The sequence below is a fragment of the Ochotona princeps genome, chromosome 19, assembly GCF_030435755.1.
Source record: "Ochotona princeps isolate mOchPri1 chromosome 19, mOchPri1.hap1, whole genome shotgun sequence".
In the NCBI taxonomy this organism is placed as follows: Eukaryota; Metazoa; Chordata; class Mammalia; order Lagomorpha; family Ochotonidae; genus Ochotona; species Ochotona princeps.
The window spans coordinates 3,135,559-3,207,479 of record NC_080850.1 but is presented as its reverse complement, the minus strand read 5'-3'; the positions used below and the strand labels follow the sequence as shown (position 1 = coordinate 3,207,479).

General features: G+C 49.3%; 1 protein-coding gene and 1 long non-coding RNA gene across 3 annotated transcripts; both read right to left on the bottom strand.

Moving 5' to 3' along the window:
- Positions 1-32,270: 32,270 nt before the first annotated feature.
- On the bottom strand, positions 32,271-44,853 carry THOC3 (THO complex subunit 3). The gene is made up of 6 exons (XM_004587406.3): positions 44,480-44,853; positions 43,318-43,474; positions 41,351-41,555; positions 37,398-37,559; positions 37,202-37,302; positions 32,271-32,451 (listed from the first exon to the last, which is right to left on the bottom strand). Exons 1-6 carry the CDS (start codon positions 44,744-44,746, stop codon positions 32,288-32,290), a joined length of 1,056 nt encoding a protein of 351 aa, XP_004587463.2. The 5' UTR covers positions 44,747-44,853; the 3' UTR covers positions 32,271-32,287.
- Positions 44,854-52,053: 7,200 nt separating this feature from the next.
- Positions 52,054-53,524, bottom strand: LOC131482616 (uncharacterized). 2 transcript variants are annotated; one of them, XR_009247162.1, is made up of 4 exons: positions 53,504-53,524; positions 52,366-52,600; positions 52,159-52,231; positions 52,054-52,095 (listed from the first exon to the last, which is right to left on the bottom strand). It is a non-coding gene; the product is annotated as an uncharacterized LOC131482616 (long non-coding RNA). The 2 variants fall into 2 exon arrangements; XR_009247161.1 differs by lacking the exon at positions 53,504-53,524 and having other exon boundaries at positions 52,366-52,614.
- Between the last annotated feature and the right edge of the window lie 18,397 nt (positions 53,525-71,921).

The window sequence follows — 71,921 nt, the reverse complement described above, 5'->3', positions numbered from 1 at the left end:
GCTGTGTGTGTGTGTGTGTGTGTGTGTGTGTGTGTGTGTGTCTTTAAGAAAAACGTGATATTCAATGAACATATGCTCTGGTACGGAGACTTGGAGTGCAGTGGACTAGTTTTCAATCTGGACTTTGCCAAGGACTAACTGTAAGGTCACACCTCATCTAGTCCCACACATCTCAACCAGAGCCTCAATTTCCTCCCACACAGGGCTGGCCACTGACCTTTTGTAGCTCTTAACAAAGGAGTTCAGAAAATATTACCCTGACCCACGAATGTGAACCAGCCCCACGAGTTAGCAGAAGAAATGTCACCATGAGGTTTGCAGTTTTATTCAGAACAGGACCTCTGAAAAGGACCGAAGGCAGCCTCCTACAAATACATGAGTTACACACAGAGGTCGTCCACAACGCCCTCGTGAGGAGAGGGGGGCTGCAGGGACAACCCTGGGGAGACACTGGTTGGGTAACAACTGTCCCTGGCAGACCAGAGGAAGTAGAGATCCAAGCCAGTTAGCACTGGGAGGCATGGAAGGCCTCAAGCACCTGCAAGAAGGGTGTGAAGGTGGAACTTGGAGCCTCCTTGGTTGAAAGCCTGTTGAAGAAGCAGGTGGAAGCAACTGGCATCATGCCACGTGCCACTAGGCGAAGTCCCACAGCTTCAGTGGCAATGCCTTTCCTCCGGAGTGTCTCACTTGGATTGAGCAGCCATTCGAGTAGACTTCAAGTCCGCAGCAAACGATAGGGATAAAGGAACAGGCTAAGTGAGGCTCAATCAGCAAGCCTCGGTTGTGAAACAGTGTAGGAGCCTGGTCGCGTCAAACGGTGACAGAGATCATTTAGACGAAAGACACACACACACATACACACACACACGACAAATCCTGTTGTTGCTGTTTTAATTGGGCCATTGGGAGAAATTTGAACATGGGTTGGATTTTAGATAAGAGGTACCCAGTCTCCAAGAGGGACTACTGCTCACACCCCTGGATAGCCTCCTGTGTTACACCAGGGTATAGTATAGTATAGTATAGTATAGTATAGTATAGTATAGTATAGTATAGTATAGTATAGTATACATTATATTACATGATATTATACCAGTGCTGGTATAACTTGTGACTAACTTGCAAACATTACAGTTTCCGGAGCCCATACAGTGGCTCAATAGGCTAATCCTCAGCCTTGCAGCACCGGCATCCCATAGGGACACCAGTTCTAGTTCCAACTGCTCCACTTTTCATCTAGCTCCCCGCTTGTGACTTAAGAAAGCAATGAAGGGTGGTTCAAATACTAGAGGCCCTGCATGCATGTGGGAGACCCTCAGAAGGCTTCTGGCTTCTCGTTTCGGATCAGCTCAACTCCAGCCACTGCAACCACCTTGGGAGTGAACCAATAGAAGGAAGATCTTTCTGTCTCTCCTTTTCTCTGTAAATCTATCTTTTCCATAAAAATAAACAAATCTTGAAAAAAAATTACAGTCTTTGCTTTGCTATGAAGGCACCTGCTGTTCTACTGTGTAGGCGGTTCACAGGCAAGGGGATAAAGCAAAACACGGAGACTTCCAGAAAGCTGCCCACGAGCATCAGCCTTACCTGATGGATTTCCTGCTTCCTCGTGAGAGACCTCGAGTCAGGTCCCCCCCGCCAGGCTGCTCTTAGCTGTCCAACCCTCAGGAACTGTGAGAAGAGCAGGGCTAATCCTATCAGCTACTCTACTATTGTTTCGTTGGGTTTGGTTTCATTTGTGTACATAGGCCTCATAGGTTTGGGGGTTGGATTTTCTGTTATATTGTTGTTTTTGATTTTGGGGAGGGGTCTGTTTGCTTTATTTTGTTTTAAAAGAAACAGAGAAAGAGATGGGAAGTTGGAGAGCCCATGCTGAGTCAGGCCAAACGTGGGAGTGGGGAGCTCCTGGGCTACCCAGGAGTTTCTAGTGTCAGAACGCATCACTGCCTCCCAGGGGCTGCATCAGTAGGAAACTCAGGTCAGAGGCCAGACTCAGAACTTGACCCATGGACTCCGGTGTGGGCTGTGGACATCTTTTTTGTTGTTGTTTTTGTTTTTTGTTGTTGTTTTAAGATTTATTTTATTTTTATCGAAAAGACAGATTTATAGAGAGAAGAGAGAAGAAAATATAGAGAGGAAGATCTTCCATCCATTGATTCACTCCCCAAGTGGCCGCAACAGCTGGAGCTGTGCTGAACCGAAGCCAGGAGCCAGGAGCTCTTCCACATTTCCCACGTGGGTGCTGGGTCCCAAGGCTTTGGGCCATCTTTGACTGCATTCACAGGCCACAAGCAGGAAGCTGGATGGGAAGTGGGACCACCAGGATTAGAACCGGCGCCCATATCAGATCCTGACGTGTGCAAGGCAAGGACCTTAGCCACTAGGCCACTGCGCCGGGCTCAGGGTGTACACATCCTAACTAGCATCTTCATCACCAGGTCGAAGTCTCACCCCTAATCCGTTATGCTTTGGACTCCTTCGTTCTAAGCTACAGATAACTCAAATGATAACAGGGAACCATTTCATAGATTTTTCAAGATTTGTTTATTTAGTATTTGAAAAGCAGAAAGAGAGAGAGATGAAGAGAGATCTTCCATCCACTGCTTCACTCCCCCAGGGGAAGGCTGCAACAGGCAGGGCTGAATCAAGCCAAAGCCAGCAGGAACTCCATCTGAGTCTCCAACTTGGGTGTCAGGAACTCAAACACTTGAGCCCTCATCAACTTCTTTCCCAGTACACTGACAGAGAGCTGGAGTGGGAGCAGAGTGGCAGAGACTCAAACTGGCACACCAGTGGGGGATGTAGAGGCACCCTAAGCAGGTACTTGATCCGGTGTACCAAAACATCAGCCCCAAAGATCTCCTGCTGTCAGGCGAGAGGAGGGGTGTGCTGATGCAGGAGCTTTTGTCGTGTCGGGAGGCCACACTGCCAGTGATGAAATGCCATGCTATCATAAGTTTGTTTTGCTACAAAATAAATTTGAAATCTACACATAGTCTTTCCATACCATGTGCCTCCATGAACTTTTTGAAGGCCTCACTTATGCAACATGACACTCACAATGAAGCTGGCAGCTTGTGGACACACAGGATGCTACATTAATGAGTGTCTAAAGAAACTCCACAAGCCAAGCTGTAGAAGACCACATATATATTGGGATCACTGATTTTCCACTTCCTGCAATTTATGCCAAAGGTGCCAACAGTCAGGAAGACACAGTGATGTGCAGAGTAAGAGACTAGACTGACACCTTGGGAAGACATCTGTGATCCTCAGAACGACAACCCCAGCACATGGCAGTTCAGGGGCCTGGGCAGTGAGGGAATTCTGGCCACCACCATCCCCCGAGCGGTGGGCGGCATTTGATGGCAAGTTGGCAAGGTGCACACTGTCCTTAGCCTTCGTATCATGAAGTTTTATACCGAAGCAAGAAGAGAACATGTTTTGACTTGAAAAACTCTTGATCAAGCATTTGGCTGGAGGAAGGGAGAGTGGGCTGTCTGGGGTGTTAAGCTGTGCTTAATAAGAAGGAATAATACAGAAATTTCTAACATTCAAAAAAGAAAGGGTAATTATAGACCTCTATCTCTCATGAAATGCATGCAAAGGCCATCAGGAATAATAGCAAATCAAATCCAACAATACAGAGAAAGAAGTGGATGCCATGATTAAGTCGAATTTATCCCAGATATGCAAGGCTGGTTAAACACTCAAAAGTCAGTTAATATCATCTGTCACATCACTGGCTAAAGAAAAAAAAAGATATCCTATGAATAGATGCACAAAGAGCATTTGGCAAAGTACAATACCTGTTTTTGACAAGAAAAAAAAATATCCAGCAGATTAGGAATAGAGAAGAAATTCTGCCAAGAGTTGGGAGTGAAGCAGGACATACCCCTCAAGCATCCTCTTCAGGAGTGTCCCAGTAATTCTAGCTCAGGAAAATAGGAAAAAAGACACATCTGTTGATTGGAAGAAATCGGCAAAACTGTCTTGGTTCACAGAGACATGTTTCCCTAGAAAAGTCTTAGAGAATCAGCCCACAGACCTGAAGTCACTAACAAGCAACAATGCCAAAGATTCCCAGCAGACCAGGTTAATGTTACTTTTCCATACATTCACAAAAAGCAATTGGAGGGGTTCTTTTCTCTTTTGAAGCCCCCTCCCGTCATTAGGACGAGAGCTTCTTTTCTTCTTTTAATAAATCTTGCTTTAAAATTTAAAAAAAAATAAGCAATTGAAATTGAAATCCTAGACCACAATGCCACTTATATCTTAAACAGTGAAATACCTCAGTTTTTTACTTACTGCAATGCACACAAGCAGCAAGACTAAGGAAAGAATTCACAAAGGATCTAAATAGACGGAGAGAGAGTTCATATTCGTGGATTCAGTGTCATTATCACCTCCCAAACTTGGTCGCTAAATTCAATGTCCTTGCAATCGAAATTTCTGCAAATTACCCTGGACACTGACTGCTGGTTCCAGGATGTGTTTGGAAAGGTAAAAGACTCGGCATAGCCGATGCGGTACAGCAGAGGAGGGGCCTGGCAGAGGACATGCGCTCCCTTCAACCTCACCGCAAAGTCACGGTGATCAAGGCACCGCCAAGTCGCACAAACAATGGAGGAGCCTGCTCACTGGAACAGAAAGACCAGAAACAGACCTGTGCAAGAGGGCCAGGTGATCCTGGACAAAGGAATAAAGGCTATTCAGTGAGAAGAAAGGGTCGTCTTCTTAACAAAGGCAGCCGGAATAACCAAACATCCAACATCCATGTGCGAGACAAAGCAAAAATCCAGGCACGGGCCTTACGCTTTTCACAGAAATTAGCTCGAAATTAATCATAGGCCTACCTAAAAATAAAAGTATGAAACAGCTAAAAGGACATGGAAGAAAAATTTACATAACCTCAGTTTTGGTTTCTAAAATACAATATTTGACTCATGAAATAAACACGGATTCTCTTCCACTGACCATGGGGTTACATCCCAATGAACTCATCCTGTGCTGAAAACATCATCATTTGGAGATGCGATTAGTTAATCTCGCAAGCATCACAGTGCCACACAGTGCCACCCACAGGAGGGTGGTTGGAAGGCTGAGCCGGAGCTGTGCTGGCTGCCACTGTGCAGAAAATCCAGAAAGACGCCACCTAGCGCCAACCTGCTGAGAAACGCACACGCACGGCTCCAACTGCGCTGTCTGTGGAAGGCACATCCCTTTCACACCACGGTAAGATGGGATCGCTATGAGTAAATTGGGCTTCACTAAAATGAAAATGTGTGATGGGAGAAAGACCCCGACGAGAGAATGCCATGTGCGATGAGGAAATATTTATAAAACATATACCTGATAAAAGACTGGCATCCAACTTATGTGAAGAACTCTAAAACTCAACAAAGCAAAACAAACAAACAAACAAACAAAAAACATGTCTTACCAAAGAAGACATGTGAATTGAAAATCACATAAAAGATGTTCAATATCTATATCGTTTTGCAATTGTAAATCAAACTGACAATGCAAGCCACTACAGATCTGTGAGGATGACCAAATCTAAAAATATCACAACAGCAGGGCGGGGGATGGGGGGATGGCTGGTACAGTGGCATCACAAGCAAATCCTCCACCTGCAGTGTTGGCATCCCATACGGGTGCCAGTTCGAGTCCTGGATGCTCCACTTACAATTTAATTCCTTGATAAAGGCCTGTGAACGCAGCAGAGGATGGTCCAAGCTTCAGACTAGCACATCGCTGGCTATTCTGGCCATTTGGGGAGTAAAACAGCAGGTCTCTCTCTGTGTGTCTCCTTCCGCCTCTTTATCTCTATGTCTCTCAAGTAAAAAACAAACAAAAAAATCTTCAAAAAAAAGAAAAAACCCTACAACGCCACATGTTGGCCAAGATTTGAAACAAAAAACCCTTGCAAACAAAAATCCTTGCATATTGCTGGAGGGGATCTTGCAGGTTTGTTTTTTTTTTTTAATAAAATGAAACATACTCTTACCATGCAATCCAGCAATCATACTCACTGGGTATTTACCCAGTTGAGCTGAAAATATATGTACCCTGAAAAGCTCACAGGTGCATTACAGCTCTTCATAATTGCCCAAAAACTGGGATCAACGAGGTATGCTTCAATAGGTGAATAGCAACAGCATCCAAACAATAGAATCTTTTTGGACAATGAAGAACTAAACTCTCGAGCTACAACAAAGCCCGAAGGACACTTCAAGGGGATGTTGCTAAGTGAAACAAGACAGTCTGGAGAAGACTCAGCTCTGGATTATTCCAATGATGGTGGACAAGAGCCCGTGATTTTCAGGGAGGAGGGAGAATGAGATCTGTTGTCTTTTTAAGAAAACAAAAGAACATAAGGGCAGAGAATCTATTCTGTATGACAATAGAAAATTCTACGCATGGCATCGTGCATTCGTGAAAAGCTGTAGACTACACAGCACAGAATGTACCCTAGTGCGGTGTACAAATTTTAGTTAATATCAATGCACCATTACTGGCTCATCAATTATAACAAATGTGTCACTTTAGTAAGGGACACAATGGGGAGACAGAAGACAAGGGACATACAGAGATTACTTATACTGATCAATTCTCTGGAACCCCAAAATTGCCATAAGATATAGTCTGTTGATTTATTTTTCTCCATTATTATTATTATTATTTTATGATATAGTCCCATTAGCTCTAGGATTTCCCTTATCCCCCCTCTTCAAGTCCCCTCTTCACTCACACAGATTTCCCCTTTATTATTATAATAGTATAGGTCTTCATAAACAGTCATAAATTCATCATTGCGGGCATGGACAATGGCACAGAGTCCAGCATCCTATTGTCAAGATAGATAACAGTTTCACTGGGAGGCCATCTTTAATCTGGAAGTAGAGATGCATACTACATTGTATCCTCACATCTGGATAGGATAGTCTCCATTACACAGTTACTATACATCCTTTTGAATGAAAAGCCACAAAACAAAATCAACAACAGCAATAAAAACAGACATTTACAACACCATGAAGTTAGATAACATTCTATTCAATGACTGATGTGTCACTGAAGAAATGAAAGAATAAAATCAAGAACTTTCTTGAAGAAAATGATGCTACTGTATGACCTATGAGTCAGTGAAGAATTTAATATTTTTTGAAGAAGTAAAAATAAAAATAATTAAAATTCATGAGATAAAGTTTCCACTAATCTTTGTTGCTGGGATGTGTCTCCTGAAGGCAACAGATAGGTGGGTTTTGTTTTTTTATCTAGTCTACTCATCTGTGATGTTTAATTGATGAGTTTAAGCCGTTTACATTCCTGGTTAATATGAATGGGAGGTAATTTGGTCCTGTCATTTTAGCAATGGATTATTCATCGTTTGATTTGGTTTAAAAAGACTGCCTCACTGAGTTTGGGACAAGGTCAAGCAGTTCATTATGTGTTTATAGCACTGTGTTACATATAGCATTTTAGTCAACAATGGGCCCAAAAGACTATGTCCCCCAGTGAGGCCAAGGGTAGGTCAAGGCTGTCTTAGTGTAAGTACACACTACAGTGTTCAAAGGATGATAAAGTCACCAGACAGCACATTCCGCTGACACTAAGTAAATGCCTGTAATTTGAGTCACCAAAGAATGGTAGGGGGATGGGGAGAGTAGAAAAAACAAATCTGAATAATCAATGGCCAAAAAATATTCCAAACTGGGGAATGATGCTGTGGCATTGTAGGTTAAGCTGATGCCTGCACCAACTCAAGTCCCGGCTGTTCTACTTCCAATGCAGCTTCCTGCTTAAGCACCTGGGAAAGCAAAGGGAAGCTGGCCCAAGTATTTGTGCCTCTGCATCCATATGGTTGATCTGGAAGAAGCTTCTGGCTCCTGGTTCCTGACCTAGCTCAGTCCTGATGTTTGTGGCCATTTGGGGAGTGAACCAGCAGATGTAAGAGCTCGCGCTCTCTCTCTCTGTAACTCTACCTCTCAAATAAATAAAATAAATCTTTAAAATAGGATATATGTGTGCATACACACATATATATACATGTTCCAAAACTTGATTTAAAAAACCTCATAGATTCAAAAAACTCAAAAAAAAAAAAAAACCCCCAAGCACATATACACATACAATTGAATAAAATTACATATTATGGTAAAATTTCTCAGAGTCAGTTAACAAGAGAACATCTTTAAGGTACTCGGGGGAGGGCACATCATGTAACAAGAAATCAAGTAGGGGTGGCACCAACTCCTTGTCTGGAATAAGGCAGGAGCAGGTGCTGTGGCACCACGGGTTAAGCTGCTGCTCAGAAATCCACCCTCCATATCAGAGTGCCCGTCCTAGTCCTGGCTACTACACTTCTCATCCAGCTTCCTGCTAATGCATGGGGGGAGGCACTGAGTGATGACCCAATTCACTGGGTCCCTGCCACCCATATAGGAGGCTCAGAATTCCCCGTTCCTGGCTTAAGCCAGGCCTATCCCTGGCTGTGGCAGACACCTAAGGAGTAAGCCAGGATGGAAGCTCTGTCCCTGTGTGTCTGTGTGTGTATGCGTGTGTGCGTGTGTGCATATGTGTGTGTACCTATATGGCAGACCCACATGAAGCTCCTGGCTCCTGGCTTTAGCCTTGTGCAGCCCTGGTCATCGTGGTCATTTCAGGAATGAAGTAGCAGATGAAACATCCCTCTCTCTCTCTCTGTCTCTCTTGGTCTCTACAAAACTCTGCTTTCAAGTCAATAAATACATCTTTTGTAAAAATGAATAAGTAACTGGAGTGGCAATATTGCTATTAGACAAAGATTTCAGAGCCGAAACATCACAAGAGAGCAAAAAAAAAAAAAATGTCATTTCATCCTAAAACAGTCCATCAATTAAAAGGTCATAACAATTCTAAACATTTATGTACTGAATAACAGGGTTTCAAAATATATATGCTAACACTGATGTCTCTACAGAGAGAAATAAGCAAATCTATAATTACAATCAGAAATTTTAATATCTTCAGTAAATGGGACAAGTAGATGGAAAATTAACAGGAACACAGAAACTTGAAGAATAAATGTGATCTGATTGAATATTCAGAACATTCCAGCCAAAAATAGGATGCGTATTTTTCCTCGATGCACATGGAATGTTCTTCCACATTCAAGTCTAACATGGAAGAATACAAGCCACATAAAGTATGTTCTCCAACTAAATGGTTGCTCGTGGCAAACATTGTTCTGGAGTTTTATAACCAGTGCAATAAAGTAAGAAGTATACACCAAAGCATGGAAATTCAAATGGAAGAACTGAAAATGTCTTCAGTGTAGGAAATCCAAAGAAACATATTTTTTAAATAAAAGAAAATTCAACTACAACTAATAAGTGGATTTAGGGAAAATTACAGGACACAAGATCTAAAGCAATTTTATTCCTGTGTACTGGAAGCAATTGGAAATAATTTTCCAGCATTCAACATGTGAAACACTTTGAGAAAATCCGACAAAAATGGTGAAAGACTTGTACAATAAAAATGATGATGATACACCGCTGAAAAGAAGCTTATGATGAATAAACGAGAGGGGAGCTATGCCCAGGTATCGGGTCAGACTGTTCAACCTTACAGCTCTTCTCCAAGTGGATCTTTGTGTCCCACACACTCCCACCCAGCACACTGGGAAGAGTTTTGCACAAATTGGCAAATTCTAAAATTCACACGGAAATAAAAAGGAGATAGAATTGCTCCACATCTCTCTCTCTCTCTCTCTCTCTCTCTCTTGCTCTCTCTCTCTTACACACACACACTGCATATTACAATGGTTTAAATTAAAAACACATTGCATTGCAAGCATTGGGGGCAATGTAGAAGAACTGGAGCGCTCACCTATTATGGCGTAAACATGCACTTACCATGTGACCCTGTCAACCCACTCCTAGGTATTTACCCTGAAGATAAGGAAATACATATTCATACAAGAACTCGCACACAATATTCAGAACACTTCTGCTCACAAGAGACAAAACCTGAAAACAATTCCAATCGCTATAAGCAAGCCGTCAACAAACTGTGATATATTCATTCAAGTAACATTTTTGAGTAATTAATACATTGTGTTTTTTTTGTTAAGGTTTACTTGTTTAAAAGACAGAGAATCTTCCATCTGCTGGTCCACTCCCCGGGTAGCTTCAACAGTCAGTGCTAGACTAGGTCAAAGTCGGGAGCCAGGAACTCCACCTGAGCCTCCCACGTGAGCAGCCACGACCCTGGCACTTGGGCCATCTTCTGCTGCCTTCCCAGGTACATTAGCAGGGAGCTGGATCAGAGGCAGAGCTGCCGGGACTTGAACGGGTACCCTGATCTGTGCTGCCTGAGCTGCTAAATCACTGCACCACAACTCCAGCCCCAGGAAGGAACTACAATGATCAGACCAAGCGAAAGAAGCCAGAGTACGTACTGTATGCTTAGGACAAATTGTGGGAAACAGGATACAGGTACAGTGACACAGGTCAGCGTGTTTCCTGGCAGGATGATGACAACTTTCACGAGGAAGTGAAGACAGCCACGGGGACACCATGAAAGCAATGGGTAGGACACTCTCTTGATTGTACTCTTTCACGGATGTATACAAATGTCACACTTAGAAAACTGTATGATTTAAATATATACAGGCTGTGGTATATCAACTATGCCTCAATACAGCTAATTAACACAGGTTGAAAAGCACGTTGAACGGCACCACAGCAATGCAATCCACAATACCCAGAAAATGACAGGCTCTACAGGTAAATGACGTAGTGTGTGCAACAAGCAAATTGCAAGGAAAAAAAAGAGAGATAGAATCCGGGGAGATCCTGATGTTGACTCACCTTGAGAGACCCAGCAATGAATGGCAACAATCCTGATTTGAATCTAATTGAGACATCAATTAGGAACCTGAACACAGCTTGGGTATTGCTTGCTACCAAAGAAGTATCTTTAATTTTTTTTGTAGGTGTGATTATATTGTGGTTACATCTTTTTTAAACAGTCTCATTTGGAGATTTAGAGATTCATATTGAAATGCATGAAATTAGATGTTGCCCGAGATTTCCTACAGCATAATAGGAGGGAAGAAATAAGTAGGGGTCTAATTGAAACAAGACTGTCTGGGAGCTGATCACCGTGAAGGCTGACTAATGGATTCCAGGGCTTCATTATCCCTGTGTTTCTCAGCCTATTTTTTCCTGATCACTCCCCTAAGAGTCTTTGGAGGCACTTGGCTCCTCCTCGGGTCCTCATTCCTGAGGTTTCAGTACCAAGGCTACACTGCACGTCTGTTTACAGCCTGTGGTCCTTAGGAAGACCACAGACCTTCATGTCTTCCCTTTCCAACCAGCTTTGTTTTTTGGTCCTTGGGCCCCCTCTCATCCCTGGCTGAAAATCCATGCAGTACAGTACTGCGTCTACTGTTGTATGCGAACACCCCTCTGTACTTGCAAGGTGGTGGTTCCAAAGGCCCCTGTGCATGTCAGCATCGGAAGACACTCAAGTCATTAACACAGAGTGGTATAGGATTTGCCTATAGCACATGTACACCTGCCCACATCCTGTGTGAGCTACATTCTTGTAATTCCCCAGTTGACTTTGAAAACAATCTTCCCTTGCACACAATCATACAAATGTGTATCAAAGGTGGCAAAAAATCGCCTAGATTTGCTATCGATTTATTCATTGTTAATCAAACAATACTTACTATCGGACCAAGACTCAAGTTCACTAACAGAACCTTCCCCAACTTTTAAAAACTGTTATTTTCCCTCTAAGCCAATTGATATTTGACATTTGGCTCCCATGTGCACATAAAAACAGACACGTTCTTCAGCCGACCATAGGATGAGCCAACAGATAAAAGTCCTGTTTCCTGAATCTCATCAGGTTTCAGAAACAGAGACTCCAATGGGAGGCAGTGAGCTGACCACTGCATAAAATGAGCAAAGATCAACAGTGCTAAAGTGCTAATCCCATATATATTTCTCTCTCCTCTCTTTGAAACATTCAAGAGTGTATCCCGGGTGCGTGAATGGAAATACCAATCTAGACTGTGTTACCTGATGCATGGGGCTAGGGCACCTTCACATAATGCTTTGGGCTGCAAGAAAAGGGGTGACTAGGAGAGCAGAAAGCACTTGTCCTCCATCAGTCAGCACCCTCAGGGCTCCCCACAGAGGCAACCCCTGCACACGAGCTCCCATGCTGACCATAGCCTGCAGGCCAAGCTTTCTTCTCTGTGCTCTGCTTCATTCTACTAGTTCCAACTAGTCTAAGGATGTTTAATGTGCTCTTAAACTATTTGAACCAATGATTTGAATTTATCACCTGCATATACAGTTGATTTCCAAAAACAATTATTTTTAAGAGTTATTTTTTTAAAGATTTATTTATTTTCATTGGAAAGGCAGGTATACGGAGAGGAGGAGAGACAAAGTGGAAAGTTTTCCATCCGATGATTCACTCCCCAAGTGGCCACAACGGCTGGAGCTGAGTCGATCCCAAGCCAGGAGCCAGGAGCCTCCTCTGGATCTCCCATGTGGGTGCAGGGTCCCAAAGCTTTAGGCTGTCAGTGACTGCTTTCTCAGGTCACAAGCAGAAAGCTGGATGGGAAGTGGGGCTGCCGGGATGAGAAGTGGTGCCCATATGGGATCCTGGTTCATGCAAGGAGAGGACTGTAGCTGTTAGGCTACAGCGCCTCGTGCCAATACATGTGGAACCTGGAGGTCATATTGGCACTTAACCACATGGTGAGTAGCAGGGCACACCTAACCCTGGTGGTGTTTCTTTAGCAAGACCCTGGAACACCCGACACAGTGCTGGCACCCAGTCACAAAGTCCAAGTCATCCCCACAATAGAGATCTTAAATACTAAGTTGTTTTCATGGATCACAGCTCCACGGTAGTTCAATTTTTAGCTCTGCAGTTTTCAACTTGATTACTCATTCTACTTAATTCCCTTAGATTGCTTTCATCCATGCATAACATCTAATGGGTGGTGCTAATGCCATGATTCCTTTAAGAGGAATTTCCTTATTTCAAAGGCAGAGCAACAGAGGGAGAAGCAGAAGAAAGGGGATCTTCCATCCACTCTGAAATGGCTGCAATGACCAGGGCTGGGCCAGGCTGAGACCAGGCAAGCTGTCTCCTTAGCACCTCACCATGCAGGACTCCAGCCTTTGGTTCAGAGGAAGGGAGAGGGGCAGAGGCAGCCCTCCCAGCCAGGGGGCAGTCAAAGCTGACCCTGGCCTGCCTCTGATCCACCCCACCCCACGCAGACCCTCAAGGCCTGCTGTTCATCCTCTCCTCTTCCTTTCGGTGACCCTCACCCGGACAGCCAGGGCTCCGCATTCCCCACTTCTGACCCCTCTCCTCCTCTGCCTCATGAACGCCACAAATCCAGGACAAGTTCCAGCTTCCTGCCTAAAGCTCCAGTGGAAAGGCCCCGTCCCCCTGCCTGGCAGCATGCATCAGGCAGGAGGCATGACCATCCCATGGAAGAGGGTCGCAGGAGGGGGGACCACTAACCCTCCATGGACCCCTGGACTCGTCAGCCTTGCACAACAGCACTCAACGCAGACTCAACCCCTCTCTCCAAAAAGCAGCTGGAGACCTATGATAGCAACATGCCTGCTGGCTCTGTCCACCCTATTGTTCTTTTAGTGCAAGGGGGCATGGGTTGGGTTCAACCCTTGATCTGCCTTTCAAGACTGGAAGGACTTGAACAAATCCCTTTACCTCTTTAAGACGGTCTGTTCATTTGTCTGTGTGAAGGGGAAGAGGTGACACCTCACACCCCTGCTTTGAGAAGCAATTACAGGACAATGTTCATTGTTATAGAGCAGGGGTCCTTCTAAAGTAGGTTTTAAAATGAAATATTGAGGATCCAGTATGATGGCTCATTGGTTCAATGGCTAAATCCTCAACTTGCAAGCTTCGGCATCCCATATAGGAACTAGTTCATGTTCCAGCTGCTCTATTTCCCATCCAGCTCCCTGTTTGTGACCTGGGAAAGCAGCAGAGGAAGACCCAAAGCCCTGGGACCCTGTACCTGCATAGGAGACCTGGAAGAAACTCCTGGCTTCAGATCAGCTCAGTCTGGCCACTGTGGCCATTTGCGGAGTGAACCAGTGGATGAGAGAGCTTTCTCAGCATCTCTCTATAAATCTGATATTCCTTTCCAATCAAAATAAATAAATCTTTTTTAAAAAAAGAAGAAATGAGGTGCTATATCATGTTAACCCTCCACCTGCTGGTGCAGGCATCCCATATGGGCACTGATTGGTGTCCTGGCTGCTCTACTTTTGATCCAGCTCCCTGCTTATGGCTTGGTGGTCTGGCAAGGCAGCAGATGATGGCCTAAGTCCTTGGGCCCTTGCAGTCATGTGGAGACCCAGAGGAAGCTCCTGGCTTCAGATCAGCTCAGGCCATTTTACAGCCATTGGGAATGAACAGGGGGCAGAAGATATCTGTCTCTCCTTCCTTCTTTGTCAAATTTATCTTTCTAATAAAATAAATAAATCTTTAAAGAAAAAAAAAGTAATGAAATCAGAAGCAATACACACTTCTGCTTCCAATAAGACAGAGTCACGAAGAATAAATTCACCACCCCCCAACATGTTCTAACCCAAGCACCAGATGAAAAACTTCAGCAGCAACACTCAGGCCAGTGGCCACCAGGCAACACAAGATGATGAGCCCTGTGAGATAGGAGACCAAGTGAGAGCCACAGCTGCTGTGTCTCATTTCCTGCAGAGAGAGAGAGAGAGTTCAGGCCACAGGCCAGGGAGTGGGAAGCAGAGCCGAAGGAGCCAAGCAAGTCGAGTCAAAAAGACAGAGCTCCAGGGGCATGGAAGCTTCTGGAGTGTGCAGGGACCAAACACCACAAAGGAGAGAGTGACAGGGAGAAGACTTTGGGAATACTTCATGTTAGAGCTCCAGTTAGGGCATGCACTGTCCAAGGCTGCAGAAAAAAAAAAAAAGAATCATACAAGCGAGGAGCTGGTGAGGTGGCTCATTGGGCTAACCCTCTGCCTTGCAGCACTGGCATCCATATGAGCACTGGTTCTAGTCTTCACTGTTCCACTGCCCATCCACCTCCCTGCTAATGGCCTGGGAGGATCGCTTAAAGCCTTGGGATCCTGCATCCACATGAGAGACTGAAGAAGCTCCTGGCTCCTGGCTTCAGATAGACTCAGTTCCTCCAGCTGTTGTGGCTACATGGGGAATGAACCAGCAGATGGAAGATCTTTCTGTCTCTCCCGCTCTCTGTAAATCTGCCTTTCCACTGAAAATAAATGAATGTTTTTAAAACAGAGAGAGAGAAGGCCAGGGAACAAGGACCTTAGGGTTGAGGGGAGGGACATAGGAGTCGTGTGTGTTCCTCCCAGCCACATGATAACGCCTCAACATTCACAGGAGCTCGGGTGGCACGCTCTGTCTTGTTCTCATCAGGAGCAATAATGAGCCTTGCATCACGCAGAGCTCTGGTCCTCTGCATCACATCTTCAAAGCAAGAGACAAAAAAACAAAACAGAAAAACAAACGCTGCTTTCAAAACAAAGCTCAAGAATATTTTTAGGAATGCTAAAATAGCCAGCAGCCAAGGTAAAGCTCACCATTTTTTTGGCATCGAAAAGAAGACTAATAGGCATGAAAAGAAACAAGAAAACAGAACTCCTAATGAGGAGAAAAATCAATCATAACCCACCTACAACAGAAACAAATGTTAAAATTAGCAAAGACTGACATTAAAAGCCGTTCCTGGGGCAGGCGTTTAGCCTAGTGGATCAGACAGTTGCACCCCCTGCACCAGGAAGAACCAGGCTCAGGACCTCACACTGGCTCCTAACTCGAAGCTTCCTGCTGGAGACCTGAGGAGGCAGAGGTGATGGTTCAAGTATTTGGATTTCTGTTACCCACAATGGAGACCTGGACTGACTTCCCAACTCCTGGCTTCAGCCTGGCCCAGTCCCAGACATTATGGGCATTTGGGACTGAACCAGTTGATGGGAGTGTGTGTGTGTGTGCGTGTGTGTGTGTGTGTATCAGGCTTTCTGCTTCTTGGGCAAATATACTTTAATATATTCTAACTTTATACTTTGAAAACTATTGTATATTTCTATGAAGTTGCCTAAACACATATGGAAAATATGTATTTTTTTAAGATTTTATTTTATTTTTATTGGAAAGGCAGATATACATAGAGGAGGAGAGACAGAGAGGAAGATCTTCCGTCCGATGATTCATTCCCCAAGTGAGCGCAATGGCCAATGCACACCGATCCGATGCCAGGAACCTGGAACCTCCTCCAGGTCTCCCACGCAGGTGCAGGAACCCAAGGCTTTGGGCTGTCCTCCACTGCTTTCCCAGGCCACAAGCAGGGAGCTGGATGGGAAGTGGAGCTGCCGGGATCAGAACCGGCGCCCATATGGGATCCTGGGGCGTTCAGGGCAAGGACTTTAGCCGCTAGATCATGCTGCCGGGCCCCAGAAAATATATTTTTTAAAGATCATTGAATTGGGGGCTGCTATTGTGGCACAGTGAGCAAAGTTGCCATCTGTGATACCAGCATCCCATATGGAAACCGGTTTGTGTCCCAGCTGCTCCACTTCTGATCCAGCTCCCTGCTAATGGCCTAAGAAAAGCAGCAGAAGATGGTAAAAGTGTTTGGGCCCCTGCCATCCCCGTGGGTGACCTGGATGAAGTTCCTGGCTCCTGGGTCTGGCCTGGTGCAGTCCTGGCTGCTGCTGCAGTCATTTAGGGAATAAATGGAAGAATGTGTGCATGTGTAACTCTGATTTTCATACAAATAATCTTCTAAAAATATATAAATTGAATTATTAGAGACAGCTACAATGCCTGAGATGAAAATTTTACTGGATTGGTATGGTACCTACTGAAAGAAATAAACAGATGATCCCCCCTCCAAGTTAGACAGGCCATGAGTTTGAAGAATTAATATCATAAAAAGGTCCCTACGACCTAACATGCTGTGTATAGTCAGTGCAATCCCCAACAAAATGCTCATGAAATTCTTCACACTAGACAAGCCAATCACAAATCCAAGTACAAAGAACCCAGAATAGCCAGAGCAACACTGAGCAAAAAGAACAAGGTTAGAGGCTTAAAGCATATGCCAAAGCCATAGTATGTAAAACAGCATGACACTGCCATCAAAACAGAACAATGGAACAGAGGAGAGCAGCCTACTGGTTTCCAACAAGCGCTGAGGGTAGATCCTGGGGAAAAGCTGGTCTCTTCCAGACACCGAACCAGTAAAACAGGATAAAGGCTGAAACTGGACTCCTAACCAAACTGGAGCAAAGACTTAAAACCAACGCCAAAATTGATAAATATATATAATATTTTTAAAATATATATTAAATATATATATAATATTTTTAATTAAAATAAGGTTTCATGGAACCAATACAGGACAAGGTCTGCTCAAAGATTATATTTTTTAAATAATTAAAAGCAACAGCAACAAAAGTGAATGTGGACCAATGGGTTGCCCTCACACTGAAAACTTCTGCACAACAATGTACAAAACTTACAGAAGATATTCGCGAACCATCTATCCAACCGGATGTGAATATCTAGAACATAGGAGGATTGTAAACAATTTACAAGAAATAATACCAATATGATTCTAAAACAATCAAGCCAAACACTTCTCAAAAACGATACAAAGATGGCACCCAAAAAAAGTGTAAGAACAAATGCTGAACATCTCTCCTCACCAAGAGGGAAACACAAATGAAAACCGCAATGAGAAGCGACCTTACTCCGGTTAGCATGACTGTGCTCAAAAAAGACAAAGTGAGTCGTGCTGGCTAGACGTAGAGGAAGCCTCGTGTACTCTTGTGTGAACCAGCTTTGCCATCAGGGAACAGAGTATGCAAGTTCCTCGGACAACTTGAAACAGAACTACCCTACAGCCCAGCCAGGCGCTCCTGGGCCTATTTTGAAGCAAAAGAAATCCATACGTCAACGTTGCATCCTGTTAGCTCTCAGGCGCATTTAAGTTCTTACACGCAGCTAATTTCCCGGGGCCAAGACTTCTTTTACGGCAAGTCGAAGATGGCAGACACGATGAGGCACCTTTGGAGGCTCTTTATTCCAACAGGGTAGGAACGGGAAGGGGGTAGAGGGAGCTAGAACAAGAAGGGAACCATCTCCTGCCATGGCGGCAAGATGGGGGGCTGCCAGGGCAGGGGAAGGGGCACGATGGAGGAGTTCAGGGAGAGCCAGGAGAAGGGACGGGGCACATGTGGAGGCTCCTTTTACACAACCGTGTGAGCCTGGAAGGTGTGGGGGGCGTGGGGATTCGGTTGGGAGGGTTTGTGGGTGGGCACCGGGGATTGGTGACTGAGATGATCAAGGTGATTGGTAGGTGGGCAGGGGTTAGAGGGAGGGACTGTGAGAACGTGGTGGCTGAGGTTGACAGGTAAGACACCACGAGGTTACATCTCCTTGGTGGATAACCAGAACCGAGCGAATTTCACCAGCCGTGGGAAAGGGGAAGCAAGCACAAAACGCCTGAGACCTTCGGGGCTGATGGTTCACGTACTCCACAAACGTGCCACGAGTCATCATGGCTGAGACATGGCAGCAGCCATAAATCCAGGCGGAGGAAGGAAATGTGGTAGCTATGCACCGTGGAATATTATTCAGCCTCGAGAAGAATGAAAGCCCGCCACTTGTGACAGCGTGGCTGGGCCCGGAGGGTACTATGTGATGAGGAATAAGTCAGGTGCACAAAAAGAGATGCTGTGTGATCTGGGTTACCTCATAGATCACCGGAGCAGAGTGGGGGCCGGCCTGCGAAGAGGAAGGGCAGTGAGGACAGCGTCCGTGACAAGTACACAGACATAACTGGGTAGGAGAGACAGCTTCTAATGTTCTGTGAGTCCAGCAGGATAGCCATCACTGACAACAATTAATTGAACATTTCAAGAGGACTAGCAGTGGAGAATTTAGATGTTCCCAGCACACACACACACACACACAAATGACAAATATCCGAGGTGATGGATATGTCAGCTACTCCGATCTGATGCTCACATCGTGTGCACATGTTTGGAAATGTCATACCGTACCCTGTCGGTATACATCATTGCAATGTCAAATGCTTCAAATATATACTGAATAAGATTAATAGTGAAGCAGTCATTGCAGGAAAGACTATGAATGAATACAAAGTCACGGCAACACAAACTATTCAAAATGTAACACGCAGGAGAGAAAGTTCTAAAAGATGGAGAGGTGCCTGTGCTGTGACCCAGCTGGTCAAGCGGCCCCCCGCCCATGACATCAGCACCCCGTACCAGAGTGCTGCTTCAAATCCCAGCCGCCCAGTTCCCATCTGTTCCTAATACACGTGCAACTGAGTTTGCAAGGAAGAGAATGCACAGAAAAAACACTTGAAAAAATGATAACCAAGAAGTTTCCAGATTGGACAAAAATCATGCGCCCAAAGATCCAAGTCCAACAAATTCTAAGAACAAGAAAAATTAAGAAAAATATATTAAGACACAAGGAATTTCTCCAAAAGGGTAATAAAGAATGATTAAAACAGAGGGAGAACATGTCACATAGAAGGGAACAAAGCAAAATAATTTTGATTCATCACCAGCAACAACGTGAGCAATGGAACAGAGTAGAGCAATATATTTAAGGCACAAAAAGGGGCGGGGGGGAAGAAAAACTAAAAATCTAAAGATCTATCTTATTGTGGGTTAAGAATACAAAGTACTGGGCTCAGTGTGATAACCTATTGGTTAAATCCTCGCCTTGCATCTGCCAGGATCCCATATGGGCACCGGTTCTGATCCCGGTGGCCCTACTTCCCATCCAGCTCCCTGCCTGTGGCCTGGAAAAGCAGTCAAGGACAGCCCGAAGCCTTGGAACCCCGCACCCATGTGGGAGACCCGGAAGAGCTCCTGGCTCCCAGCTTTGGATCAGCTCAGCTCTGGACATTGCAGCCACTTGGAGAGTGAACAAGCAGATGAAAGATCTTCCTCTCTGCTTCTCCTCTGCGAATCCGCCTTTCCAATAAAAAAAAAATCTAAAAAAAAAATTTAAAGAATACAAAGTATTGCTAACTAGTCAGTTCTCCCCAGATTGTTCCATATATCCAATGCGATCACAATGTCAACATCAGGAAGGTTTTGTTTTTTTTTTTTAGATACACATTGGCAGGTTAATGCTAAAATTCATATGGCAAATGCAAAGGAGAGTGGACACTCACATATGTATCTAGAAACATGCCTCCTCTGAAAAAGAATGCCACTGGAAAGCTAGGGCCGCCTGACATCAGGACTTACTACAAGGAGCAAACATTTAGCTTTTCATTAGGAGGCCTATGTTTTGTGCTAGCAAACACGAGTCCAGTTCTTGGCCCCGACTCCTGACCTCTGTTTCCTGCCAATACAGACGCAGGAGGCAGCAGTGATGGTTCTAGTAATGGACCTGCCATCCATGTGAGACCTGCAGCCCCAGCCCAGCCCAGCCCAGGCCCAGCCCCAGCCCAGGCCCACCCAGCCCAGCCCAGGTGCAGCCCAGCTCAGGTGCAGCCCAGCCCAGCCCAGCCCAGCCCAGGCCCAGCCCCAGCCCAGCCCAGCCCAGGCGCAGCCCAGCTCAGGTGCAGCCCAGCCCAGCCCAGCCCAGCCCAGGTGCAGCCCAGCTCAGGTGCAGCCCAGCCCAGCCACAGCCCAGCCCAGCCCAGCCCAGCCCAAGCCCAGCCCAGCCCAGCCCAGGCGCAGCCCAGCCCAGCCACAGCCCAGCCCAGCCCAGCCCAGGCTAGCCCAGCCCAGTACAGGTGCAGCCCAGCCCAGCCCAGGCTAGCCCAGCCCAGTACAGGTGCAGCCTAGCCCAGCCCAGCCCAGTACAGGTGCAGCCCAGCCCAGCCCAGCCCAGTACAGGTGCAGCCCAGACCAGCCCAGCCCAGCCCAGCCCAGGCTAGCCCAGCCCAGCCCAGCCCAGCCCAGCCCAGGCTAGCCCAGCCCAGTACAGGTGCAGCCCAGTACAGGTGCAGCCCAGCCCAGCCCAGCCCAGTACAGGTGCAGCCCAGACCAGCCCAGCCCAGCCCAGCCCAGGCTAGCCCAGCCACAGCCCAGCCCAGCCACAGCCCAGCTGCAGCAGTGCAAACACTCAGGAAGTGAACCAGTGCGTGGCAGAGTTGTCTCTCTCTCCCTCTCTCTCAAATAAGTAGTTTTTCATTATGATAAGGATATTTTAATTAAGACAGGTGGACTAGTACCAGATTAGACACACAGTTCTGTGAGACAAAACAAAGGACAGAAAAACCTTGATCCTTTCCATCCTGATCAACCATGTAATCATTATTTTTAAAATTTATTTTAAAAATAATAAATAAATCTTTAAAATGAAATGAAAAAGCATAGGGGAAAATTATTTGTGAAGAATGTATCTGATAAAGCACTTACATTCAAAAAATGTAAATCTCAACATTTAACAAGAAAATCAACAATCTCATTTTTTAAAAGATTTATTTATTTACTTATTTATTTATTTAGGAAAGGCAGATATACAGAGAGAAGGAGAAACAGAAAGATCTTCCATCCGCTGGATCACTCTCCAAGTGGCTGCAACAGCCAGAGCTGAGCTGAGCTGAAGCCAGGAGCCAGGAGCTTCTTCAGGTCTCCCAAGCAGGTACAGGGTACCAAGGCTTTGGGCCATCCTTGACTGCTTTTCCAGGCCACAAGCAAGGGTCCCGGTGCATGCAAAGTGAGGACTAGCCACCAGGCTACCAAGCTGGGTGCCTCATTGTTCAAATGTTCAAAATTTTTGATAGATACCTCTCCAAACAAACAGGTAGGCACAGATCCCACGTAAGTCCATAAGAAAAGGTTCTATGCCTACCAAAAAAAAATAAAATTAAACCACCATCAGCTCTCATCACACACTCATTAGAATGGTTTAAAGAACTGACCAGAACAAGTGTGATGGGCAACTGGAATTCTTGCCCAATAGCAAAATGAAACACCCTCTTTTCATGTGACGCAGCCTTGACACACAGATCTTTACTCAGAAGGAAAGTAAACACACATCCACACAAGGCTTCTATGCAGATGTTCATGGGAATTTTGCTCATCATAGCCCTACACTGTCAGCAGTTCAAGTTGCCACAGAGGCCAGCATGGTAGTGTAGCATGTTAAGCTCCGCTTGCAACACCAGCATCCCGTGTGGACACTGGTTCAAATCCCAACAGCTCCACTTCCAAATTAGCTCCCTGCTAATGCTCTTGGGAAAGCAGAGGAAGATGGTCCAAGCCAGTGGGCCCCTCCACCCGAGTGGGAGACTCAGAGAGGCTCCAGACTCCTGCATTCAACCTGTGGCTGCAGCCATTTGGGGAGCGAATCAACAGACCGAATTGCTATCATGTGAAGAGAGAAGCAAATCCAATGGAATACTCCGCAGCAATGCCAGGAATTAGAATGAAACAACCTGGGCAAACAATTATGCTAATTGAGTGAAGCGAGACCAAAAAAAAAAAAAAAAGGCTTCACTCTCCACAATGCAAATGAATGCATAGTGACACAAGCACCTCAGTGGCTGCCTGGAGAGAGTGGGCGTGCAGGCAGGGGAGATGGATGACTAAGAAATACCAAGAAATGTCAGTGAGTGATGAACAAATCCACTACCCCGATGATGGCGAGAATACATATGTGAAAACTTATCCACCTACAAATAAGAGGCGCCCTCAAAAAGTCCATGGGATATGCATGTTACGCATCAAATTAAACGTATCTTTTCATTCTACTTTCTACAAACTTGCCCTCAGAGGTGTAGTTTAGTGTATGCACGTGAAAAAAAAAAAAACTTTAAAAAAAGATAGTGCATGTAAATTCACTTCTCATTATAGAATGAAAAAAAAAAAAAAAAAGAAAGGGTTTATTTAGCTCCCAGTTCTGCAGACTCAAGTTCAAGGTCTGGTGGCCCCAATGGCTTGGCTTCTCACGAGGCGGGCAGGTGGCAATGGCGGAGCGCATACCCAGCAGGGTTCACACAGTGAGCCAGGAAGCAGCGAGAGATTCTAGGCTCCACGTGGGCTGCCACCTTACCTGTTAGGGACACCTCCCCAGTGACCTGACTCGGTCCCATTGGGGCCAGCCCCTGAACACCTGAATCGCAGAGGTTTCCACCCTCTTAGCGCCATTAACTTACAACTTTAGTATCCCTAAATGCCCTTCACCCATCTCTGTCTGTCAAACACACACACAATTATCAAAATCCACACAGCCTTTCTCTGTCTCCTCCCTCTCCAGGACAAAACAGGTCCAGGCCCGCCACCACTTTCTGGTGGCTTTACGACTACTGCTGTGGACAAGGCACTTTTGACATTCTGGGCATCTCCCAATCTCCAGCCCCGGCTCCTGCTACTAACTGCATCCAAGATGTGTCCCCACCAATACCACAGACAGCTCAAGCAGCAGCGTGTCTGAACCCAAACGCATCACTTGTCCCACCTCTCAACAAATCCTCCTGTTCCTGCATTCTTTGTGCAAATGGCACTGTCACCCAGTGGCATCGAAGACCCACGTGCCACTCAAACCCCTGAGCGGCCTCAACTCTACTGCCAACAAGCTGATTCGGCCCATGAAATGAGCAATCCTAGGGCTGTTAGAACAGGCTTTCCACAGTCATACTTCTGGTCACTTCCCATCTAATCCAAATGCATGCAATGAGCTTTCCAAACGTCTGACTTACGTCACTTCCTGTCACAAATCTTGCAGGGGGTGTCCAAACACCCGCAGGGTGACATTCATCTCCATATTGCATATGCATACTCCCTTTCGAAACAGCCTTTGTCATCCCCTCTTGGGTATGAACTTGACCAGCTTACATTTTGAAGGAGCCATCCAAAAGGTGGAATTCTTCTCCCTTTCAGACACTTGTTTTTGTCCAAGTGATTCCCTAAGCCTAGAAGGTTCTTTGTTATCTTCCCCATTGGAAACTTCTAACCAAGGAGCACGAAACCTTCTCAGAAATCCCTTTGAGTATATATCCTTCTGTGTGTCTTCCCCATGAAACCAGAAGACCACCCAAAGAAAAGAAAAATCATTTTCCACTTAACTCAATCCCTGATGCACCCAGGACTGAGGCCTGACAGACACTGATGAACGGGGGGGATGGGGGATAGGGACACGTCTGTGGACAGACAGAGAAGGAAATCAACAGCAGAAAACCAACACTCACTGGATGGATGGTGAGACGAACGAGTGGGAAAAAAACGAGTGGCTGTAAAGACAGACGCAGCAATATGGTTAGACTGGTGGCCGGATGACTCTGTGGGTGGAGAGATGCGTGGGTGGATGTGTGCATGAGAAGTTCATAAGCACTTCACAAGCAGAGAGATTGCTTTTTATTCCATCCCGATTTCAAAGTGGCCAGAATCAGGTCTGGGACACATGTTGCTGGAGTGGATGAATGATTGAAGCGTCAGGATATTGCGATTAAAAAAAAAAATGAGGTTCCAAAGTCAGAAGAACTGATTTCTACCTCTGTCCACTTCAAGATATCTACGTGGGAGCAGCAGACCCAGACACCTTCAGTTCGCTGCTGTGTTAAGAGCACACCTGACCAGCCTGTCTCTGACCACACCTGGAAGACAAAGAGGTCTGAGGGTCCACAATCCATGATGGATTTTTTTTTTAAATCATGCCAGCATCCAGCTTCCTCCAGAGCCCTGAGAATATTTTCTAAACCCAAGGGATCATCTCATTCGTGAACTGTTCATGACTGGCATTGTGGCACAGTAGGTTAAGTCATCACCTGGCATCCAGCTTCCTACCAATGCTCCTGGGAAGGATGGCCCAAGGCCTTACCCACTTCACCCTACCCCAGGGTGAACGTAGCTCCTGCTCCTGGCTTCAACATGGCCCAGCCCCAGCCGTTGTGGCCATTTGGGGGAGTGAACCAACAGATGAGAGATATTTGTCCACCAACCCATCACTGTGCCTTTCAAATAAACACATTAAAAGCACATCTCCAACCACTCATACCATCATGAACACAGAGGTGAATACAGCATGATGATTACCCATAATGATAACAGCCATTGCCAGGGGGTGGTACTATGTATCTGGCACTTTACATGTGCTGGCACTTGCGCCCTCAGAGCCAGCAGAAAGGTCACTCCTATTGTCCTATTACCTTCCCTTTGACAAGTGAGGAGACCCAGGCTCAAACATCAACGCATCTGCCCAGGGCCACATGGAGAAGGCAAGTGGAAGAGCCAGGATTTGAACCCAGGGAATCAGACTCCAAAGCCACGCTCTCCACTGGTCCGCTCTGCCCCAGGATCCCATGTTTAGCAGGCAGCTGGCCAAAACCCTGGCCTTCTCTTCTCTGATGACTGCTCATCCCACTTCTGGAAAGAACTGGGCTGGCCAGTGGACTCAGCCAAGCCCTGTACTGGATTCTGGAGCTAAACATACAGCTTCAACTTCAGACGGTGCCATTGTTGAACCCCGCCCCCCCACACCTACTACTGTCACCTCCCTCGGCCTCGGGGACTCCAAGAGTAACACCTCAGTGACAGCAGTGGAGTTTAGCAAAGTTAAAATGTGGAAAATCACCCTGCACGGGGCCTGGCCCATACCATGTCATAGGTGAGTGAACGAGATTGTATGGAATAAAGCCAAGGCCCAGGGCCTGACCCTAGGCACACCTTCTGCTGTCACAAATGAGCTTCAAGTCTTTTCCTTCCTGTCCTATGACCTTGAACGACAGCACACACCTGTCTAAAATGATTCAACTAGTTCTGCTCCCCTGGGCCCTTGAAAGCGCGCTTCCAGATGGCTTAAGGGTTTTGAGTGCGCTCTCTCTCTCTCTCTCTCTCATCTTTTTTTCTCCCTTTATTTCTCCACCCACAGGATCAAAGGGTGCCTGCGGCACAGGGGAGGAAGTCGAGATGGAACAGGCCCCGGGTCTGACCTGGCAGAGGCACAACGGAGGCGTGGTTTCTTGCCGGCTCTTCTGAGATGCAGGAATGGGCCCCCACCAGCGGCAAGGCCTCTGTGCCCTTGAGAAGTAAACACATCTGCCCGAGAGCCCAGCTAATCCCTGGGCCGCTGGACAAGCAGGAGCTTAAAGGAGCCCTGCAGCGTCAAGTACTTTACAAAAAACATTGGCAAGTACACAGATCAAGGAGTGGGGGGATGGCCCAGGGCAAACACAGGACAGGCTTCGGAGCAGGGAATAGCGGCTGTAGGCACAGACGGCCCCAGCCCACTGAGCACACAGAGATCCCGGGCGATCGTGCCACCGCCATGGTTCTACTGCCCTCTAATGGCCGCACGGGGGCCAACGGGCAGGTCATAGCCCAGTTTCACCTGCTCAAGGGTTTCCTGATGAGTCAAGATCCCAGTGGATCCTCTTCTCTGCCACTACCTTCCCCTCTCAGTCAGGTCCCTGCAACAGAATCCTACCACCTGCCTGCTGACTGCACACCTCACTGATCCTTCACAACACCCATGGTAATGGGCACAATCCTGTTCAGGGAAGCTCACAAAACCAGCAGGCTTACGTGGCCAAGGGCAAAGGGCCCCATGCAAGATGGGCCCAACTCAGGTACCCAACCAATTCACCATCACCCCCCTGGGGCTCTGCTAGAAATGCAGGGAGGGGCCTTGCAGAGACAGGCTTCCCAGGCCTCCAGGCCATACCCTTAATCCAATTCTCAGCTGCCATGTACCCCCACAGGCAGTCCTAGGGTCTAACTCCTTGGCAGAGCTCAAAGCTCCCCTCAGGGCTGGCCCCAAACCTGTTTCTCCAGCCCTCCCTTAACTGCACAGAATGTCAGGATTAGAGGGAGTGAACCTGCCAGGGTGGGAGTCTTTTGGTGTGTGTGTGTGTGTGTGTGTGTGTGTGTGTGTGTGTGTGACCCCTCCCTGGGTCCACGCCTCACCTACGGGTCCCACTCAGAATGGGGTCCTGAGCTCAGAGAAGTGACATGTCCCCATTCAGGCAGCCTGCTCGCGTCGGGCCTCAGGCCATCTGGCAACACAACCCATACACTTGCAGGCCAAACCAGGTCAGGTTAGGAAGCTGGAGGTGGGGAAGGCTCTCGCCTCCAGTTTCTGAATGTATGTAGGCTTCCCAGTACAGGTCTGCTTCCAGAGAAGACTAGCTTTCATTCCAAAAGCCCTCAGCAGCAATTACGCCCAGTCCCTACCTTCTCGTGCCTGAGTATTAGTGGCACAGCGTCAACAGCATCCTCAGGTAGCCATTCCCACGGAAGGGGTGGACTCAACCAAGGCAGAGGGCCCTAACATGGTCTGCAACGCAAGGACGGTTCAAGGGAAGCGCATGGGCACCTCCAGGGACACAGAGAGACATCAGTCTTCCACCTGCTGGCTCGCTCCCCAGTGACTCCAACAGCCAGGGCCAGGCCAGGCTCAAGTCAGAAACCTGAAACTCCATCTGTTTCCCATAAGGGTGAGAAGGGCCCGGCATTCGGGCCCATCTGCTACCACTTCCCCAAGTGCATTAGCAGGGAGCTGAATGGGAGATAGAGCGGCAGGGACTCCAACTGGCACCTGTAAGCGATGCTGGCAGGGCAGCAATGGCTTAAGCCACCATTCCACTCTGCGAGAAGCTGCCTGTCATGACTGACGCAGCTCACTGCGTTGGGAAGCTGAGGAACAGGCGCCAGGCTCGGGGCTGCTCTCCCATGTCAGGTAACGTGCTAGATACTTAGCACTTTTGCTGGCTCCGTTCTCCTCATATCCCACAGAGAAGAGGATTCACAACCTCGACTCCACAGATGAGGAAAGGGGGGTTCACAGAAACGGCTGCTGGGAGCCTGGATTCACATCTGGTTGTGGCCAAGCAAGAAGCCCATGCTACGCGCACTGCTCCAGTCTCAACGGAGCGAAGGCAACAGCTTGTCTGCATGGTGTTTACGGGGTACAGAGCTCGCCGCAAACCGTCTGCTCCTTCCTGAACACAGGCCTCACCTTGGTTAGCTTTCATTGCTGCTCACAAAGGAAGGAAGTTTCTTTCAGCCATGTGGGTCCACAGTCCTTGTTCACACAGCCTTCATCCATCAGGTAGCCTGACGAGGGCAAGGGATGACCGCATGCCAGTGCAGGATCTCACTCCTCCTGCCATCTCTCCTCAAGGCTCCAGCATGTTCCACCAGGAGCTCCGCCTTGAAACCCACCCACCCCAATCTAAGCGCTTCCCAAGGCCCCACCCTCATACCCCACAACTAATGACAAACTTCCATCTTTACATTATTTATGTAAGACACCAGAGATTAAGCCTTCCACACGTGGGCCTGAGGGACACTCAAACTTGATGCAAACTATAATACCTTGTAATGTCGTCTGTGGGGAACTCCAGGGTACACGCTTCACGTTCGTGCCTTGGGGCGTTATCTTAGTGCATTCTCTTCTTCGGCACCACCGACCGCAGCAGCTTACAGTGTTAGAGGCCTCAGGGCCGTGTCTTGCTGCTAACCACGCAGGAGAGTTCCAAGGCAGGCAGGCAGCACAGCGCCAGCGGCGCACCAACAACAGACCTCGCCCAGTGTGTAAGGAGTTATTCGAATACCCAACCCTGGGCCCAGCACCATTTCATTTTCCTCACAGCTCAAGAAATTCGCGCCAGTCCAGCCATCTACCAATCAGATGTAACCCAGCATTTCAACTGAGAATCCCACCCCCAATCTCCCAGCCCCACCCCCAACTCCGCCCACTTACCAATCATCCTTAGGCAATCACCTGTGACAGTCTCAAGCACCAATCCCCTGGGGCCTGCCCTCAATCCCTCCCAATCCCCGCCCCCGCACCGCGCAGGCTCACCTGAGTGACAAGACAGCCCCTAGATGCGGCTCTCTCCTCCTTCCTCCTCGCCTCCCCACCGTCTGGTGTTTTGGCTCATGGTAAAGAACCAGGTTGCAGGAATTAGCTGCACGTAATAATACTGTAATAATAACGTGACAACTAGAACTCGGTTTTAAATAACTGACACAGTGGGCTTTGCACAGACCCTCTCTTGAGGTAACCCTGGATTCATCCACCACCTGGTGCCACCTTTCCCAAGTCACAGTGAGGATCAAATGTCAACGTGACTTGGGGGATCTCCAAACATGGCAGAACACATCTGTAAGACATAAGAGCTCAGGGCATGGCCCAGCCCCACTCCTGGCCGTTCCAATCTGAACCCCCACAAGCACACACATCTGTGGCACTTCCTACCCTGGGTGTCACACCACAGGTACCAGGAGCTACCAAGAGGCTACAGCCATCTTGACTTCCTGTCTCTTTCCTGGTCTGTCACCTCAGCAACACATCCCTAGTACCAGAAGCCCCAGACCTGCTCTGCCACGGAAGTCCAACTGAGAGCTGACCTCACCTCGCATGTCTGGCCTTGCTGGACTGGCTGACCCACACATGGTCCTCTGTGCAGCCCTCCAGCTCTGCACTGACCCGTGGATGGACCCGACTCTGAACCCCTCCAGGACCTTCCAGCCAGGCCCAGAGGTGGGGCCAAGTCCCTGCAGAGGGGCAGTCCAAGCTGGGCCTCTCTCCTCATGGATGTGTGCTTTCCTGTGGCTTCAAGTGTCCCACTAGCTTAAAACCAAAAAACCCTCTTCTAGCTTAAGTGTAGATGGCTGTGTGAGCCACAGAAAAAGATCCCTAGGATGGGAGAGGGAGGAAGTGGTCAACACCAGCACACAGACCCAGCCCTTAGCATCAGGCTGTAACCCAACAGCAGAGACCACCAGACCAACAGGGTACTACAGAACTAAGGCTCCATACTTCTGACGGGAGGTGGCAAGTCGGTCTGCAATGGAAAAGACCATCCTTCGGGGAAGGTGGGAGACAGCGGCTGTTTTGGAGGGAGGCTGGAGGGGTTGCAGAGCTCCAAGGACAGGCTTAGATTGCCATTCCCTAACTTGGGCCAACAGCTCATCCTCTCAGGGCCACAGTTGACTCATCTGTGAAATGGGAAGGGCAACACTTGCAGAAACGGCAGGAAACAGAAGGCACACAGGCCCTGAAGCAAGCCTGGATGTGGACACAGCTGCCTGGGAACGGCAGCAGACTCCTGGGCTTACAGTCTCAGCTCGGCCGGCTGCTGCAGCAGAGTTCAGCTGATGGAAAACGCACACACCAGCACAGCTCGTGCAGAATGCCCGCCAATAACAATGTCAATGAAGGCCTGTATGTTTGTCCCACTGCCAGGTACTACGTGATTGATCCTGCCACCCTTGATTTGTCTACCTTCAAGATTTGTTTCAAAAAGATTGATTGATGGGCCCGGCGGCGTGGCCTAGCGGCTAAAGTCCTCGCCTTGAAAGCCCCGGGATCCCATATGGGCGCCGGTTCTAATCCCGGCAGCTCCACTTCCCATCCAGCTCCCTGCCTGTGGCCTGGGAAAGCAGTCAAGGACGGCCCAAAGCTTTGGGACTCTGCACCCGCGTGGGAGACCCGGAGGAGGTTCCAGGTTCCTGGCTTCGGATTGGCGCGCATTGGCCCGTTGCGCTCACTTGGGGAGTGAATCATCGGACGGAAGATCTTCCTCTCTGTCTCTCCTCCTCTTTGTATATCTGACTTTGTAATAAAAGAAATAAATCTTTACAAAAAGATTGATTGATTTGAAAGGCAGAGTTAGAGAGACCTGCCAGTTCATTCCCCACACGGCTGCAAAGGCTGAGGCTGTGCCAGACCAAAGCCAGAAACTTCTTCCGGGTCTCCCATGTGGATGCAGGCTCCTGAGCAGTGGGGCCATCTTCTGCTGCCTTTCCAGGTCATTACAGGGAGCTAGGTCAGAAGTGGAGCGGGAGCAGGAGCCAGCACTGTGCTGTGTCGGGCTGAGCCTGCACCTACAGGCACAACATCCCGTAAGGACGCTGGTTCAAGTCCCAGCTGCTCTACTTTCAATCCAGCTCCCTCCTAATGTGCCTGGGGAAGCAGTGTAAGATGCTGAGTGCCTGGGCTCCTGTACCCATGTGGAAGACACAGAGGAATCTCCTGGCTCACAGCTCCTGGGCTCAGACCAGCCCAGCTCTGGCCATTGTGACCATTTGTGGAGTAAACCTGCTGATAAAAGCTCTCTCTCTCTCTCTCTCTCTCTGTCAACTCTGCTTTTCAAATAAAACATTTTAGAAAGAAAAAAGAAAGAGAAAAGGAGTAGCTGGGATGTGAATGGATGCCCACTATGCCCCAACCAACCCCTACCTGCAGGATTTTGATGAAGAGGTATAAAACAGAAAATTTAATGAAGATAAACATGCTTTTGTATTTAAAGATGGGCATGGGACATCTTCTAGAAGGATCAACAACAAAACGCTAACAGTAACTAGTTCCCAGAGCCAGGGGTATGGCTTCTCTTCCTAGCTTCTGTTATACACAGGCACATTTCCCATTTTTTTTCTTTATTGGCCAAAATCACTCAGCTACAATGAAAGGAAAATGTTGCTCGTAAGTATTTAGCCCTGACCCTTGGTTCAGATTTAGAGTAACTCCCAACATAAGGCTTCCCAGAGCAGTCGGTGCCCCTCTCCACCTGACTCCACGCAGCTGCCCAGAACTCAGCCTTTCAGCTACGGCTTCATCCCTTCCTGGCTGCCAGCTAACGCCACCAGCCGACTCCTGCTCTTACCCTGTCTTTCTTACCTGCTTCAGGGCGTGTCATAAACGCACTGTCTGCAGATCCTCTGTAGGATGATGCTGGACATATATGGACTCACTCACACCTCCACCTGTGACCCGAGCATGGCTGGAGCCCACAGCCTTGTGAACTGTCCCTACGACTCACCGATCTGACGGGCAGGGCATTTGTAGCCAAAATAAGAACATTTAGTCCGTTTCTGAGATTTTAAAGAATTACAAACTGCAGCATATCCCCCCAACCCTTTAATTGTCAAAGTTCTACAAGTCTCATCTTTAAAACTTTTATTCAAGATTCATTTCTCAAAAATATACATATTTCTTATTAAATAAAAAAAAAAAAAGCCCATACCCCCTCACCCTTCCCAAGCCTCCCTCCACAGTAGCAACATCACGCCACAAAGTCTAACCCAAGGTGGGGAAGCCGGGGGTCCCCAGGGGACAAGCTATACTGGGGTCATTCCCTGTAATGCAGTCCTCCTGGGAGCAAACAGGAAACAGCAAGTGCGGGACATGAGGTTCTGCAGGGGCCAAACGTCTCCCTCTTCCTACCCGCTTACACACACTGGGGGAGCCCGCAGACTAAGCTCCACACAGGCAGGAGGGGCTCGGCTCAGGAATCGTTGGGGAGCCCGAACAGCTTCACAGTCCCAGCTTCCCGGCTGCTGTCATATTTGCCATCTTTGTCATCACAGGCAAATGCCAGCAGGGGTCTTTTGGGGTGCCAAGCCACGGTGAAGGTGGGGGACTCACACTGCACCTCCCACAGCTTGTCTCCTACAGGAAGCAACACAGATAAACACTCCGTGAGTGAACACAAAGAGGCGCCATTCATCAAGCACTCACCTGCGCCCTCTCGGTCCCCGAGTCCTTTGCAATAGGTACGGTCACCAGGCAGTTTCACGGGGGAGGCCGCAAGGCCACGGCACAGTACGATGCGAGGGCCAGTGGGGAAAAGCCCACGCTCCGGACCTCCCCTCCTCAGAACACGAGCGGCTGCCTTCTGCTGAGTACCTCTCGCACCGGACGGCTCATTTCTTACCAAGTGCCAGTGGTGGACGACCCAGCAAGGCACGCCGGGACTTGAAGTCCCATTTTATCAACAGCGACTTAGCCAAGCCACACTGGGAGGAAGCCGCAGGAAACAGCATGCACACGGCTGTCTCCAGCCGCAGATCTTCCCACTCCACGACAGCACCTCCCAGCTGGGCTTTTTTTCCCCCAAAAGCTTTCTTTCTCCTACTTGTTGACATGACATAAGATCTATTCAAAGCCATTATTCTTCTAGTTCTGTTTAATTTTTTATTTGAGTTACAATCAACACAGAAAAGCACCTGGTATTATGAAAACACAGGGGAGCTGTTGGGGTACAGCACATTAAGCCACTGACTGCAACACCGGCGTTCCATATGAGCCCTGGTTTGAGTCCTGGCTGCGCTCTTCCAATCCAGCCCCCTGTTAACGTACCTGGGAAGCCACCGGAAGAAGGCCCAAGTGTTTGGGTCCCTGCCACCCACATGAGAGACCGAGATGAAGTCCTGGGTCTAACCCAACCCTGTGGCCCACTACAGCTGTTCAAGGAGCTGATGGAAGATCTCTCTCCCTCCCTGTCTGTCTCTCAAATAATTTTTAAAGATTTACTTACTTTTTCATTGAAAAGGCAGATATACAGAGAGAAGGAGATGCAGAAAGAAAGACCTTCAATCCACTGGTTCACTCCCCAAGTGGCCGCAACAGCCGGAGCTGAGCTGATCCGAAGCCAGGAGCCAGGAGCTTCTTCTGGGTCTCCCATGTGGGTGCAGGGTCCTAAGGCTTTGGGCTGTCCTCCACTGCTTTTCCAGGTAAGTGGAGCAGCCGGGACATACACCAGCACCCATATGGAATCCCAGTGCATGAAAGGAGAGGATTTAGCCACTAGGCCAACGCACCGGACCCTCAAATAAGCAAGCTTTTTAAAATTAAATACAGACAGCATATATTCAATGGTCAACTCCAAACTGGTCAGCTCTAGGGTATGTGAATCACATCTCAAAGCCATTAAACTATCTCCTTGCGGTCATGTGTGCAGGGAAAGTAATTGTTCTTCACAGAATTTGGCTACAAGAACAGGCCCCACTCCTCTCAGCAGACACTGGTTCTCTGTGCTGGGACCCAGACGTGCGCAGCTCCTGGACATGCGCAGCCCGACGCCAGGACACGTATCTGACCCAGCCGGATGGGAGGCGTGGAGGCTGCTGCAGCTCTTGCGTTTCTCCTGAGACCTTTAACTCTGTGTCCTTTGTATGGGATCGGTTAAAACAAACAAGTCTGCGCAGTTCAAAGCCTTCCAAAATGCTTTACAAATAACCATGTGGCTTCCTAGCTTTAGCATCTTGGTAATTTATTCAAGCTTGATCTCTGAACCGCCCTGCTGACTGCATGAGACTGCCATCGCTGTTCCAGACCACCGAAGTTTAGATAAACAGATGCAATGCATATGGCATGTCTGAAGTGCTAAAATCTCTGGACCATATTCAAATGAGGTTCTATTAAATATGCCATCAGGAATAAAATGAATTAATTCTTGCTTTTAAAATTTAACCATTAAAAATAAGCCTGTAGACTCTTAGCTACAAAATTGTGTCTTTCCAACCCAGTAACAGAAGCAGAGGCAAAAGGAGACATGGAGGGAGCACGTGCTTGGCCTCCCAGTCGAGATGCTGGTCAGGATGTCCACATGCCATGGAGGAGAACCTGGCTTAGAGTTCCGGCTCGTTCCCTGCCACCCAGCAGGGAACGGCTCAGATGACGGAGGCCCTGCCAACCAAAGAGGAGACGTAGGCAGAGATCTGGGTTCCAGGCTGATCAGTTCCAGGAAACACCTGGGGAACGAATCAGCAAAGGTGAGCTCTCTCTGTTTCTGCCCACCTCTCCAAGGGGATTTAGTGCCACAGTTCAGATGCCATCTGGGATGCGCACACCCCACAGAGGAGGGCCTGGGGTCAAGTCCCAGGTCTGCTCCTGAGTCCAGCTTCCTGCTGGCAGGCAGCGGGGAAGGCGGCAGGCCCTGGCCCGACCTGACTCCCTGGCTCCTCACTTGAGGCTAGCCCCATCCCAGCTACGGTGAGCCTCCGGGGAGTAAGCGCAGGTAGGAAGAGATCCCAGCTATGTCTCTCAAGTCATCAAGTAGGACGACATATTTTAAGAGGATGAGGAAATGTATCAAGGTATCGGCAACGGTTCTCTCTTAATTACAGACCTATGCACGGTGGTTAGTTGTTACTCAGTATCCACTCTATAGTGAGCACCTATCACTCTTAATTCACAAATACAGGCCCCCTGCATAAAAGGCAAACATCCCAAGCAGAGCTCCACAAGAAAAACTTGCGTGGCGGCAGTGTCCACACTCTACACTGTCCAACACTGTCGTTCCTGGCCACGTGTGGCTCCCTGTCCCTCAAACGTGCTCAGGTAACACAGGCACACAACATTGAAAGGAACAATCTAAAATGGCCCTTTTATACACAGCACAGCCTTCTCTCAACATTCTAAGTGTAACATTAATTCTTCCCAAAGCTCTGCTATTTAGCTTCAGTTTCTTTACGCCAACAGGAACACACCCTGCACGTGGCCTGGCCAACCTGCTTTGTTCAGTCAGCGAAACGGCTTGCAGGTCCGCCACCTGAGGACATACATGGCGACATACACTGTGACAGGGAAGCGTCACAACTTGATTATCCCCGCACAGGGAAAATGCAGACTGTTTCCCATGGATGCAAAACTCTAACCTAAAGAACGTAATTGTACCAGCTTACTTCAATCATTGTTTTCCTTTTAGTTTTAACCTCAGCTGTCGAGAAAAAAAAAAAAATGTAACCATGTTCTAAGTATTTTCCTGAATGATTTAGAGAAGCTAACAGTTGTAGATGAGATATTCCTAAAAGGCTATGTGTGACATAATCATGTATTACAAGTTAGCAGGGAAGGAAGACACGAGAGGAAACAGACACGACGCTGGGACTCTCCCAAGCTGGCAGAGCCAACAACGCACCACTGGGTGCGGGCAATTCGGAACTTCACACAACAGAAGCACCACGGATGCGGCAATCCCGACTCCACAGCTTGCTCAGGATGACCATGTTGACTGCAGGGCCAGGACAAGAGGCCACCTGACAGCCAGAAGGAAGTCAGCACATTCTGGTGCTACTACTACAGAATAAGGTTCTGCACGCCACTAAAAGCAACTAAGTGGAGCTCAGGTGCTACAAGCCTGAGAGGAGCTAGCACAGTGCTGGGAGGCGGGCAGACGGGCAGTGACGGAGCTAGCACAGTGCCGGGAGGCGGGCAGACGGGCAGTGACGGAGCTAGCACAGTGCCGGGAGGCGGGCAGACGGGCAGTGACGGAGCTAGCACAGTGCCGGGAGGCGGGCAGACGGGCAGTGACAGAGCTAACACGGTGCCGGGAAACGGGCAGACGGGCAGTGACGGAGCTAACACAGTGCCGGGAGGCGGGCAGTGACAGAGCTAACACAGCGCCAGGAGGCGGGCAGACAACAGCGTGGCAGGACAGTGTTGATGGCTGTGTCACGCAAGCACAGGATTTCAGGGAAGGAGCTCCATGACCAGCCCTGGCTCCCCAGCGTGGCAAACAAAAGCACTGCTGCCACACTCACTAAAGTGGCAGTATTTCAATTTTTTATTTTCTTCTTGGAAGTTTTCTACCTAGCTGATGAGTGTTACCAAGAGTATCACAATTCTCCAGAGACAACACAGCTACAGCTACAGAGAAATCTAAAGGAAGTTTTTAATAAATTGAATATTCTTCCTATTTTTCTCTTTAATGTATTAAAACAAAAAAAACCAATATAATTCCTGAATTTGTTTTTAAATACTGTTTTTTCCAGTGGCCTGGTACAATGGCTCGATGGGCTAATCCTCCCCTTGCAACCACCAAGATCCCATATGAGCGTTGATTCCTGTCCCGGCTGCTCCACTTCCCTTCCCAACCAGCTCCCTGCCTGTGGCCTGGGAAAGCAGTCGAGGACAGCCTGAGGCCTTGGGACCCTGCACCCGCGTGGGAGATCCAGAAGAAGCTCCTGACTCCTGCCTTCAGATCGGCTCAGCTCTGGCCATTGTGGCCACTTGGGGAGTGAACCAGCGGATAGAGATCTTTCTGCTTCTCCTCTGTTAAGTCAGCCTTTTCAATTAAAAAAAAAATCTCCAAGAAGTTTTTTTTTTCCAACTTCATATATGGATAAACACAGAAGGAAACATAGTGCAATGTTCTAAAAGGTCCCATTTAGATGGTGGGACAATCGATGAAACCTTTTTCCTCTTTCTGGATTCTAAAGATTGCATGATGATGGAAGAACCATCTTCCTGACCTGTCTGCTCACCTCTGCCCCCTCACTGCCAGCAGGTGCCGTCCTAACGCACACAGAGACGCTGCCTGACAGTGTCACTGACGGTGGCACTGGGGAAGCGGCGGCGTGCAGGACCAAGCCCCGTCCCGCAGCCAGGGAGGCCTCCACGGGCCCTGCTGCCTCACCTGTCTCCACTTCAGCAATGTCTATGAAATGATCTTCTGACGCAGACGCCAGCATCTTCCCGTCGTGGCTGAAACTCAGCGTCCTCACGGGCCAGTCCAGCCTGCAGCACAGAGCACACGGAGACAGCACGATGACCCGGGAAGACAACTGCGCCCAGGAGGCAGCAGGCTCACTCACCCAACAACGACCACTCACCTGGAGAAGCAGCGGACACACACCAACTCGTCCACGTCCCACAGGCTGACCAGGGCGTCCGCACTGCCTGTGGCGAAGTACTTCCCCATGGGGTCAAACCTGATGCAGATGCAGTTGGAGGGGTGGGCATTGATGGACTGCACAGGCTTCAGCTCGGGGTAGCTGCGGACGGGACAGACCACAGTCACGTTCCAGAAGAGGCTGTGGGGCTCGGGGTAGCTGGGGACGGGACAGACCACAGTCACGTTCCAGAAGAGGCTGTGGGGCTCGGGGTAGCTGGGGACGGGACAGACCACAGTCACGTTCCAGAAGAGGCTGTGGGGCTCGGGGTAGCTGGGGACGGGACAGACCACAGTCACGTTCCAGAAGAGGCTGTGGGGCTCGGGGTAGCTGGGGACGGGACAGACCACAGTCACGTTCCAGAAGGGGCTATGGAGCTAAGACAGGAAAGGGAAAAAACGGGGGGAGAGCCAAACACAGTGATACCACAGCACCAGAACCTGTGCTCCTAGAAAGCCTTCCTGAACAGGAGATTTTACACTATACCCTGGGAGAGTACAACAGCCCCCTGAGCATCCCAATCCAGCCCCTCTCACAGGAAGACACAGACCAGAAAATTACCTCGCTGGAAAGAAAAAGAACACGAGGTCTCATTAGACTTTTTGACAGAATCACATTTTATGAGACCCGGGCAGGAGCAGGACCCCAGGCCGGCACACTGGCATGGCATGCCAGCAGACCAAGGTTGGCAGTTCATGCAAGTGCTTGGGTCCTGGATGGGCAGGCAGGGCTCCAGGCTAGCCTGCTGACCCGCTGGAAGACCGGGCTCAGGCACCCAGACTCACAGTCAAGGGGACCGTGGAGTGCTCAGGGAAGGGGGTATGGGGTCATGTGGGAGAGGGGACCACTGAGAAAGTATGTTACAGGTGAGGAATCACTTCTGGGGGACTTCCACTGACAAGACCACTACACTTGCAGTGGACAAAATGCAGGTCCATATGGGGAACAAGACAGCCAGCTCATTTGGCCTGCAGAGGACAATAGGTGCCAGGTCAGAAGACGGAGCACAGAACGGCATGGACAACTCTCCTGCCTGAGCTTTGGCAGCAAGTGTCTGGGCGAGTGGGTGCACTGGGGTGGACTGTGTCAGGCATCGGACCTCGGAAGGATTTTCTCAACCTCAGAGCAGCGAAACCAGCAGAATCTCAGAAGCATCAAGACGACTCGGCACCTTCAAATGACTCCTCTCCATAGCGGGGTTTCTAAGGTGACGTCAAGTGGACAGCCCCAGCCCCGGGTTCCAACGCAGTACAGCAGCTGGGAGCGACCCCTCCCCCTACCCAGATACCTAAGAAAAGGAAAATTGGAAGCATTTGTCCCAGCCACCTTCCCCCACACCTAGACCCTCCCCACCCTAATCAGTGGTCCTCGTGGGCACGCATCCTCGTCAATTACGTAAACACCACCCAAAAAAAAAAGTTAAAAAAGAAAATGGAGACACATGTTTAAGCCAGAAATGGCAAGCAAGTATGAGTCATGAACACTATCAAACACAACACTAAGCAAGCACACTAAGGAACTTGTGTGGCTGAGAGGGGCAGAGAGGGGGCAGGGAGCTAGCAAGCCTTCCTGCGGGCTCACTCTCCTGAGACAGGGAGTCACAGACCCCACTCAGGTGTTGGGCTGGTGTCAGGAACCCAACCACTGCAGCAATAACTGCTCTCCTGAGCTCTGCACAGGAAGCTGGAATGAGGAGTCGAGGCAGGACTTGAACCCACACTCTGATACGGAGATGACCGGACCAGTCTACTTTAGCGAAAGACCCAGCCCCTACCCAAGAAACAGAGAGATCCTCCAGCCACCGTCCCGCCCCAGACAGCCACAACTGAGGACGGGCCAGGCCGAATCTTCCACACGGACAACAAAGGCCCTACTTGGTCATCCTCCACTGCTCCCCGGCATATCACCAAGGAGCTGGACTGGAAGAGGAACAGTCGGGACCTGAACCAGCACCCTTACAGAAGCCAGCATCAGAGGCAGCAGCGTAACACGCCACATGTCGCAACACCAGCCCCCACGCTGACAGATCTTAACTAATGATTGAACTCTAATCACTGAGGGGTAGCGATGAACATGAATCAGAGTATTCTGTAGAACTCTAGCTGGTTAAGACAGGGACCACCATGTAACAGCTATACGCTGCAACAGCTTCAAATACTATTCAACACGGGAAGACCTGGACGGCGTATGTAAAACAAAACTTTAAGTAATCACATTAGAGGTAATGCTAATAATATTTTTGGAGCCATCTGGATGTTTATTGTGGGCTAGTAAGGGTACACAGTGGGGTACATTCCATTATTTCCCATGTCTTTAAAACCAGAATGTGCAAGAAAAGGGAAAAATGTATGATAGCAAAGAAGTTCAACACAATCCCCACAGCCCTGAATTTGAGGGTCTAAGTATGAATTCACAAGGTACTTTACCTTTCCAAACACACACCACGCACAGCGATCAGAAACATTCTGGGAGACTCAGTGCCCAAAGCCTTGGGACCCTGCACCCGCGTGGGAGACCTGGAGGAGGTTCCTGGCTCCTGGCTTCGGATCGGCACAGCACCAGCCGTTGTGGTCACTTGGGGAGTGAATCATCGGATGGGAAGATCTTCCTCTCTGTCTCTCCTCCTCTCTGTATATCTGACTTTGCAATAAAAATAAAATAAATCTTTTAAAAAGAAAAAAAAAAAAGATCCAAAGCCTTAGATGGCCCTAAGTGATTTCAATTTTATCTTCCGTATGCCTGCCCTCTCTTCACATACTTCATCTGCCAGCACTCCCCAACCCTAACCTAACACTTTACAAATAAAATCGTGTCGCAGCACAATTCTGTCAATTGCACAGTTCCCTTATGCAGCATCTTTCAAGATCACCCCAGAGGTCGCCACCTTCCTTCAAGCACCATAGTCAGCAGCTCTTCCCCTCCTTCAGCTCCCACAGCAAACCCCTCTTCATCACGGAACCCTCCCACTCTGCCTCACGTGACGCACCCAGGACAAAAACCCAAACAGGCCAGGCTTTCAATTCCACAATTTTGTTCACTTAGAGAACAAATATTAACTGACACCCTACTATGTATAGCCAGCGGTCAGGCTAGGTAGGCACTGGGGATTTGACAGCACACAAGGCCAGCACAGCACGGGATTTAATGAAAGACAAAGACAAATAGATGAGAAATTAGAATACAGAGTGAAAAGTGCTTACAACAGGAAGTACACGCGCACACACACACACACACACACACACACACACACACACAAACCCTCTGATGTGTGTGTGCGGGGAAGGCTGGAGATGGCTTCACGGGAAGGAGGCACTGTCCCATTACTGTGACAGACAGAGGGAGGCCAAGAAGGGAGAAGAGTACCTTCCACCTTCTGATTGACTCCCCGCACAGCCGCGGCTGGGCCTGGCCAACTGGGAAGCCAGCAACTAAGCCAGTCTCTCACATTACGCCAGGCACCCAGGTACTTAAGCCAGCCCCCTGCCTCCCAGGGCGCACATTAACAGAAGAGCCCAGACACCCCAACAGGAGACATGCATCCCACACACTGGCTCTTACAAGTGCCATTTTTGTTGAAACTGTTTCAAGTGTGCAAATTAAGGCACAATCCAAGGTGTGTCTAGCTGCAGTGCCCTCCAGGTGTCTGCTGAGGTACCATCCTCTCTGAACCTGAAATCTCCACCTGTCACATTCAAAAAGGGACCACAAACCCCGGCGACCCCTGGATGGGCTAAAGGGACTATCAGGTGTCTTGCTCCGATGAATCTGACAGCAGGTGAGGATTGAATTCCTACCTTTTCTGCCTTCTAAGCTCCCCCGCGCCTAACTCGCCTGGGTCTCCACCAGGGAGCCCAGTGCGACGCTCTGGCAGTGGCCTGGTTACACGCCCTCACCTGAGGATGTTGATGCAACCATTGCCGTTGGTCAAGAAGAACATGTTGTTATCATTGTTCCAGGAGATTTCGTTGACCTCGAACTTGAACTGCTCTTCTGCTTTGGAACGGTGTGTCTTGGCGTCGATGAAGGTCACCACGTCATCCTTGTTACCGACAGCAATGGTCTGCCCGTCTGGACTCCAGCAGATGTTGATGTTCTCCCCTGAGGACACAGAGGGAGGCAGCCCCGTGACCTGTGCCCACGCCCCGCACACGGCCACTCTGCTACCCTAGGACACCGACCAGGACTGCCTCAGAGCTCACGCAGCCAGAAGGAGCTACCCCTGTTCTGAAGCATCACCAATGAAGACTCCGGTGGGCACATGCGAACACCTCCATTCAGTCTTCGGACACTTCTTCAGGGTCCTTTATCAACCCTATTTTATTCACAAAGTGGTGAAAGAAAATTGTACCATAAAATGCAAAAATTCAAAATAAAAATTAAAAAAAAAAACGAAGAAAATGGGCCCCAGCATTGGAGCCAAGAAGTCACGGAGCTAAGATCTAAACCGTTTGGCCTCAAAGTTTCTCGTTCTTTCTCACCCTCCCATTTCTCAAAGTCGAGCAACAATGGTTCTCTTTATTCAAAACTTGTCTGAAAACTGACTCAAGGGGCCAGTGCTGTGACTTAGCCAGCTAATCCTCCGCCTACAGCACCAGCATCCCATGTGGGTGCCAGTTCTAGGCTGCTCTACTTCCTGCCTGTGGCCTGGGAAAGCAGCAGAGGAGGGCTCAGTTCCACGGCACCCTGCACCCACATGAGGGACCCAGAAGAAGCTCCTGGCTCCTGGTTTCAGATCAAATGGCCGTTATGGCCATTTGAGCGAAACAGTAGATGCGAGATTTCTCTCTCCTTCTATGTGTAAATCTGCCTTTCAAAAAAAAAAACCACAAATCTTTTAGAAAAACTAACTCAAAAAATAGTAAGTTTAATTCCACTTAAGTAGTAAGTTCCATAGCTTTAACAGATATTTAAATGTATCCATAGGCGATTGATAACGTCCATGCTTGTGCCACCTGAATCACTCACTGGTCACAATCAATGTCAGTCACCAGCTGGGCACGCCCTTCCACCTAGGGGTGCAAGTCTCATTCAGAGATCACACTACACGTATCCACTTGGCTTTCAGGGCGCAAGCTCGTGGCCTAATGGTCAAGATCCCTGCAGCCCACCCCAGAGTGCCTCAGCGGGATGCCATCCGCAGATCCTAACGCGAGCTGCCCGCTAACACAGACGGCGGGAGGCACCGGCCATGGCTCTATGCCTGTTGCCCCGTTCCCCAGGCTCCGGCCTCTGCAGGCCTCCGGGGAATGAGCCAAGAGAAGGGAACGCTCAGTGCCGACGTGGGCTTTAAAATGTCTCCGAAGTGTTCCCTCTGGCTTTTGTTTTTCATAATGTTGTTAGCTGCTTTTGCCCGACTTCCTAGTGTATTCATTCTTAGGAAATTCTCCCTGCCTTTGCACGTGCTGGTCCCCACTAGAATCACCTCCCTCTTGCCCCCTCTGCACCCTGATCATGAAGTTCCTACAGCGACCCTCAGGCTGTACTCAGAACATGTGAGGTGTTCCCTGCCCCACTTTGGGGATCCACCAGGCATACAACTGGACTCTTAAATGAACTAAGTCATGCAACTTTAGCCACGTCTCCCTCCTCAGGCTTAAGCTCGAGGTGGCTGGAGCCATACAAGATCCTAGTCAGCTCAGGATAATATACCACACCTAGCATGACACCAGGCACACAAGAAGACGGTTCAAGGAACCCTGCCTCCCCCTCAAAAATCCAGAACCCCACAGATGTAGACGTCCTTTTATAACAACGGGGCAGAACATTCTCCTGGCACTTTAACTCGTCTCTAAGCACACAGTAACTGAGCGAGGGGCTGAAAGTCCACAGGCACTTCCTCCTGCGTGCTCTCACGAGTCACCTTTGGTGTTCACGGTGGCAATGCACTTGGTAGTCCTCACATCCCAGATGCGAATGGTTTTGTCCCCCGATGCTGTGACAAAGAGGTCAGGGTTACTTGGATGCCAACACAGCTGGTCCACGCTGTCACCGTGTCCCCGGTAATTGTTTTCTTTAACCTAAAAGAACAGAATCCAGAGGTCACTGCCAGCAGACGCATCTGGCTGCACAAACCAGCAAGCTTTCTTCCAACAGAGGCATGCCTGGTCCCCACAGAGATCCGGACAGCTCAACAGCCCTCAGCCCTCCCGAGCCCTTATTCACCCAGCATTTCTTCTCAGTATTCTCCCTTCCCTGCTCGACCATCACCCGAGCAGCTCTGAGCTCCCACCCAGGGTCTTCGCTTCTCCACCACTCTCCTCTCCTCTTATTACCCTACCACCAATGTCCCACCTCACCAGCCCACTCCCACAGCACCCCTTCTCAGGTTCAAGGGAGCCCCCTCACTCCCACAGGAATCCAAACTCCACCACCCCCACTACACCCTCAGGCCCCCTCCTCACACCCTTCCCATCCCTCCCTGTACCCCCAGTTCCCCCCTCACACCCTTCCCATCCCCCCACTACACCCTCAGGCCCCCTCCTCACACCCTTCCCATCCCTCCCTGTACCCCCAGTTCCCCCCTCACACCCTTCCCATCCCTCCCTGCACCCCAGTTCCCCCCTCACACCCTCCCCATCCCTCCCTGCACCCCAGTTCCCCCCTCACACCCTCCCCATCCCTCCCTGCACCCCAGTTCCCCCCTCACACCCTCCCCATCCCTCCCTGCACCCCAGTTCCCCCCTCACACCCTTCCCATCCCCCCACTACACCCTCAGGCCCCCTCCTCACACCCTTCCCATCCCTCCCTGCACCCCAGGTCCCCCCTCACACCCTTCCCATCCCTCCCTGCACCCCAGGTCCCCTCCTCACACCCTCCCCATCCCCCCTACACCCCAGGTCCCCTCCTCACACCCTTCCCATCCCCCCTACACCTCACCCTTCCCATCCATCACGTCTCACTGTCCCATATTCCTTCACACCCACCCTCCACCCGACCCCTCACTCCCACTGTCTCGCTCACCCCTACACCTCGCTTCATTCTGGCCCCTATCTCTGGTCTAGACGGGGCCCGAGCAGCTCACCAACCGGTCCTTCTCCAGCAGGAAGACGCTGGCCGTCTTGTCGAAGGACCCCGAGGCCAGGCGCCGCCCGTCGCAGCTCCAGGCCACCGAGTGCACCTTGGCGCTGTGCGCGGGGAACTCGCGTGTCTTGCTGTGGCCCCGGAACAGCTCCTGCATCCCCAGCACGTAGCGCGATGGGCCGCTGCTCATGGAGCACCAGGGGGCCATGGAGCCCGGCCCGCTCTGGCCCAGCGCCGAGGGCCCCATGGGCGCCGGGGGCACCGCCATGGCGGGATCACACACCGCCACTCGGAGCGACGCCGACCAGGCCAACACTCAGTCCTGGCGCGGCCGGCGGCTCGCGCAGGCGCCCCGAGGAGGCACTGCTCTGCGCAGGCGCGCCGGGCCACCCCGCGCCAGAGAGAACTACAGGTCCCAGCGTGCACTGCGCGCTTTCAGGCAGGTGCGGTTCCCCTCTGCAAACCGGCCTCCTGCTTCATGGTTCCGAGCGTTGCGCGGGCCGTATTTCTCCCTTAACCTGTTTGTGGATATTTGCATCCTTATCCTAACTGAGGAAGAAAACTCACGCTAACCTTCCAGTTTACCCGTAAGTGAAATAAGGAATCAAGAACAGGTATTTAAGAAAAAGCCACGTAGACAAAAAGAAAAAGGAATGAAAAATTCCATTTTGTCTACCCAAATTTCCCTCCGCAAAAGTATTGTTACATTTCTTGTTTGGCCTTCCTGAGCTAGTGTGAGCAAACACCTTGGGGCAGAGACAGGGTGTATTAAAGTCTTTGTTTTCCGTGATACATCTACATGAGAAGTCAGTTCTTAAGAGAAGGTGCAGAGGTCCCGTCCTTGCTGCCTGCCGTCTTGAACCACATGGGTTATAGCGGTTTATTCCAGGGTATCCTTAAAGCGTTTGGTTTTGGGAGATCAATACAGTGACACTGTGTAGAGTCCGCCGTGCACATCTACGTATGTAAATTCGGGTAGCCTTGTCCAAAACCCCAGTGAGGGCTTCTGACTTCCACACCTCCTTCAGTGGCAGAAGAAACTGTCCCAGGGTCCTAAACACTTTGGCTCTTGGGAGAACCTTGGGAAACGAGGTCCCTAACGTCCCCTGGTTCTCCTGCCTACCTCGTTTCTGTAATGAAGTTCTTTAAAAGCACAGAACATCGATGGAGTCACTACAACTGTGGTACGGGAAGCTGGTGTCTCCCATTGGCTCACGTTGCCGCTTGCCCCTTCTTTTTCAGGAATCTCCTTCTCTTCGTAACTTGTACTTGTTCTGGTATAACATAAAGAAAAGGAAGAACAAAGTAGTAAAATGTCCCATGCCAGCTCATGTGACTGGTAAATGACAGGGTAAAGAATAGAACTCATGTGTCGCTCCAGTCAGAGTATACACTGCAGTTGTTAGACTCTGAAACAGTGCAGCCAGGGTGATGGGTTTCTGTGTTAACCTTGTATTTTTTATGTGTATTCTGTATTTTACTTGCCTTGCGTTCCTTTCCCGTAGTCTGTGCACGGGGCTATTGGACCCTCAGTGGCGGTAGGCATTCCCCATTGTCCTTGCCTGAAACAAAAGCTGATTGGACTCTCCCCCATTGAAAAGGCTCTTGGCTGTGAGCAAACGTGAGGTGGGAAGCCTCTGAGGGGGTGAGGCATGGGCTGGGTCACAGAGGCATGGGCTGCCTTAAGCTTTTATTTTAAAATATTTCAAAATTAGGGCCTAGCGCGGTACTGTAGTGGCGAAAGTCCTTGCCTTGCACGTGCCGGGATCCCATAGGGGTGCAGGTTCTAATCCCAGCGGCTCCACTTCCCATCCAGCTCCCTGCTTGTAGCCTGGGAAAGCAGTCAAGGATGGCCCGAGGCCTTGGGATCCTGCACCCGTGTGGGAGACCCGGAAGAGGCTCCTGGCTCCTGGCTTTGGATCAGCTCAGCTCTGACCGTTTCATCAGACGGAAGACATATTGCAGCTGTATCAGTTAGCAGTGCTTATCCTTCATAGCGTTCTTGTTCTCCAGCATAGAACCCAATCCGGTCCCTCTGATTATCATGGCTCCTTCGTCTCCTTGAATCTGAAAACGTTCCTTGACATTTCTGTGCTTATTTTAGAACATTGACATTTTTGAAGAAAACAGCTGGTGGGCCATTTTTACAGTTCTGTTTCTCACCCCAAATTTGAATGTTAGGAACTGATCATACCCAAATTCTGAAGGATTTTTTTTTTTTCCATAAGAGGCTCATGGACTCTTAAGGTCATCCAAGGCAGAATCAGGACCTAAATAGCCACATGAGATTTTCCAGGAGGCAAGATATCCTACAATGACCTAAGAGTAGACAAGGGAGGAGGAGGGCCTTGGAGTACAGGTCCTCTGGGAGTAGGGGACCTCAGAAAGGCGAAGTCTGGAAACAACTTTTGCAGTTGTCTTCTGGCTGAGACTCAGCGTATGGGTGTGCATTCATCAGGGTTCAACCAGAGAAGCAGACCCAACCGAAGAGCTCTGATAAGAGATCTCTTGAAAGGAATTTACGCACATGACTATAGTGGCCAGCTATGCTAGTCTGACATAAACAGAGCAGACCTTTGGAAAAGGTATTGTGTAACTCCCGGCGGAAGTCAATGTGCTATGAGCTGGTTGGATTTCTCTTCTCGAGGAAGCCTTGACCCGTGCTGTGAAGGCATTTCAACTGATTGAATGAGGACTACCGATATGAACTCGTCCTCATAAAATCCCCTAACTGTGGGCTTTCATCACATCCGTGGTGTTAGGCCAACCAGAAGCAACTCCTGAAGCAGCTGAGTGCATCAAAGGACAAGGAAACTTACCACAAGCCAGAAACACCTGGTGGCCTTGGCACACCAAGCAGCAGACCGAGTTTTTTTTTTTTTTTTAAACATATTTTTATTGCATTTCATTTTTTCAAAAATTAATTACATTGCATTATGTGATACATTTTTTTATGCACTGGGATTCCCCCCGCCCCTTCCCCAAACCCTCCCCCCACAGCGGATTGCTCCACCTTGTTGCATTTCCATAGTTCAAATTCAGTTGACATTCTTTCATTGGAGGTATTTACCAAGCATAAAGTCCAGCATCTCATTGTCCTGGTAAGTTCAATGGTTTCTTGGTGAGACCATCTCTGGTCTGAAGGTAGAGCCGGCAGAGTATCATCCCAATCAATTAAAAGCCCCAACATAAGATTTCCAACCATTTACAACATTGTGGCATTACTTGACATGGTATTGATTAACCAATATGTTAATAGGAAAATGCAGGTTCTCAACCACAACCTATGACTTCTTCATAGACATTTCAATTTTGGTTTATATTCAACCATGTTCTATACACCTTAAAATGGCTTAGATTGTTATTCAGCTGTCTCATGCCTATTTTAATTTTAGTATTTAGCAGTTTACAGCATTGAAGCATGTTTTCACTGAACCTGGCTGTTTTTCAGGTGGTCTAACTCTATAATTCTAACAGGATATATGTCAACAGTTTAGGTGAGCATGTTTAGGAGGGGTGTGCAGAGAAATCTTCCATATCCCAGTGAGGAGTAACTAATCTTTTTGTCCCACCCAGTGAGCAGACCGAGTTCTAATGCTATCTCTCCTTCCTGCCTCCCTCTGGACACCAACAACAGAAGAGAGCTTCCCTCGCCTCAGTGCTATCTTTGCCAAGGTCAAACAGACACTCTCACCCAGCAGTGCTTCAAATGCCGAGTCTGTGCAGAAGATCGACACCCACCATGATGACATATCACAAGCATGCGCAAACTAAGGAGCTGCCTTCCCCCACCCCCGACACCTAAAATGTATAAAAGCCCAGTGCTGTGTACTCTGGGCGGCCATTTCCCTCATGGGTCACTGTGTCATGTGGAAGTGGTCCCGGGCTGTCTCCCACCAGGAAGCAGTCTGTCTCTTTCTCTCTCCCCACCCCAACTCCCATCATTGGTTTCTCTGCTGTCCCCTCCCTACAACTCCTGGGTGAGACTTCTCTGGCCCACTGTCTGTATTGGACCAGTGAACCTCACCCAGTAATGCTCCCAATAGAGCTTGCTTGATGCTAAGCAGTACTTTATGTGGTTACCTGATTCTGAACCCAAACTGGAACCTCACATCTGGTGCCATAACCTGGGAGGGGCATATACCCTCATGGGGGCCCCCCAGCCCCACCCCACTAAGGCTGCTCCTTCCCGGGACCTGAGCCCAGCTCCAGGATGAGACCTCTGACCTCACCCTCCCATCGGCCCAGCATACACAGGGTAAGTCCACCCCTAAATCCCCCTGAGGCTTCTCTGGCTCCCTGCACTGTGGCTAGGCCACAACTCAGAAATCACAGCTGCCTGGGGGAGGCCTGTGGTTTTCCCTGCCCTGTCAGGAGCCTCAGAAGGGAGCTAGTGGGGAACTCCAACTACTCTCTCTCCCACTCTCCCCTCTCCCTGCTACACTCCCTCCCCTATTCCCCCCTTCCTCACCTGCTCCACATCAACTGTGACTTCTATGGCTCCAACTTACCCCTACCCACTCCTATCCCTCTCTCTCTACTGCACCAACACCCCCACCTCTGAAATCCATGCCTGCCCCACTTGAGCCAGTGAACTCTCCAGCCGCTCCACCACCGCTCCCCTCCCTCTCCTCCTCCTCCTCTTTCAGTGCTCATGTGGCCCTAAAACACCCTCCTCCTCCCAACCTCTCTTCTCCCATGAGCCCCGACACTCCTCAGTCTGTCTCTCCGTGCCCCGTATGAGAGATGGCAGGTGCAGTCTCACTTCAAGACCTCTCTCGGGTGGAAAAGCTTATGGGTTCCTTCTCAGCTGATCCCTCTCACTACATCAAAGAATCCAACAACTTGACACAAGCCTATGACCTTACCTGGCACAATCTTTTTATCATAATGTCCTCAACCTTAACCTTAGATGAAAAAATTGGAGTACTTACTTTGGCAAACACCCATGCTGATGAGGCCCGCCATCTTGCCTTTGTCCCTCTCCAGGATCTACCTGCCACCTTGCCTTTGCCCCTCTCCTCCCTTTCACTCCCTTCCAGCTGAAGCTCTCCCGTTTGCTCTCCCCACTGGGGATCTGAGCTGCCACAATCACTTCTTTGGACCCTGGCTTGAACTGTTTGTGAAGGAAACCTCATAGCGTTTTCAGCCACTGCTGACCCAACGTACTCACCAATCAAGTTAACGGCAGCCTGCTACTCACTGTGGATAACGGGTGAGTGTAACCTTTCCCCCTCTCAACAGGTTCCTCTCCATGTTTCCACTCTCAGGCTTTGCCCCATACAAAAATCTGAAGTTAAACAAATCCTGCCACCTTGGGCTCCAGGCATTCCAGTGGGGCTAGACAGTTCAAGCCCCCTACAGAGTCACCACTTGACTGCCTCCTAAAATCTCAAACCCCTATCACTCTCAGACCTCCAGCCGTACCAACTGATTTTTTCCTGCAACTCAGACTTTGCTAATTTTCCCCTGCAATGTGGCCGGAGCTCAATAGAAATTAGACAGTGATTCAATTTGACCTCCAAATTCTCCTCGATCTGGGTAACTTCTGTTACCGCAATGATGAATGGTTGGAGAGTTCCTACATTCAAGCCTTCATTTTCTGCATTCACTTCTCCCTCCCAAGCTCCTCTAACACACGCTAAACCCTCAGACTTCTCAACTTACTCAGCCCCTAACAAATCTGACTCCTAAACATTTACCCCAGAAAAAGTCCTTCTCCTGAGTCTCAGCTCCAAGAATACTGTCCACTCTGAGGGATCGACCAGCTTGCCAGGATCGCGGTACCATACCCAGCATGGTAGCCACTGAAAACAGCCCACATACAACATCCAATGAGACATCCACACTCTTTCACAGTAGCCCAGCATCATCTTGGACCACACTGTCACCCGACGCCTCCCACACCACATTCATCACAAAGACTTCCTCAACTGTCCTTGGTAACACAGCCTCAGCACACAGCCCAGGCTCCATGGCCTGCTCCCACAGCAGGGTGTCTAGGAAATCCTTTATGACCTTTCCAGGTAGTTCTGGGACAGCACCCTCTACATTGCCAAATTGAAATTCCCAAAAATGGGCCCACACAGGAGAATCTACAAACGTCCATAGTCCTTCACCCTCAGCCCTCCCGATACTGATGCCCATTAGCTTCACGGCCTCGACGTTCAACGGCTCTTCACTATGAGCCGTCACAGAACCGACGGCTATCGGCTCCACGGCCACAGACAGCCTTCCACAGCCCTTGAACCTGAACACACTAAACAGACACCAGTCGGCTCCATCACCACAGCACCCATGACCCTTGAAACTGCCCTCCCAACACGGACGCCCATCAGCCCCACAACCACAGACAACCTTCCTCAGCCCTTCAGCTTCAGTCCTACAAGTACTGATGCCCATCACCTCCACCATCACAGACAACATTCCCGGCCCTTCACCCTAGGCCCTCCCAAGACTGATGCCCATCACCTAAAGTGACACAGACAACCATCCACAACCCTTCACCCTCAACCCTTCCAACACTGATGTCCAAAAACTGAACTACCACAAACAACTTTCCATAGCCCTTCACCCTCAGCAAACTAACTCCATTAACCCCCGACCACATCACCTGTTACAGCCCTTCATTGTCAACCCTCCTGACACCGATGCCCATCACCTCCACCGCCATGGACAACCTTCCATAGCCCTTAACCTTCAGTTCTCCCAACACTGATGCCCATTGACTCTACCACTGCAGGTTCCTTCCATGCCTCTTCCCCAAGCCCTCAGAACACTGACACCATCAACTGCAAGCCCACAGAAAACCTACCAGGGCCCCTCACCCTCAGCCCTCCATGCACTGACACCCATCAGCTAGCTTTGTGCTTTAGCTCCACCGCCAAAGAGAAGCTTCCAGGGCCTTCACCGTCAGCCCTTACAGCACTGAGGCCCAGCAGTTCCACCACCTCAGACAACATCCCAGGGCCCATTTACCCTCAGCCCCCCTCCCAGCACTGACACCCATTGTATACACCGCGACAGCAACCTCCCTACACTGATGCCCATCACTGCCAGAAATAACCTCCCAGGGCCCTTCACCCTCAGCCCTCCCAGCACTGATACACATTAGCCCCACTGCCATCACAGCCATGGAGTTTCACCGTCAGCCATCCCACACTGATGTCAATCAATCCACAACCACATCTCCATGCCACAACCTTCCAGGGCCATTCACAGTTAGCCCTTCCAACACTGACACATATCAGGCCATCACCACATAACCCACGGCCCTTCTCCCTCAGCCCTCCCAACACTGACGCCCATCTGCTCCACTGCCACACGCAACGTTCCACATCCATTCACACTCAGCCCTCCCTCAACTGATGCCCATCAGCTGTACTGCCACAGATCCACCGCCTTCCACAGCTTATCCACTCCAGCCCTCCCAACAGTGATGCCCCAAACGCACAACAGACAAGCCCTTCACCTTCAGCCCTCACAAGAGTGATGCCCAAAATCTCCACCACCACAGACAACCTTCCACGGCCCTTCACCCTCAGCGCTCCCAAAACTGACTCCCATGAGCCCCACCACCACATCAGCCACGGCCCTTCATCCTAAGCCCTCTGAACACTGACACGAATTAGCTCCACTGCCACAGCACTTAACAGCCCTTCACCATCATCCTCCCAACACTGAGCCCATCACCCCCACCACATCAGCACCCATGGAATTCACCCTCAGCCCTCCTGACACTGATGCCCATCACCTCCACCAGCATGGACAACCTTCCATAGCCTTTAACACTTAGCCCTCCCAACACTGATGCCCATCACCTCCACTGCCATGGACAACCATCCATAGCCTTTAACACTCAGCCCTCCCAACACTGATGCCCATCACCTCCACTGCCATGGACAACCTTCCATAGCCCTTAACCCTCAGTTCTCCCAACACTGACGCCCATTGGTTCCACCACCTCAGGCTCCTTCCATGCCTCTTCCCCAAGCTCTCAGAACACTGACACCATCCACTCCAAGCCCACAGAAAACCTACCAGGGCCCTCACCCTCGGCCCTCCATGCACTGACACCCATCAACTTCACTGCCACAACATCACATAACCCTGCACCCTCAACCTTCCCAACACTGATGCCCACAGGAGAGCTTCCAGGACAGTCACCGTCAGCCCTCCCTACACATTCTCATCAGGTCTACCAATTCAGACACTTTTCCATAGCATTTCACCTTCAGTCCCACCAAAACTGATGCCCACTAGCTCGACGGCAACAGACAATTTTCCAGGGCCTTTCATCCCCAGCCCTCCCAATGATGATGCCCATCACCTCCACCACCAACAAAACCATTCCAAGGCCCTTCACTATCAGCCCTCCTAACTGGTGCCCATCACCTCTAATGCCTCAAACAACCTCCCATGGCACTTCAGCATCAGCCCTCACAATACTGATACCAAACTGCTATATTGCCACAACAAACATTCGATGGCCAGTCTTCTCAAAACTGTCATCCATCAACTCCACAGCAATAGACATCGTTCCACAGTCCTTAACCCTCAGCCCTTCCAACACTGACACCCATCACCTCCACCGCCACAATATCCCACAGCCCTCCACCCTCAGCCCTCCCAATATTGACGCCCATCATCTCCACCGCCACAACAGCCCACAGCCCTCCACCCTTAGCCCTCCCAATATTGACGCCCATCACCTCCACCGCCACAACAGCCCACAGCCCTCCACCCTTAGCCCTCCCAATATTGACGCCCATCACCTCCACCGCCACAACAGCCCACAGCCCTCCACCCTTAGCCCTCCCTACACTGACGCCCATCACCTCCACCGCCACAACAGCCCACAGCCCTTCACCCTCAGCCCTTCCCTCCCAACACTGACACCCATCACCTCCACCGCCACAACAGCCCACAGCCCTCCACCCTTAGCCCTCCCAACACTGACGCCCATCAGCTCCATTGCCCCATCTCCACTGCCACAGCCAGCCTTCAATGACCCGTCATCCTCAACCCTCCCAACACTGACACCCATCACCATCACCTCCACCGCCACTACAGCCCACAGCTCTCCACCCTTAGCCCTCCCAACACTGATGCCCATCAGCTCCATTGCCCCATCTCCACGGCCAGAGCCAGCCTTCAATGACCCTTCATCCTCAACCCTCCCAACACTGACACCCATCACCTCCACCACCACAACAGCCCACAGCCCTCCACCCTTAGCCCTCCCAACACTGACGCCCATCAGCTCCATTGCCCCATCTCCACTGCCACAGCCAGCCTTCAATGACCCTTCATCCTCAACCCTCCCAACACTGATGCCCATCACCTCCACCACCACAACAGCCCACAGCCCTCCACCCTTAGCCCTCCCAACACTGACGCCCATCAGCTCCATTGCCCCATCTCCACTGCCACAGCCAGCCTTCAATGACCCTTCATCCTCAACCCTCCCAACACTGACGCCCATCACCTCCACCGCCACAACAGCCCACAGCCCTCCACCCTCAGCCCTGGCAATACTGTCTCCCATCAATACAGTTCACCCCAGCACCCAAGCCAGTTCCATGCCTCCCAGCAGCACAGGCTCCACCTCAGTACAGTTAGGAGCAGTGTCTGTGACCTCAACAAGGGACCACTTGTCAACCTCCACCCTTTCTGTGGGATCCACGGCCTGCCCCAGTAGCCCAGGGTCAGCACTCACAACACAGACTTCCCTGCCCGGCAACCTCAGGGTTACACTGGTTCTCTCTCCCTCTTCCTCAGCAGCCATCACAGCGCCTCCTGGCGTCCATTTTCCCTGTTAAGCCACTCTCCCTATAGCTGCCGTTTCTCCAAGGTCATTTTAACTTTTTTTCCTTTCTTTGTCAAGCCCCTCTCCCGTTAACCGAGTGTTCAATTTAGGAGATAAAAAGGACCCACAGAAAAATACTTAACCTTTTGTACTCTGTAAGCAATGTTTGTGCATTATTATACATAACTCTTAAAGTACTATTTATAGCATTCTCAAAAATTTATTATTTACATAAAAATAAACTGGTATAAAATTAAAATTAATCCATTATTAAATTGTTCCAAGGTTTGAGATCAATTCATGTACTCTTATCTAATCATTTTAATATTAAGATAAAAATAATTCCAAGCATGAAAGTGTGTTCTTGATGAGAAAAGTTATAAAGAAAATGGTTTTTGAAAAAAAGAGACAAAAGAGAATGGCTTATAAAATATTCTGTCTTACAGGAAAAGATTTAAAGGTGAACAGGACAAAATATTAAAAGTTAAAGTATGTTAAGAAAGGTGTGGGGAAGTCATGGAAGGTTTGGGACTAATACATCTATTTGATTTATGTGTGACATAATTGAATATAGCCCTTAAAGCACTGCCCACATCATTTTACATTTAGTGATACATGAAATTAAAATCTCATCTATATTGTATCATGTATAAGGATTCTATTTCAACCAGATATTGTAAGCCCTCTTGGCATCTTTGACAAGCATTCAGAAACTCAGAAAGTTTCAAATTTTGTCACTTTGGTGTTTCCAGTGAAGACTCCTGGAGATGAAAAGAGATTTATCTCTCATTTTGTAGAGACAACAACTTATTAAACTATTTAAATTATGTTAGAAGTATTGTCAAGGTGCAAAGCGGTACAAAATGCTGTTACATTAAAATACTACTGATAAAAATGTCCTTTTACACAAGCCTAATAACCTTTTTTGTGTTATCAGTCATAACTGTTATCTTAATTCAAAAGGATGTAAAAGTTACATCTTTCTGTAAAATGTTGTGTGTGTTTCCTAAGATCCCAAATGGAATAAACAGGTACCTTTTGTCAGTTACAGTTCTGTGGTTCCAGCTGTACCTGCTTAAAACCTGTTTACTTATATTTGTAAACCATCTGAAAAAGCATGGCAAACTCATGCTACTACAAACAGCAGGTAATTCTAATCAATTGATTGTAATTTTTGAAGCATCCACAGATCTTAAACCGTTACTAAGACTAATTTATCACTGTGTTCTAAATTAGGATTGCTCTATCAACACAAATATCTCTGGTTCACAGAATTTAAATCTCTGTGTTTTTAAAATATTTTTAAGTCACTGACATGTTTGTGCTCAAGTTCGCTAATCAATTACTCATGTTATATTCTCATCACTATTCCTAATGTACAATTTCGATTAATTGTAAACCTGTAATCTCGTCTCAAATTTATAACAGACACCCAGCCTTTGGGTAAATGCCTAAAGCTGTTATTTAATACTTTTCACTTAATATTGTTACTGAGAATAATCAATCTGGTAATCCTGACTCCTTTCTTCATCTCTTCTCTACGTTCTTCTTACAACTCAAAGACTCTTGGCTGTGTAGTTTGACTCCCAAACCCTTACAAAGGGAATGACTAACTTATAAGACCAAGGAGCCTAATGATCTCTTCATGGGCAGTACCTTATCTCACAGGAAAATTGGCAGAATGTGCCTATGACTACAAACCTTTAGCTCAGTTCATTCAAGTTTTAGGGATAAAACTAAACATCCTTTTGGCTAACATCCCAAAGGCTGCCTCTGTGGTCCACTTTACCAGAAGCCCAGAGGAAGAGGGGTGAGCTAGGCAGCAGGAGGCCCTTAACGCAGCTTCATGTAGTCATCTACTCTCAAGGATACCTGACCAGGCCAGTCCACCCTCAAGTAGCACCGGCTTGCATTATGGGAAGCCAGAAGATGGGGCAAACAGCTGCCTAAGATAGAAGAGGCTTTCAAAGAACCCTCTTAGCTCTGCCAAGAGCCAGGCTACTGGAAATGGAACTGCCCAGAGGGTCGAAGGACTCCTGGGGTCAGAACCATGGAAGGCCACAGGCAAACAAGCCCTTCACTCTGCCCAGCTCCCAAAGCATCCATGGCTATGGAGGGATGGCCTAGGGTCAGCAACATCAGAGGTAAAGCTGTGTATTTTCATCTAGAAATGCTGTCTGTTTTATACCAGCCTCCTTGCTGTTCAAGCCAGCTCTCCTCTCCGTCCAGCCAGGTAATGGGAGTCAAAGGGATGTCTGCCCCTGAAGAATTTCATACTTCCTCTGATGTCTCTTCCAGCACCCCATGTGAAGAGATAAATGGTCCTGGGCCTCACATATACCTGGCCATGCCGTAACACCCACCTAATTATCAACTTCTATTTGCCTCTCAATAAAACCTTCTGCACTTGGGCAGTAACAGAGTTCCTGGGAACTCTAATGACTGTCCTCTGGGACCACGTGTAGTTCTCCTACTTGTTAGATATGTCTCTTCCAGACTTAAAGCTCAAGTACCCATGTGAATAAGATTTCAAAACAGTTTGCTAGCTGCCACTGTGGCCCACAAGGCCACCTCCTGCTGGAGCCCTGGCTTTGCCACAGGCCCCTCCTTTGCCACAAGCAGATAAGGGAATCAGGGCACACAGGACTAGAAGCAGGCCAACTATTTCCACTCCACAGCTTCTTGCCAACACATGCACACTAAACAAATCAGGAGTGTTTTTTTCTTTGCTACAAGCATACACAGTTTTGTTTCTTGTTTTTATACCCTGTTTCCTCACTGTACAATCTTTTAGTCAACTCTTCCTAAACCTCCACTTACTCATGTTCTAGCCTAACCCTCTCCATAACAGCTGCTCTTCAACCAATGCCATAAGACAAAAAGGCTGGATTGTTAGACCAAGCAGAAGCAACTCCTGAAGCAGCTGAGTGCATCAAAGGACAAGGAAACTTATCACAAGCCAGGAACACCTGGTGGCCTTGGCACACCAAGCAGCAGACCAAGTTCCAATGCTATCTCTCCTTCCTGCCTCCCTCTGGACACCAACAACAGAAGAGAGCTTCCCTCGCCTCAGTGCTATCTTTGCCAAGGTCAAACAGACACTCTCACCCAGCAATGTTTCAAATGCCGAGTCTGTGCAGAAGATAGACACCCACCATGATGACATATCACAAGCATGCGCAGACTGAGGAGCTGCCTTTCCCCACCCCCGACACCTAAAATGTATAAAAGCCCAGTGCTGTGTACTCTGGGCGGCCATTTCCCTCGCGGGTCACCGTGCCATGTGGAAGTGGTTCCGGACTGTCTCCCACCATGGGAGACTCTCTCTTTTCTCCCACCGCTTCTCTCTCTACTATCCCATCCCCACAACTCCTGGGCGTGACTTCTGGTCTGCTCTCTGTACTGGACCAGAGAACCTCACCCAGGAACGCTCCCAATAGAGCTTGCTTGGTGCTAAGCAGTACTTTGTGTGATTGTCTGACTCTTTGTCATCACTTTGAGTGATGGAGAACTCAGGTCTCGCTGAGGAAACACATCGAGATGATGAGCATAGAAGGGTTGGTATCTCCTGGACAAGGTAGATGAAGTAGAATTCTTGGGCAAGTGTGGAAATCAAATGAAGGATGGGGTTTAAATGCAAGTGTTGAAATGTTTATTAAAAATGAATAGTGAGGGCTCGGCAGCATGGCCTAGTGGCTAAGGTCCTCTCCTTGATCCCATATGGCCGCTGGTTCTAATCCCGGCGGCTCCACTTCCTCTCTGTCTCTCCTCCTCTCAGTATGTCTGACTTTGTAATAAAAATAAAATAAATCTTTAATAAAAAAAAAAAAAGAAAAGAATAGTGAGTTCGGCTGTGGGGTTGGGACAAAAAGGAGCCCCCCTGCAGTGTGGTGGCTGTGGGGGGTGCCCCAGCCTTGTCTAACCCAATACTGGGGACTCAGGCCAAGGTCACTGCTGCCACGTCGTGATAGCAGTGAATGATAGTAGGAGCCTGTGCAACAGTTGGGTGTCCCCCAAAGGCTCATGTGCTAGAGGCTGGTCCTCTAGTATGGAGGTGGGGGGACCTTTAAGAAGTGGAGCTGGCTGGAAGGTAATCAGGTCATGGGAACACTGTCCTCAGGCAGGAGACATGGGTTGGATTTGTTGCCAAGAGAGCCCAGCCCCCCTTGCCAGTTTCTGGCTTTCTGCCTATCCACATGGCCTCTCCTGCACCCACACATACCATAATGATCCCAGGGTGGGATCACAGGAGACAGAGTGCTAAGCCAGGAGAGGGGGCTCCAGAGTCCATGGTGGAAATCTGACACAAGAGCCCAGACCTGAAACTCGCTGGAGGGAGTGGCACAAGGGACTACAAGCAAAGACCCAGGTACTAACCGTAATAAGTATAATCGAACTGTAGGCCTGTGGGTGACACAGCTTAGAAACCTGCCCCAAGGAGAAGAATCTGATAACCAGAAGCATCATCAGTGAAAGTGAAGACAAGTCATTCGGCTTTCACCTTGTGCGCTGGAACTCAGTACTTCAGTACTGAGCTGCCATGTGAGCAACCCAGCAAACTGGACCATGTACACGGACCATAAGGAGGACCCCTGAGACAGCATGGAAACAAACATGCCTAGCCAGCCCCCAACAGGGAGTACCCCTTTCCCCCAACCAAACCAGGTCCAGCCACCAATTAAATAGAAGCCTATGAGGAAGCCAAGCCACAGATCCCCAGCCAAGCCTTTGTAAAATTCATCAAAGAAAGCAGGAGACCAAAACCAACTGCTGTGGTTATAAGCCACTAACGTTTAGGATGATTTCTTACATAGCCCCAGAAAAGCAGGCCATTTATATGGGTGTTATTTCCTTCAGGACACAGACCTTGATTTTTTATAGGTTTGGCTGTAAAGGACATAGTCTCGGCCAGAATTCAGTGGAGGGGGCCTTGGAGTGCAGACTTGGAGGCCAGAAACTTCTTGCCTTGAGTAGGGACACCTGACCATTTTAGAATCAGCTTCCTTCTTTTACTCTCAGAAACAGTGAAAAGTACAAACACAACCCATTTTGCAGGTCACTTCCATGAGTCTGTGGCCACTCTGGTAACCTTCTTGGGTTTACCAGGTGTGTCACTTCATTCATACCCCCAGTTGTCCATTTTTCCTCTTGCTACCCAGGCCGCTGTGTGGAGAGGTGGAGGCACAGCCGGCAGGCCTGGGTCCCTGGCTGACTGCCCTCACCTAGCTGCGCACCTCTCAGAACGGCCCCTCCTCCATGCCCTAACCAACTTTCTATTTGCCTCCACCACCCACGGAACCAACAGGATTATTGCTCATTTAATAAAATGAACTGAAAGAGGTCACGGAGTCCTTGGGGAAACGCTAAAGCCCTGGAAATGCTTCCCACGGCAGCCCCTTCACAGTCCACAAACTGTTGGACGGTTTTCATTTCAGCTTCCAGAAGCACTCTGCAGAACTGGGGCTGAGGAGTTCAGGGATAATGCAGGATTTCAAATCCCATTAGGCCAAATCCTATTACAGTGCCATTTGGTCACTTCATGCAGAGTGCCTCTCTGCCCAGTAGACTGCAGTGGGCGGATGCGCCTGGCTGCCAGGCCTTTCTGTTCAGCCCAGCTCAGCACTGGAGCTGGTGCTGAAGGAGCTCCATTGCAGGAAACCCCTCTCAGCTGTAGTTGGTCAAGAATGCATGGGAAGAACTGCACTCAAAACAGCATCATTAGGTCTCCACAATGTTTTTAAATTAGATGTTAAAAATCGAAAATGCCAATATATAAATAGAAGCTCTAGCTCCCCCCAGGAAAGGGAGTTAACTATTGGAGTCATCGAGACAATTCCAACTCATCCAATAGTTATCATACAGAAGGTACACAAGCAGCTGGCACTGTGCTGGGTATCCATCTTGAATACCTCGTTCCCTACCCTCACACCTCTCCAGATGTACCATGCTAAGGACAGGCCACCATCTCAGCTGGCCCAGACCCACCATAAACAGCTCTCAGGGTCAGGCATTGCGGCATAGGAATCTAAGCTGTCACCTGAGACCACTGCATCCCATACTAGACTGCTGGGTGGAGTTCCAGTTACTCTGTCTCTGGTCTGGCTTCCTGCTAATGAATTCTGGGAGGCTGAAGATAACTGCTCAAGTACATGGGCTCCTGCCACCCACATGGGAGACCAGATGGAGGTCTAGACTCCTGGCTTCTGCCTGGCTTCTGCCTGCCAACCCCAAGTTTGCATGTACTTCTCCCTTTATCTCTCCCTCTTCCCTTTCAGAGAGGTGAAAATAAGTGAATAGCCATTTTTTAAAAGGAGGTAATAGAAATAAACATCATGCTGCACTGCTTATGTTGCCAACATCCTACACTGGACTGTCCATTTGAATCCTAGATCCTCCATTTCTGATTCACCATCTTGCTAACACCTTTTGGGAGGCAGAAGTGCAGTGATGGTTCAAAGTACTTGGGCCACTGTCACTCACATGGGACACCTGGATGGAGTTCCTGGTTCCTGGCTTCAGACTGGCCCTATCCCAATTGTCATGGGTATTAGGAAGGCGAACTAATGGATGAAAGATCTCTCCTGGGTGTGCAAGCCAGAATTTCTACCCTGCCGGCTGCACATAGTTGTGGCTGGTAGGATGAAAGACAGCCTAGGCTCATGACCCAGGGTTTTCACCCTGCCAACTGACTAGAGCCAGCTGGCAGGATCTTGGGTCAGGCAGCCAGGATGCCAAATGCACCAGGTGAAAGCCTTGGGCCACCTGGCAGCAAGCTCTGGGACATTGGGGGGTGGGTGGGTCTGATGAATGGCACATGTGGAGCATGTAGGAATCTGAGGGTTCATGTCCAGGAGAGGAATGACTTCCAAGGGACTTCCATAGGCAATGCCACTGTTCCAACAGGTAAACAAGGGTGCTGAAGGGGGAAAAGGGAAGACTTTTAAGAGTCAGACCAAAGTACCAGCTCACCTAGGAGGCCTTAACTGTTGTAGTTAGCATCGGCCATCACCAAGTATCACTCACAGACACACACTGAAGCTGGGATGGGAGCCTTCCTAGCACAGCTGGATTAAGGTGCTCACCAGTGACAGTCAGAAAAGGGAATGCATAATGTGTGGCTGGGCCATGACACCGAGCAGCATGTCAGTGAATCAGGACTGAAGGCAGAATTTTTAGGAGCATATGGGTGCTCACTCCTGTGGAACAACAATCTCCATTGGCATGCACAAGAGCTGTGGCTAGGAACAGGCCTGGTTGGGTAGCTGAGGGGGTACCCTAGCTGGGTTGGGGTTCCCAATGGTGAGCACAAAAGTCAGAATAGGGGCAGTGGTCTAGGCTGGACATGGCTGCAGTCTCCCTCAGCATTGGTGTGGACTGGGTCTGGGCAGTGCCAGACTGGGCTAGACTCCAGCACCCACTGGTGTGCATGAGAGCCAGCACGGGTGTAGAATAAGCTGGGCTAGGCCTCAGTTCCCACTGAACCATGTGAGAGCTGTGTCTAGGTGTGGGCCAGCTGTGGCTGGGCTGCAACACCCAACAGCGAGAACCGGAATGGTTGTGGGTTGGTTGGACAAGGACACTATTCCTGTCAGGACAAGAAATGGACAAAATCAACCTGGACCAATGACCCACTCGTGTTTGCAGCATCTGCCTTTGGGAGGAGACCTGATAGAGGAGCTTAGGGAACTCCTTTGTCAGAATGCAGCCCCTGCAGGTGAGTACCAGAACCAAGGCAAGGAACAGCCCAGACCATGGCAGGGTTACAATACTCACCAGTATACATGTGGCTCAGGTCTGGGAACAGCCAGACTGGGCCATTTCATAACATTCACTGGCAGATCTGAGAACCAGGACAGGGTGCAGGAGGGGCCAGATCAGGCCACAACACAAGCCAGTTCACATCAGGGCCAGGACTGGGGGCTGGCTAGGCCTGGCTCGGCTGCAGCATCCACCAGTATGAGCTGGAACCAGTGGAAGACTGGACCAAGCCAGGCTGCAGCACCCACTGGTGGGGCAAGCCAAGGTGAGGTGAGCCATGCCAGTCATGGGGAGGTGGGTGCTGGGTCCATGCACAGCAGAGACAGGGGGCCTGGCAGGCCCTGGGTCACCTAGCCCAGGTCCTTGGCCTGCCTGCATGGTAGGTGCCAGGTCCATGAGCCCCAGGGGTGCAAGATCCGGCATAGCTGCCTTGGTGGTGGATGCTGGTCCATGAGCCCCAGGGGTGGGGTCTGGCAGGGCCTAGGTTGCCTGGTCTGGGGCCTTGGGACCATCTGCACAGTGGGTGACAGGTTCATGAGCCCCAGGGATAGGAGATCTGGCAGGACCCCGGTCGCCTGGCCCAGGTCCTTAAGCCTCCCTGGGCAGTAGGTGCCAAGTCCATGATCCCTAGGAGCAGGGAGTCCAGCAGGTCCAGGATCTCCTGGCCCAGGTCCTTGGGCCAGGCTGTGCAGTGGGTGCTGGGGCCGTAAATCCTAGGGCCCGGGTCCAAGAGCCCCAGGGGCACGGGTTCCTGTGGGAACCAGGTTGCCTGGCTTGGGTTCTTGGCCCACCTGTGAGAACCATTCTTCCACAGTGGAAAAGACAGGGTTGTGGACAGCTGGTCCATTTCCACATGGAGGATATAGCAGCCTGTTGAGGTCTGCAGAGGGCATCTGTACCATCCCAGAAGAAGGAAGGCTGAATAAATTGGACAACTACCCCAGCAAAAAGATGACAGCAAATATCTGGGCAAATGGAGACTCTAAGGTAGATTATGCCAGCCAGTGGACATTGAAAGGTTCACTCATCCTTGAATTGGTGAAATTGAGAACATTTCAGAACTCTTGAAACCACCTAGGCAGAACCCTCAGAGTGTGTGCCACATTGGGACCCTGGCTTGATATCGGGTGGCCATTCCCCATCCCTGGATACTGGGTCAATTGGGAGGCTGGTATGGCTTCTCCCTTTATCCGCCCCCACCCAAGCCCCAGAAGCAGAAAGGAGAAATAGAGAAGTTGGAAACCATGATCACATCCACTTTTCCCTAACCTTTAATCCATCCCACTCTGATCAAATATAACATCCATTTTCAACTATTTTTGTAATGTACTTATTTGAAAGTCAGATATACATAGAGAAGGAGATAAAGAGTTAACCTGATCTGAAGCCAGGAGCCCCTTCCAGGTCTCACACACAGGCACACATTCCCAACGCTTTGGGTCATCCTCTACTGCTTTCCCAGGCCACAAGCAGGGAGCTGGATGGGAAGTGGAACAGTCAGGACATCAACAGGAGCCTTCATGGGATCCTGGCGCATGCAAAGCAAGAACTTTAACCACTGGATTAGCATGCTGTGCCTGTCTTTCCAGCTGTTTTTGCATTATACATGATTTGATCATTCCCCAAGGCATATGTGTATCAGAACATCACATTGCATGCCATAACTATAGATAATGTGTCAACTAAAAATAAAAACTAAAAACGAACAAAGCATAGGATGTTTGTGTGAGCTAGCCTCACGTTGTAAACCTGCAAAATGAAAGTAAGAACAGCTCCTGTTTTAAATGCGACGTATGGTTATATGGGAAATAGGTCCACGCACGCGAAGCAGATTCAAAGTGTACAATAGTGCTATGGTACTCTTCTGTCCCATTCCACTATTTTCAAAATCTGATTTAAACAAAATCTTTCATTATTCAAACAAAAATCTAAGAACATTTCACACCTTCCTCATGGCCAGAAAACATCTCACCTCCTCCCAGAGGCACACCTCCCCAAGGGCTCCTTCCTGCAGCACCCCCACCACCCATCTCCCAGAGTACAGATCCGTACGCTCGCCTCCTCCCACCTGCCCCCACCCAGCCACCTACCAGTCATCTGCGCTGCCCACCCAGGCAAGCTGTCCTCCTCCCACCTCACCTAGTCATGGCTCCAAGAGTTTACTTCCCACCTTTCTACTCAGAGGAAAGGGGAAAAGCAGGGACAGTCCCACCTGGAATCCCTATGTTTGGACACTCTGCTTAAAACTTCCAGAAGCCACCCCAGGTTTTTGAGACTCTTCCCACCTGCCACCTGCCACCTGCCACCTGCCGCGGAGAGAGTCCCCAACGCTGCAGAGATTTCAGACTCCACAGCACTAGCAAAAAGCTCTGGTCTCCTGTCTGGAGCGATGCACTAGATAGAAGGCAGTCCCTTCTCCTCAGAACAGAGCCAGGGTAAGGAGTGCCATGGAAGAGCAACACACAGAAGGCCTGACCCTCTCCACCTCCCTGGGTTGATTAGCCTTGTGACCTTGGAAATACAGAGATACTTCAAAAAGCTCACGGAACAATGGGATGAGGAGGGTTTTTTTTTTTTTTAAGATTTATTTATTTTTATTACAAAGTCAGATATACACAGAGGAGAGACAGAGAGGAAAATCTTCCGTCCAGTGATTCACTCCCCAAGTGAGCGCAACGGCCGTGCTGCGCCGATCCGAAACCAGGAACCTGGAACCTCTTCCGGGTCTCCCACGCGGGTGCAGGGTCCCAAAGCTTTGGGCTGTCCTCGACTGCTTTTCCAGGCCACAAGTAGGGAGCTGGATGGGAAGTGGAGCTGCCGGGATTAGAACCAGTGTCCATATGGGATCCCGGGGCGTTCAAGGCGAGGACTTTAGCCACTAGGCCACACTGCCAGGCCCCAATTAGGAGGTTTTTATTTCTGTGCAAGAGTGCTTAGAATCCATGCATAGGTTTTTCATCACATGCATTTCATGGACTTTTTGAGGCCCTCCTCATAGGCGTGAATTTCAAGAAAACTTTTGTACCAAAATACACTTGCTTTTAATCCCACTTGCTGTTGATTTGTCTTTGTCTCTGAATGCAGCAATTTACAAACCCTCTAAAAACAATACCATACAAAATATAAACCATAGTGTCAACCCTTATGTGACTGCCCTGGGGACTACAAGGACAGTGTGGCCAGTGGGGACATGGTTCTGAGTCGGGCTCTGCCAGTCCAGACCCTGCCTCTTCGCCCCAAGACTCTTTTCCCTGACTGTAAAATGGGGTGACATCACCCCCACCTCAAAGGCATGCCTTGAGAAGCGAAGCAGTCACAGAATGATGGGAGCTGATATTGCATGTTATTCACCCAGATGACAAGGGGAACTTCCTTCTAACATGAGTTTTGAAAGAAAAATACTATAAAGGGCATTTCTGCTTCCAGCAAAATTCAGTAAGAGGATATGGATTTACCTTTCTACCTAATACAACCAAAAAGCCAGAAAAAAAAAAAAACACAGTTTTCAAGGGGAAAAAAATGTATGAAATACCAGTTATGAGGATAATGACCACCAAGTAATACAAGATAATGACTCCTATGCCAGCGCCGTGATCCAGCTGCTAAAGCTGCTGCCTGCAACACCAGCATCTCACACGCTCCCCCACTTCCCATGCAGCTCCCTGCTTATGGGCATGGAACAGCAGCAGAAGACGGTCCAAGTCCTTGGGCCCCTGCACCTGCAGAGAAGATCCAGAAACAGCTCCCGGCTTTGGCCTGGTCTAGACCAGCTCATTGTGGTCATATTGGGGGAGTGAATCAACAGACAGATGATCTATTTCTCCCTCCTCTGTAACTCTGGCTTTCAAACAAATCAATCTTAACAAAAATAAATAAATAAATAAATAAATAAATAAACCTTCAGAAACCAGTGCCGTGGCATTGCACGGTAAGCCTCTGCATCCCATGTTGGGTACCAGTTTGAGTACCAGTGGCTCCGCTTTCAATCCAGCTCCCTGCTAATGGCCTGGGACAGCAGAAGAAGATAGACCAAGTCCTTGGACCCCTGCACCGGCATGGGAGACCCAGAAGAAGCTCCTGGCTCGTGGCTTTAGACCAACCCAGTTCAGACTGTAGCAGGCATTTGGGAAGTGACCCAGTGAATACAGGATCTTTCTCCTCTCTCTCTCTCAAAAAAAAAAAAAAAAATTTACAAAATTTTTAAAAAGATGACTCCCTTGAGATGGATAACACATATGTGAGGAGACCCCAAGACTGCCCTTGAACAATGGTTGAAAAAAAGGAATGTAGGCTTCCCGTGTTGAGGAGACAGAGCTGAGCAGCCAGGGAGCCCAAGGCCAGACAGAGTCACGGAGAGGAGAAAGCAGAGAAGTAAGGAAATTTCCAGACACTGCCAGAGGGTGCTCGAGGAGTGCCCCCAGTGGAGTGCCAGTCCTTGTACGTGTGGGAGGAAAAACTGCTGAGCTGAGAGGAAGAGTAGAAACAGCATCCGGTCCCACCAGCCAGAGGAGAAGACCTGGCAGTTCAGGAGACACTGAAAAGCAGAAGAAAAAAAGACTTCTCTTAGCCCTGGAATGTTCTAAAAGGCTGCTCCAATCTGACTTAAGTCAGCTTGAGAGCCAGCCCGTGAAGGAGTGTGCCTTTCCTGGGGAGCTTGGCTACAGCCCCAAACAAAGCTCTCTGGTATTCACAGAAGTAACAAAACACCTAATGATGCAACACAGTAGAATGTGCCAAATTTGGCATCCAATTAGCCCAACAGCTCACAAAACAGCAGGAAAGAACTCCTTAGGAGTAAAAAAAAAAATCATCAACTTAAACTGACCCAGAAATGACACGTGTTCGAATCAGCAGACAAGAACAGCAAAACAGTGCGAATGCCAGAAAGTTGCGAGACGTGGGTGGGAGTCCTGGAAGAAGCCTCTGGCGCTCAGCTTGGTCCTGTCCCAGCCATGGCCATTACGGCCACCTGGGGATTGAACCAGCAGATGGAAGGCTTCTGTCTCTCTCAACCTCTGAATGTTTGTATGTGTGTAATTCTTACTTTAAAAAGGAGGAAGAGTTAAAGAGAGATGGGTGTCATTTTTGAATATCTAAATCAGTATCAAAATCCTGAAGGTGAATATTACAATGTCTAATAGGAAGAAAACAGTGGGATTAATGCCAGGTTGGACATTGCCAAAGATAAGACTGGTGACATAGTAGCAATACCATCAAACTGAAAAAGGAAAAAAATAATATTAAAAAAAATCCCAACGTGATTGTGTCAGGCAGCCTTATCTGGGTGGGACCAGAGCTCCTGGCAAAGGAAGCAAGCAGGGCCCGGCGTGGTAGCCTAGCAGTTCAAGTCCTTGCCTTGCATGCGTCAGGATTCCATAAGGGCTCCTGTTCGTGTCCCGGCTGTTCCACTTGGGACCCTGCACCCGCGTGGGAGACCTGAAAAGAGGATCCTGGCTCCTGGCTTTGGATCGGCTCAGCTCTAGCTATTGTGGCCACTTGGGGAGAGAATCATCGGACGGAAGATCTTCCTCTCTGTCTCTCCTCCTCTCTGTATATCTGACATTCCAATAAAAATAAATAAATCTTTTTTTTAAAAAGGAAGCAAGCAGGACACAAAAAAATAGTGATTGAAAAAGTTTCAGTTTTATAAAACATTAACTCACAGGAAGAAAGCTGAACAAAACCCAAGCACACGTAATAAAGGAAACTAAAATAAAGCACATCACAGTAAAATAGTACAAAATCAGTGTAAAGAGTACAGTATAAGAATAGCCAGGGGAGGGGGGCAGGGGCTGGGTGGGGAGGGGGCAGTGGCTGAATGGGAAGGGGGCAGGGGGTGGGTGGAGAGGGGACAGGTGGTGGGTGGAGAGGGGGTAGGGGTGGGTAGGGAAGGGGCAGAGGCTGGTTCGGGAGGGGACAGGGTGGTGGGTGAGCTGTGGGGCAGGGGCTGGATGGGGAGGGGCAGGGGGTGAGTGTGGGTGGAGAGGGGGCAGGAGTGGGTGGAGAGGGGACAGGGTGGTGGTGAGGTGTGGGGCAGAGGCTTGGTGGGGAGGGGCAGGAGGTGGGTGGAGAGGGGGCAGGGGCTGGGTGGGGAAGGGACAGGGTGGTGGGTGAGGCGTGGGGCAGGGGCTGGGTGGGGAGGGGACTGATAGGGAGGGGATCAGAGGGTGGGTGGGGAGGGGGGCAGGGGGTGGGTGGAGAGGGGGCAGGAGGTGGATGGGGAGGGGGAGGGGTGGGCGGGGAAGGGACAGAGGCTGGTTCGGGAGGGGACAGGGTGGTGGGTGAGGCGTGGGGCAGGGGCTGGGTGGGGAGGGGACTGATGGGGAGGGGATCGGAGGGTGGGTGGGGAGGGGGGCAGGGGGTGGGTGGGGAGTGGGGCAGGGGGTGGGTGGGGAGGGGCAGGGGGTGGGTGGGGAAGGGACAGGGTGGTGGGTGAGGCGTGGGGCAGGGGCTGGGTGGGGAGGGGACTGATAGGGAGGGGATTGGAGGGTGGGTGGGGAGGGGGGCAGGGGGTGGGTGGAGAAGGGGCAGGGGGTGGGTGGGGAGGGGACAGGGTGGTGGGTGAGGTGTGGGGCAGGGGCTGGGTGGGGAGGGGACTGATGGGGAGGGGATCGGAGGGTGGGTGGGGAGGGGGGCAGGGGGTGGGTGGGGAGTGGGGCAGGGGGTGGGTGGGGAGTGGGGCAGGGGGTGGGTGGGGAGGGGCAGGGGCTGGGTGGGGAGGGGACTGATGAGGAGGGGATCGGAGGGTGGGTGGGGAGGGGACAGGGGGATGAGTGGGGAGGGAGGAAACTACCTAGAGAGAAACAGTAACGGAACGTCAGCAGATTGCTCAGCAGAAACACAGCAAGAGATGAGAGGGTGTAGCAACATTCAGAACGTACTGAGAAAACACCTGTCCTGGTGGGATGCTATAACCAGCATGAATATCTTCCAAACACAAAACAAGACGCATGCTTTATGTAACAAAGAAATGCTGACAATACAGTCGGCATCCCTGCACTCCAAGAAACGTTGAAGGATGTCCTTCAGACAGAAAAAGAATGACTATCTGAAATGAAGATCTAGATTGCTTTCTCGTTTTTTAAAAATGTATAAAAAGTAGGTGGCCATAAATAAAAACACAATGATGTGCCATGGGGTGTGTTTGTATAAGGAAAATACATGGCAATACTACAGGATCTGACTAGGAAGAAATTGAAGTAAAGTTATCTTATGCAGGAAATCTTATAAATGTCACTTGTAGAATGACTAAGTTAATGTGCTATAAACCCGTAAGCAGCTACTAAAAGAACACAAGAAACAGTTCCATCTAACAAGCCAACAAAGGAAGTGAAATTCACATACAACAAATATTCAGTTAATATAAAAGAAGACAAATAAAATACAGAGCCAAAGAGACAACAAAATTAAAACAAGCAGTTACATGGTATCCTCAATCCATCCATTGGGGCCAGCCCTGTAACATAGCTTGCTCCATTTCTAATCCAGCTCCCTGTTACCATGCCCGAGAAAAGAGCGAAAGATGCCCCAAGCTCCTGGCTTCTGGGCTACAGCCTGGTAGGACCCTAGCCACTGCAGCAATCTGGGGAGTGAATCAGTGGATGGAAGATCTCTCTCTCTCTGCTCTTCTCCTCCTATAACTCTGCCTTTCAAATAGAATTATTTTTTCTTAGAAAAGAACAGCACAAGAAATAAATTCAATTATAACTGAAGATTTCAATATTTCTTTCTCAGCAATTGATAGAATAACTAAGCAAAGGAGGTGCAATGGCCCAACTGGTTAATCCTCCACCTTCAAGGACAGGTATCCCATATAAGCACCATGTCCCAGATGCTCCACTTCTGATTAGGCCAGCTCAGCTCCGGTCATTGTAGCCAATGCTGTCATTTGAGCAGTAAACCTCTCAGGAGTTTCCTGACCAGCAGGTCCCCGTGACCACCAAGGGGATGAGTTGGTAGCAGTGTGTTCCTCAGCCCGAACTACCAGAGACAATGGGATCGAACATGTCCGTTTATTGTAATACAAGCACAAACTTCTATAAACTAAGCAAGGGGCAGGTAGTCCGTCCGCCCAACATTGACACTGTGATTGGCTAGAAGGCATGCATGTCTCTCTGGATCCTCCAATCAAGTCATGGGTCACATACAACACGCATGGCTGGCAGGTATGCGACAGATCATGTCCGCCGCATATGGCTGTGGGTGAGCTCACCATGTGTGGCTGGCAGGCAACGTGGGGCCACGCCTACTTCTCAGACTTGCTTATCAAGCAAGTCCGAACACAGCTCGTCCAAGAACAGAGAAGAGAGACTGGGGTGCAGCCCACTGCTCTCGCTCAAGCCTGGATGAGGTCTCAGTGAGCCATGACCATTGTCAGAGGGCTCCCTGGGGACACGGTATGCCACATGCCTACGACCTCCCACGTAGGCCAGGCAGGCAGAGAGCCAAGGCCATCTCCCACAGAACCTTTTCTCTGTTAATCTGTCTTCCTAAATAAAAACAAATAAATGTTTAAAAAAAGAATAAGTAAACTGCTTGAACAGCATTCGCACTGAACTTCATTTAACTGACTTTTTTTTTTTTTTTTTTATAAAATTCTACTGCCAAGTAGCAGAATATCCATTCAGTAGGTCCAGTGGGGTTCACATTATGTGCACTGCTATGGCTTGGGTATGCTTTGAGCCTGTCCCCCCACCCAAGAGGCATGTGCTGGAAGCTTCGCTGCCAGTGGGGCTGTGCTGAGGTGGTACAGCTTCTAACAGGTGGTGCCTGGTGGAGGTAATTACATCACAACCTCAGCAGGTGGGAGAGCTCTCTCTCTTTTTGCCTCTCTCTCCCTCTCTCGCTCCATCTCTCTCTTTCTCTGTCTCTCAAAGAAATTCATAATCTTTTAAAACGCACAGGGAAATTTTCTCAAATATTTGGAAGCCAAATAACACATTTCCATGGGATTAAGATAGAAAGCAAAATGAAAAATTAAGTAGTAGTTTAATTAGAAGAAAAAGGAAAATACAGCATATCTAAACTATGAAATAATATTTAAGGAAGACTCTATAGCATGCCGTGCCTGTTTATGGAAGAAGCAAGGCTCAAATCAATGTTCATAAATTCTACCCGTGAAAGTAAAACTTGAAGATCGTGCTAAATCCAAAAGCAAACAGAAGAAAGGGCATGATAAATATCAAAACGGAAACCGCTGAGACAGAGAACGGAATGGCCACGGAGAACATCAATGAAACCGGAAACCACTTCCTTGAGAAAGTAAAGTTGATCAACTTCTCTCAATGCCCATCAGAAAGAAAAAAAAAAAAAAAAAAACAAAGATCTAATAATACCAGGCCTGCTGGAGGTGACGGCCCTAACAGCAGGAGGTGATGCCCCTAGGAGCAGGAGGTGATGGCCCTAGGAGCAGGAGGTGATGGCCCTAACAGCAGGAGGTGATGCCCCTAGGAGCAGGAGGTGACGGCCCTAACAGCAGGAAGTGATGCCCCTAACAGCAGGAGGTGATGGCCCTAGGAGCAGGAGGTGATGCCCCTAACAGCAGGAGGTGATGGCCCTAACAGCAGGAGGTGATGCCCCTAGGAGCAGGAGGTGATGGCCCTAGGAGCAGGAGGTGATGCCCCTAACAGCAGGAGGTGATGGCCCTAGGAGCAGGAGGTGATGGCCCTAGGAGCAGGAGGTGATGGCCCTAACAGCAGGAGGTGATGCCCCTAACAGCAGGAGGTGATGGCCCTAACAGCAGGAGGTGATGGCCCTAACAGCAGGAGGTGATGCCCCTAGGAGCAGGAGGTGATGGCCCTAACAGCAGGAGGTGATGCCCCTAGGAGCAGGAGGTGATGGCCCTAACAGCAGGAGGTGATGCCCCTAACAACAGGAG

Bases quoted from the DNA above. Each gene is read 5' to 3' on its own strand.
- THOC3 (XM_004587406.3), bottom strand. From the start codon at position 44,746: ATGGCGGTGCCCCCGGCGCCCATGGGGCCCTCGGCGCTGGGCCAGAGC. The intron at 43,475-44,479 runs GTGAGCTGCTCG...CTGTTCTTTTAG, and splicing joins TGCTGGAGAAGGACCGGTTG to GTTAAAGAAAACAATTACCG. The intron at 37,303-37,397 runs GTGAGTGGTCGT...TCTGTGCTGCAG, and splicing joins TGTGTCCGCTGCTTCTCCAG to GCTGGACTGGCCCGTGAGGA.